This window comes from Lissotriton helveticus, chromosome 2_1 (assembly GCF_964261635.1).
Source record: "Lissotriton helveticus chromosome 2_1, aLisHel1.1, whole genome shotgun sequence".
Classification (NCBI taxonomy): domain Eukaryota; kingdom Metazoa; phylum Chordata; class Amphibia; order Caudata; family Salamandridae; genus Lissotriton; species Lissotriton helveticus.
In genome coordinates, this window is record NC_136059.1 from 797075253 (window position 1) to 797147341 (window position 72089).

The window sequence follows — 72089 nt, forward strand, 5'->3', positions numbered from 1 at the left end:
AGCTGCCTGTTTGAAGAGAGTATACTCTGCTTAGGTAGCTGAAATTATTGCTCTGATACGTGCCTGCCCAATCGCGGATGGAGTACGCGTGACTATCTATACGGCCATCCAATATGGGTTTGGAGTAGTTCATGATTTTGGACAGTTATGGTCACAAAGGGGATTTTTGACGTCCTCATGATCCCCTATCTGTAATGGAAAATATGTGCGCCAATTGCTAGAGGCTTTGCAGAAAGCTAAAGAGATAGCTGTAGTCAAATACGCAGCCCATGGGAAAGGAGAAGATGTTGTCACCAAAGGAAACAATTATGCTAATGAAGTAGCTCGTTTTTGTGCAATACATGTTTGTGTTTTCAATGGAGAATATATAGGAGAGAGCACAGAAGAGACCAAGCTCAGCATGATGTTAGCTGTGGCCCATACTTGGGATGAGGTCAAGTGTCTGCAGGATGAGGTCTCAGAGGAGGAAGCTGCATCATGGGTTAGAGCAGGCTGTGAAAAGAGAGAAGATGGCATTTGGGTGTCAACAGATGAAAGAGCAGTGTTGCCTAACTGTTTACTGAGCCCAATGGCAAGGCAGATTCACGGAGCAGTTCATCTTGGAAGAGACGCCATGGTGTGAGTGTTAAGGCAAACCTAGTTTAACCCACAATTTTGTGTGTATGCTGAAGCAGTGTGTCACAGGTGTGTTACGTGTCAACAAATGAATGTTGGGAAAAGAACTGTGGTTGCGATGAGCCACATTGGCAGATCAGGGAGTCTTTTTAATAGGATACAATTGGATTTGATCGAGATGCCGAGGCGCAATAGGCTGAGATATGTTTTGGTGGTGGTATGTATCTTTTCACGTTGGGTTGAGGCGTATCCAACTAGATGATGTGACAGTCTCCAGTGGCAAAACTGCTCTTAAGGGAACTGATACCGCGGTTTGGATTTCCGACCGTGGTGGAGACAGATAGAGGAACACATTACCATAATGAAATCATGAAATTATTGTGTACGGCCTTGAAAATTGATCAGAGACTGCATTGTAGTTACAGGCCTGAGGCTTCCAGGCTTGTGGAACAGATAAACGGCACAATTAAAATGAGGGTGTCAAAGGTCTGTTCGTCAACTTCATTGAAATGGCCAGATGTGTTGCCATTGGCATTGATGAGTCTGCGTAGCACTCCTGAATGTTGGTTTTTCTCCGATCATGAGGGGGGTAGCCTCTTACCGCTGTTAGGCCCCAACTAGCTACCTTGTCTGTCCATTTTGTGCCCTGCCATCCGGTGGGTCTGGAATGCAATCCTGTGCTCAACTTAGTCCCCCCTTTCGGCCTACTCACCCTGCTGTAAGGCATCTCCAGATAAGTGATACAAAAGGGGATGATGGACGGAGCGTTTGAACAAATCAAACACTCACCCCCAGTCAACTGATCTGGGTTTAATCCATCACCATTCTTTAGTTCACTCAGCCACCCCAGTTCAGACATGGCTATATGCAAATCAGTCTGACCCTGTGCCTTATGGGAACAGTCCAGCCCGAACTGCCAAGCCATGTCTTCCCTGGACCGGAAACAAGCATCCTGGGACCGGTTTCGGATTCATAATCCTCATCAGCCAGGCTATCTTGAATCCAGTGGCCAAGTGAGCAAGGGACTCACGTCTGAGCATACCCTGCCACACTTAGGGCGAACAAAGCTATACAAAAGGGGATGATGGACGGAGCGTTTGAGCAAATCAAACACTCACCCCCAGTCAACTGATCTGGGTTTAATCCATCACCATTCTTTAGTTCACTCAGCCACCCCAGTTCAGACATGGCTATATGCAAATCAGTCTGACCCTGGGGTGGCTGAGTGGGCTAAAGAATGGTGATGGATTAAACCCAGATCAGTTGACTGGGGGTGAGTGCTTGCAACCAGTGGTTGTTCCCAATGAACTGTTTATATTTTATGACCTTCACTAGATTCACTCTGGTCACCCCTTCACCACTTCACGATGTCCGCTGCGCTTTCACGAATACCTTTCACTCCAATTCACTACTCCAAAATGGCGCCCATCGCAAAACAAGCTGCTGAGACTAGTCCCTACACACTGTTCACTATTCACTAGCTGCATGCCTTTTAAGCCATCGCGCACGGAGACTCCGTTCCTCTGCCATTGAGCAAGACGCCCATGATCAAGCTCCACACGCGACCCTATCAAGGTAAGCTTGCCCGCCCTCCCCTCGCCCTGAATGCAAACTTGCTTCAGTTCGTGCACTGAATCCCTGACTGATTTATCCTCACAGGTCCAACCCAAGGCGGACTGCCATAACCGGCAGCCAAGCCATATTCAATTTACCATCCGAGGCATATCCAACACTTAGGACTTGCACAATCTACACAGGTAATTCGCCGCAAATGCATGTCCCCGGCACATTTATCCCGAATTCCTTGCAGTTCTCGCCTTACGTGGTTCCCTCTATTATAGGCTCCCACGACGAGGAATTCCTCCCGTCCACTAGCTCACGGAAGCCGTCCCAAGCACCGGCTTGTGGACCACTACAGTAACGTATCCTGTCGTGTGTTGTGACTCCCACATGCACCCACGGTTTGGGCTCGGCCTGAGGACATTCAAGGTAAACCCCTCGCCTGGCCTTCCGACGATCGCTCGCCCCCCCCTCGCCCTCACGGCTGTCTTTACCCAGATAGACTTCCCCGTAAAGATTATTAAAAACGCCACCCAGGACCTTGCCGGTCCACCGACAGTGGAGACAGTAGTCAACCATCGTGTACTTTAGTTGTGGCATGCCCAGCACCTGCACGACCCTGCTTGCCTACAGACGGGCACCATGCAACGTTACCCTCTGCCGTGCCCCACACAACTACTCCACCCCAGCCCTGAATGACACCCAACTGTCACAACTCACTGAACACGTGCGCCACACCTGCATGAATTCGGAAAGCAATTTTGGACACTGTCCACACGGCTATCACTGTTGCCAAAAGATTCACTTTTGCACTTATTATAACCACTGATAAGTGAATGACATGACTATTTTGATTTCATATGTAATGTTTGTCGCTCAAAATGTTTCCCCTTTTTCTCCCCTGTTTATTTTCACAGGCTGCTAACAATTCAGGCATTAGCTTTTACAATAGTCCTGAAGATGATCCCAGTTTAATTTTAGGAGCTAGGGATCGAAACGTCACGTCGACTGTTTTAACAGTACTGCATGGTTTATTTGTATATATTTATTGCAGCTACTGTTGGTTTGAGCTTGCACAAGATTGTACTTTATTGCAAGCCGCCACTTGCTCCAACTTTTGCCTGTTTAAACTTTCTTTACTCTTTCTACTTATTGTTTATTTTCCTTGACTTGGTACAGGCTTGTACCCAATGTGTTTGATCCTTGTTCCATGTATTCGCAACTCCTCACACAACCTTGAAAATAAATAATTCCTTGTCCGGCTGGACATTGGAGAAAAAAGTACGCCTTAGCACTTATTTAAGTCTATGTTTGCTATCCATAAATTGTATATTCTCCTAAGCTAAGGACCACTGTTCCTGATAAAATGACTAATCACCCGAGGTCCTTTGCTACCTAAAACGGGTTCCCTTGTTCACTATACTACTATCTTGAATCCAGTGGCCAAGTGAACAAGGGACTCACGTCTGAGTATACCCTGCCACACTTAGGGCGAACAAAGCGATACAAAAGGGGATGATGGACGGAGCGTTTGAACAAATCAAACACTCACCCCCAGTCAACTGATCTGGGTTTAATCCATCACCATTCTTTAGTTCACTCAGCCACCCCAGTTCAGACATGGCTATATGGGGTGGCTGAGTGGGCTAAAGAATGGTGATGGATTAAACCCAGATCAGTTGACTGGGGTTGAGTGTTTGATTTGCTCAAACGCTCCGTCCATCATCCCCTTTTGTATAGCTTTGTTCGCCCTAAATGTGGCAGGGTATGCTCAGACGTGAGTCCCTTGCTCACTTGGCCACTGAATTCAAGATAGCCTGGCTGATGAGGATTATGAATCCGAAACCGGTCCCAGGATGCTTGTTTCCGGACCATGGAAGACATGGCTTGGCAGTTCGGGCTGGACTTTTCCCATGAGGCAAAGGGTCAGACTGATTTGTATATAGCCATGTCTGAAATGGGGTGGCTGAGTGGGCTAAAGAATGGTGATGGATTAAACCCAGATCAGTTGACTGGGGGTGAGTGTTTGATTTGCTCAAACGCTCCGTCCATCATCCCCTTTTGTATAGCTTTGTTCGCCCTAAGTGTGGCAGGGTATGCTCAGACGTGAGTCCCTTGCTCACTTGGCCACTGGATTCAAGATAGCCTGGCTGATGAGGATTATGAATCCGAAACCGGTCCCAGGATGCTTGTTTCCGGTCCATGGAAGACATGGCTTGGCAGTTCGGGCTGGACTTTTCCCAAGAGGCAAAGGGTCAGACTGATTTGCATATAGCCATGTCTGAAATGGGGTGGCTGAGTGGGCTAAAGAATGGTGATGTATTAAACCCCGATCAGTTGACTGGGGGTGAGTGTTTGATTTGCTCAAACGCTCCGTCCATCATCCCCTTTTGTATAATCTCCAGATAAGTGCCTTCCTCCAGCACACCGACTTGCCAGTGTGCCTTCTTTACCAACAATTGTACCCCATGTATCCAGCAAGCTGCATGTGAGGCTCATGTCTCCAGGTGGCTCCCCTTCCTCTTTATGGGTTTCTGCATCTTGATCCCTTGGTTGCCCACAGGTTGGCCTAGAAAACTTTAATTCTTTCCTCTGACAGATGCCCCCTTCTGTTGCCTTTAGCTCCGGTCACCTGGGGTAGATCAGGCCATGCCTGATGCTCTCCAAGCTGTTCAATTTTCAGTATTTGATGACCACAATGTTTAATTTCCTTCTGGAGATATCCACCGCCCCACTTGACCTGACCTCTCACCATGACAACCTGGAGATGATCCCTGACCACAGGATGGAGAATCTGCCAAACAATCTTGCTGCTACAGCTAACCCAAGGTGGATGTCATTGAGGAGGTCCTTCTTCCCTAGCTGCGCAAGATCGTTGCCGTCCAAGTGGATTACCAAGACATCAGGATGCCAGGCACCTGTGGCCTGCTTTTGCCCAAGGTCGCTGACAGTTTTTCCTTCTCATCCCTGAGAAGCCCCACCAACTAATCCATGTAGTTTCTGGCCTGCCCTCATGCCCGTGGACACCGTGCATCCACATGTCTGCATCTGGTGGATGAAAGAGTGACTGACCGCTCAAATCAATCTGGGCCGGGTCCATGCTGTGGCAACAAATACAGTGTCATTTTTTGTCTTGCTACGTGGTGCTTCATGTATTTCAAAACAGCTGAGTTCATATTTTATGTGCGATGGAGTGCCACCTACCTACCGTCTTAATTTTGGCCTCCGGCATCCCGTATTGTGCTGCAGTAGTAACTGCCCCCATCCAGAAAGAGTGTGATCCAAATGAGGTGAGTTGGAGGCCTGCCTTGCCTAGGGCTTTGTGCATGACTGTTGAGAACTGAAACTAGCTCAACAGACCCCTGTGTCTGTGCTTGAATAATGGGCCTTCTCCTGTGGGCCTTATTGCCATGTAGGCGAACAGACAGCAAACTGCGCAGAATCGGTGGTCTTCCATGCAGTTCAACTGTACCGAGGACCTTGCCTGCCTGGGCTGTTTTTTACCTTCTCAACAGTAGGTAAATTCTTGCTACTTGTGGCTTGATGTCTGATGCCTGCAGGCAGATGGTGCTCTTCCCTCTTTTCACTGGGGCCATGAGCTTGGTAACCCTGAAAGCCCCTAAAAATGCTGATGTAAAGGCTTCGTTGAATAGGGACACCTCGAAAAATGGGCACTTTGCTACCCCCTCCACTGTGGCCATTAACTGGTTCAGCTTCTCGAGGTCTATGAGTCACCAGGGATCCTGTTTTCTCCCTTCCAGGCGCTTCCAGACCTTCAGGGATGCCCTGATATAGTGGGATGCTGGGGGGTGCTTTAATAAAGCACTACACGGCCCTGGCTGTGGCTACTGGGCCCCCCTCAGTGTTAGTAGCCACCCCCCGCATCACAGTGCCGCATATTTTGTATAATTTACTGGACAGGTTGTGAGTACATGCTGGACAAGAGCTGACAGCTCTGTTCCACCAGCTCCCACAAATCCTCTGGAAAAGGGGTCGTCCTCTGATTTTCCCCTTGTGATAGCCTTCTGAACTTGTTCATCTACAAACAAGACAGCACATCTTCTAGTGAGTTCTCCATCCCAGATGTGTCGTGCCTTCAGAGGTATCGCTGCTGGGTTTCCACCCCCACAGTCTGATAAAGTGCACTTAAATTTTCATGATTCACCCCATTTGTATTCATCAGAGTTGTACTTCCAACAAATTGGGCTGGCACTTTCCAATTGTTGTGTGCTTTGGATTTGTAAAATTATTTGTGTTTCCCCTGAAAGGACTTGTCTTTTCCTGCCCAAATCCTGACCTCTTTTGCAACAAACATCTTGTGTATGAACCCTGCCACATCTTCTTCATTCTGCTCCATTTTGGGGTGCATCTGCATTTTCAGTCTAAAACCCTTATCATAATCCAACTATCCACTGCGAATTGTCTATGTGTCTCTAGAATGTTGGCCTCATAGAGCCAGAGGCCTGCTGCACAGTGTGGGAAATTCTCAACAATAATGAATGTCATTATTCTGAATGCATCGAGCCAGTTGTCATGATTCCATTCTTTTCTCATCTTTTTTTTCTCCCTCCTGTCTTTCTCATTTTGGTACATGCTGTTAGGTCTAACCTTTCTAACTGTATTTTTAGCACTGAAAAAATGTTAATGAATTCTTTCCTCAAGATCCTTTCTTTTACAGCTAGAGGGATGAGGTTTGATAGCCTTATAGCTCTTGTGGTCAAAGATGGCTGCCCTGGTGAGGTCCGTGCGTAGGCCTCAGGTGCCTGTCCCACCAGCGCTGGGTGTCTTGCTCTTCCTGCCCTGCCCTAGGCTGCCATGGTACTACCTGGGTAATTGGAGGAGTGAATCAGTAGTGTATAGGTGGTTACAGGACTACATTGATAGTGCACATGTGATTGTAGCACTGCATGTGTTAGTCCCTGAGTCTTTGCATGAGTACATGGATAGCAACAGGATACCTACAGTGCTGCAAGGAGAGTGCATAGTGAATTTGTGAATGCTTGGATTGTGGTAGAGTGATTAGATAAGGCCATGGAACTGGCTGAGTAAGTAGAGGTGTGCATAGGTAGTAACAGGGAGATTACTAAACTGGATAGGTAGCACTCAAAGGATTGTAGAAGTACATGAGTTAGTGCATGGGTAATTGCATGAGTACATGGGTAGTGACTGGATGATTAGAGCACTGCAAGGAAAGTGCATGGTGAATTTATAAGTGTTTGTGTTTTGGCGGAGTAATTGGATTAGTACATGGTAATCCCTCAGTGATTGGAGGAGTTAATTGGGAGTGACAGTGTGATTGCTGGACTGCATGGCTATTACCTGGGTAATTGGAAGAGTGAACCAGTAGTGTGTAGATGGTTACAGGACTGCATGGATAGTGCACATGTGATTGTAGCACTGCATTTGTTAGTGCCTGGGTCATTGCATGAGAACATGGATAGTGACAGAATACTTAGAGTGCTGCAAATAGAGTGCATGGTGAATTTATAAGTGTTTGGGTTTTGGCAGAGTGATTGGATAAGGACAGGGGACTGGCTGGGTAATTGGAGGAGTGCATAGGTAGTAACAGGGAGATTACTAAACGGTATAGGTAGCACTCAATGGATAGTAGAAATGCATGAGTTAGTGCCTGGGTAATTGCATGAATACATGGGTACTGACTGGATGATTAGAATACTGCAAGGAGAGTGCTTGGTGAGTTTATAAGTGCTTGTGGTTTGGCGGGGAGATTGGATTAATACATAGCAGTGGCTCGGTGATTGGAGGAGTGCATTGAGAGTGACAGGGTGATTGCTGGCCTGCATGCGTACTACCTGGGTAATTGGAGGAGTGAATCAGTAGTGTGTAGGTGGTTACAGGACTGCATGTATAGTGCACATGTGATTGTAGCACTGTATGTGTTAGTGCCTGGGTCATTGAATGAGTACATGGATAGTGACAGGATACTTATAGTGCTGCAAGGAGAGTGCATAGTAAATTTACAAGGGCTTGAGTTTTGTCAGAGTGATTGGATAAGGACATGTGACTGGCTGGGTAATTGGAGGATTGTATAGGTAGTAACATGGAGATTACTACACAGTATAGGTAGCACTCAAAGGATTGTAAAAGTGCATGAATTAGTGCCTGGGTAATTGCATGAGTACATGGGGACTGAATGGATGATTAGAGTACTGCCAGGAGAGTGCATGGTCAATTTATAAGTGCTTGCGTTTTGGCAGAGTGAGTGGATTACTACATGGTAGTGGCTGGGTGATTGGAGGAGTGTACGAGGAGTGACAGTGTGATTGCTGGACTGCATGAATACTACCTCGATAATTTGAGGAGTGAATCAGTACTGTGTAGGTGGTTACAGGATTGCATGGATAGTGCACATGTGATCTTAGCACTGCATGTGTTAGTGCCTGGGTCACTGCATAACTACATGGATAGCGACAGGATACTTACAGTGCTGCAAGGAGAGTGCAAGGTGAATTTATAAGTGCTTGGATTGTGGCAGAGTGATTGGATAAGGACATGGGACTGGCTGGGTAATTGGAGGAGTGCATAGGTAGTAACATGGAGATTACTAAACTGTATAGGTAGCACTCAAAGGATTGTAGAAGTGCATGACTTAGTGCCTGGGTAAAAGCATGAGTACATGGGTACTGATTGGATGATTGAAGTACTGCAAGGAGAGTGCATGGTGAAGTTCTAAGTGCTTGGGGTATGGTGGAGTGATTGGATTAGTGCATGCTACTGGCTGGGTGAGTGGAGAGGTGCACATGGAGTGACAGTCTGATTGCTGAAATGCATGGGTACTGCCTGGCTGGGTAATTGGAGGAGTGAATCAGTAGTGTATAGGTGGTACAGGACTGCATTGATAGTGCACATGTGATTGTAGCACTGCACATGTTAGTCCCTGGGTCATTGCATGAGTACGTGGATAGCAACAGGATACTTAGAGTGCTGCAAGGAGAGTGCATGGTGAATTTATGAATGCTTGGGTTGTGGCAGAGTGATTGGATAAGGACATGGGACTGGCTGAGTAATTGGAGGAGTGCATAGGTAGTGACAGGGAGATTACTAAACTGTATAGGTACCACTCAAAGAATTGTAGAAGTGCATGAGTTAATGCCTGGGTAATTGCATGAGTACATCGGTACTGACTGGATGTTTAGAGTACTACAAGGAGAGTGCATGGTGAATTTATAAGTGCTTGTGTTTTCGGTGAAGTGATTGGATTAGTACATGGTACTGGCTCGCTGATTGGAGGAGTGCATTGGGAGTGACAGTGTGATTGCTGGACAGCATGGGTACTACCTGGGTAATTGGAGGAGTGAATCAGTAGTGTGTAGGTGGTTACAGGACTGCATGGATAGTGCACGTGATTGTAGCACTGCATGTGTTAGGGCTTGGGTCATTATATGAGTACATGGATAGCGACAGGATACTTTGAGTGCTGCAAGGAGAGTGCATGGTGAATTTATAAATGCTTGGGTTTTGGCAGAGTGATTGGATAAGGACATGGGACTGGCTGGGTAATTGGAGGAGTGCATAGGTAGTAACGGAGAATACTAAACTGTATAGGTAGCCCTCAAAGGATTGTAGAGGTGCATGAGTTAGTGCCTGGGTAATTGCATGAGTACATGGGTACTGACTGAATGATTACATTACTGCAAGGAAAGTACATGGTGAATTTATAAATGCTTGTGTTTTGGCAGAGTGATTGGATTAGTACATGGTACTAGCTGGGTGAATGAAGGAGTGCATGCGGAGTGACAGTGTGATTGCTGGACTGCATGTGTTCTACCTGGGTAAATGGAGGAGTGAATCAGTTTTGTGTCGGTGGTTACAGGATTGCATAGATAGTGCACATGTTATTGTAGCACTGCATGTGTTAGTGTGTGGGTCATTGCATGAGTACATGGATAGCAACAGGATACTTAGAGTGCTGTGTGGAGAGTGCATGGTTAATTTATAAGTGCTTGGGTTTTGGCGGAGTGATTGTATAAGGACGTGGACCTGGCTGGGTAATTAGAAGAGTGCATAGGTAGTAACAGGGAGATTAGTAAACTGTATAGGTAGGACTCAAAGGAATGGAGAAGTGCATGACTTAGTGCCTGGGTCATTCCATGAGTACATGGGTAGCGACTGGATGATTAGAATGCTGCAAGAAGAGTGCATGATGAATTTATAAGTGCTTGTGTTTTGGCACAGTGATTAGATAAGGACACAGCAGAGTGATTAAAAGAGTCCACATGGAGTGGCAGGGGGATCGCTGGACTGCATGTGTAGTGATCTGGAGATTTTACCACTGCATGAGTTAGTGCATGAGTCATTGCATGAATGCATAGGTAGTGCTTGGATACTAACTGAGTGATTGCACAATATAGAATCAGTAAAGCATTTCTCATGTACTTATAAAATCACTTATTCACTACCTTTGCACTCCTGTAATCAGTCAGACACCTCTCAATAATTCACTGAATGTACATACAACTATATAAATACAATCTGAACACATATGTGAGTCATTACATACTATCTAGTTAAATAGATAAGTACAACATACCAGAAAGAGTAAAATGTGGTGGTTTACTTTTGAGCTACATCTTGACCTTTAAATCAAGAAATATGCGTCATCTTACTATACCTCTCAACAGACTTAAGAAAGAATACTAATTAACAACAACTTTTAAGAGCATTTCTAAAACCACACTATTATTATCAATCTTCACCATTGTATCAAAAATTATGTTCAGCCCCCCTCCCCAAAATAAAATAAATAAATAATTTTTTTTAAAAAGTGGAGACCCCAGGTGATGGGGTCCCCAGGCATAAGTGGCCCGAGGAGGGGGGCAACGCAGCCCCCTCCAAAAGATAAAAAATAAATAAAGGCCATGCCCCGGGTGATGGGGTCCCCGGGGCCAATTAAGGCCTTGGGAGGGAGGCCGCACGGCCCCCTTCCATATTATTTTTTTAATAAAAATAAAAAAGGGGCCAGGCCCTGGAGGATGGGGTCCCCAGGACCAAAAAGAAAAAGGAAAAGAAGGGGGCCACACAGCCCCATTTCTTAAAAAAAATGGAAAAAAAACAGGCATCGCGCAAGGCCCGCCCCCTCACTGCAGCACTATGCAAACGCGCCCCCTGGCGAGTTTGCAGATGGGGAACGAATTCCCCTTGAATGCTGGGGGTCCCCGGGGCCAACTAGCCCACCAGGAACCTCCAGTATGCGCAAGGGGGCTGCGTTGCAGAGAGGTGTTCTGAGGCCATGCCCCTTTTTACACCTCTCTGCAATGCAGCTCTGTGGCGCTTAATGGAGGTAGCTGGTGGGCTAGTTGCACCCCAGGGACCCTCCTGATTTAAGGGGAGTTAATACCCCAACTTAAAATGCGGCACCGGGCACGTTTGCACCGTGGTGAAGGGAGGGGGCGGGGCCTGAGGTGATATGTGTGCAAACACGCCCTGTGGCGCGTTTAAGTTGAGGAATTAATTCATCTTCAATCTTGAGGGTCCCTGGGGGCCAACTAGCCCACCAGGTACCTCCAGTAAGTGCCACGGAGCTGCGTTGCAGAGTGTTGTAAAAGGGGTGTGGCCTCTGAACACCTCTCTTCAACGCAGCCCTCTGGCGCTTACTGGAGCTACCTGGTGGGCTAAGGACCCTCAGGATTGAGGAGGAATTCATTTTCCAACTTAAAATGCGCCACAGGGCTTGTTTGCAGACATGTCACCTCAAGCCCCGCCCCCTTCCTTTACCATTGTGCAAATGCACCCTGTGGTGCGTTTTAAATTGAGGAATTAATTCCTCTTCAATCCAGAGGGTCCCTGGAGGGCAAGTAGCCCAACAGGTACCACCAGTATGTGCCTGGGAGCTGCGTTACAGAGAGATGATCAGAGGCCAAGCCCATTTTGACACCTCTCTGCAACACAGCTCTCTGGCGCTTACTGGGGGTACCTAGTGGGCTAGTTTGACCCTAGGAACCATCAGGATTCAAGGGGACTTAATCTCCCGACTTAGAACGGACACAGGGCGCGCTTAACACAGGGGCGAAGGGAGGGGACAGTGCTTGAGGTGAGGTGTACAATTACGCCCTGTGGCATGTTTTACATTGAGGAAATAATTCCCCTTCAATCCTGAGAGCCCCTGGGGGCCAACTAGCCCACCAGGTGCTTTCAATAAGCGCCATTGTGCTGCATTGCAGAGAGGTGGTCCAGGCCGTACCACTTTTTACACCTATCTGCAACGCAGCTCTGTGGCACTTACTGGAGGTAGCTAGTGGGCTAGTTGGACCGTAGGAACCCTCAGGATTCAAGGGGACTTAATGTCCCAAATTAAAATTTCCACAGGTCTCATTTACATGGTGGTGAAGGAAGAGGAGGGGGCCTGAGGTGACGTGTGTAAACACACCCTGTTTTAAGTTGCGAAAATAATTCTCCTTCAATCCAGAGGGCCACTGGGGGCCAACTAGCCCACCAGGTGCTTCCAGTAAGTGCCACTGTGCTGCATTGTAGAGAGGTGGTCCAGGCCTTGCCCCTTTTTACACCTCTCTGCAACGTAGCTCTGTGGCGCTAACTGGAGATACCTGGTGGGCTACTTGTACCCAAGGGACACTCAGGATTCAAGGGGACTTTACCCACCAAATTAAACTGTGCACAGGAGGTGTTTGCACATGTCAGCTCAGCCCCCCCTTCACCAGTGTGCAAATGCACCCTGTGGCACGTTTTAACAGTTAGTTTTAATCCCCCTGCCCTATTATATACTAGGGGCTTACAGAGGAGGTCATGCTAATAACAGGGGTACCCCCAACGCATAGTGTTCCCTAGTGTATGTAACTGTATTCTAAGTGTCTTTTAGCATAGCACTGCCTCTAGGACTGGTTAGACAGAGTCAGTTACCACCAGCACCCATCTAAAAAAGTTGAGGGTAGCGGTTGCTTCTTTCTGCATTTCTTTTTCTTATTTCTGTGTGTTTCTTCTTCTTTCTTTACATGTCCTACCTATGTAGGCATAGTTAGAAACTAGCATTTAAATAACCTTTGAAATAAACTGAAAAAAACATAGGTTTCAGGCATGTTACAGTTACAAATTAGCATTTAAAAATCGTTTGAAATTCACTGAAAAAACCATCGGTTTCAGGCACGTTATAGTTAGGAATTAGCATTTAAAAACTTTAGGAATTCACTGAAAAAACATAGGTTTCAGGGACGTTATAGTTAGTTGGGCATTTCACACGTACAAAACCAAAAAAATTCCCTCGTTATAGTTAGTTCAGCTAACTATAACTCGTGCACCCGCAATGCACTGCTCATGACGTCACACATTACATCACTCATGACATGGTCAGTGACATCGCTCATGAAATCACTGATGACATCTCAAATGACATCACTGATGACATCATCCTTGTGATAGAGTGGCAGACCTCCTCTCACCCTAATATACCCTTTGATATACACACACAAAAATAGAAACTAACATTTTCAAAAAAATGGAGAAACGAATACCAGTTACAACACACCTATTCAGTAATTCCATGATCTACACACACATCCACTCAATCACCAATAGTTCTATACAGTCACTCATACATGTACTCACTCATCATATGTACTCATACAGCAATGCATCCTGTTACACATTGACACTCATCCATAGAGTTAACCACACACAGAGTCACACTTTCAAACAAAGTATCAAACATCCATTTAGTTATATACAGTTAAACACACACCACCACACTTGCTTCTACAGAAACTTACACATACTTACTCTCTTAAACAATCACTTATAGAAACACTTATTTATACAGGAACTCTTCCAATCTCTCACTCTCCCATACACTCACTTATATACACCAATACTCACATATACTAGTTTAAAACATATGTAGTTACTCATAAAAACACTATTGAGACAGTCATTCACTCACTAACACACCCATACACATACTAATCCACCCATACAGTCCTGCACAGATGTTGTCTTCAACACATACAAACAGTGAGTCACTCATTCATGCATCTATGCACTAAGTAATACCCTCCACCAAACCATACAGACACTCAGACCCTCATACTGATACTCAAAAAACCAACTAATAACCCATATAAACACTCATGTAGCTACTCACCAACCCATGCAGCCACTTATACACAAAGTGTGAGACTGATAACGTTATTTTCATATTTAAACATTACTCACTAACCCATGTATTCATTAAGATACACTTAATCAGTCATACAATCAATTTTACAAAAAAAATCATCCATTTAGACACTTATATACCCATTTATTCTTCCATCGACCTTGAGATATACATCTATAAAACATTTATTTTTCAGAAAAACACACATTCACTGGATGATGTCATCAGTGATGTCATTTGAGATGTCATCAGTGATGTCATGAGTGATGTCACTGACCATGTCATGAGTGATGTAATATGTGACATCATCAGCAGTGCATTGCGGGCGTGCGAGTTATAGTTAGCTGAACTAACTATACCTATGGTTTTTTCAAAGAATTTCTAAGCTTTTTTAAATGCTAATTCCTAACTATAACGTGTGTGAAACCTATGGTTTTTCAATGAATTTGCAAGGTTTTTTACATGCTAATTCCTAACTATAACGTGTGTGAAAACTATGGTTTTTTCAGTGAATTTCAAAGGTTTTGTAAATGATAATTTATAAATATATTATTTATTATGCCTATCTTTTTATACTAATTTCTTATATTTTTAATATAAATATTTATAATAATTTTATTTTTTAGATTATATTTCATATTCGTATTATAAAATAATAACAAAACTAAATTGCAAAGACATTTTTGGATTAATAATTGCTTGACGTCGATTGCAAGTATAACACAGCTCCACCAATGCTCTCGGGGCCCTATGCTCACAATGCTGTATCAATCCTTACACCTCCTTCAAGCATGTGCAAGGTTTTGACGCAGCATAAGCTCAAAAGTGACTGAATGAAATGTTATACATTTCACTCAGTCACTTTTAGGAGGCGTTGCTGCACCCCCTTCTGCACAAGAAAGCCTCTTCTGGTGCAGCACTTTACAATGTAATACACCCTCCAGATGCGTCACATTGTTAGTAGCACACACCATGGCACATCTTTTGCACCACCGCTGTGTCACAAAAGTGACGCAACGGCTCTGTAATAGAGGCACAAGGGGATTGTAAATCCGCCCCTAACACATACAAATTCACCCAGGCAGTTTCACCAGCAGCACAAATTAAAGCATAGACTTGCAACATGTTTATGTACATATGTTACATTCATGTGCTTCGGACATACTACAGTATACTATAGATAAATACCTTTTGGATTTATGCTGTAGCATTTCCTTATAGTTCTGCACTTTCACATTCTCCATACACTAGTAAGATATTCACTCAATCATTTATGAACTACACATTCATTCTGACAAACTTTTACACATTAACATAGAAATATAGTTCTTTCTTTGACCAGTGAAGGTAGTTCTAAAAAGAACTGGGTTTTTTTGTTTTTTTTGTTTTGTAGTTTTTTTGATCTTTTCTCAACAAATTCCAAGTGGAACAAAAGAATGAAAAAAAAACAACTAATGTCGAGGAAAGCAATGATCCTGCATCCTGCGTTTCATCAGGTCTATAGACTGTTCCCCATGACACAAGACTTTATCGCAATAAATGCATAGAATTTTAACTTTAGCAAAGTCAGAATCAATTTGTGGGTGTGGACTGCTTGCTGAAAAAGCTGCTGCCGCAGTTGATGTGCTTGGTGCAGTAGCAGGTGGATTCTCGTGCAACCTCCGTCTTGCAGCTCGAGCAAAGTTCTTGCGGTGCAAGTTCTTCACGTGTCGCACCATATTTGCTGTGCCAAAGGAGCATTTTTTAGATGGATCACCCATCACAAATTTTACAGGTTACTTTTGGAGCTTTAACCTTTTTTTGTCCTTCGGGAAAAGTAAAAAACTTCCAAATTAGAGCTTCTTTCCTCTTCTTTGGACGTTCTTCAGGAATGAAATCTCCCTCTGAAGAACTGCTGGAAGATGACTCCATTGCTCTTATTATGGTGATCGTCCTTCTATTTGAGAAGATTCTCAGAAGAAATGCTTCTTCTTAAAAACTCAAAGTCGAATAATTATAATGGGACGGAACTTTCAACAGTTGCAATAGCAAAAGTTATGAACCAATCAAATCTCTACTTTTAAAGTCACATGCCTTTGCGTACGCTTATGATGCGCTTACGCAGCTATTTCGATACCAGAACGCATGATGTTCTACCGCGATTTGTGTAATTGTTTTAAAAGTAATATATGATTATTACAAGTAAAAATTCATAGTTATCCCAAATGTCTGCCCTTAGTATGTACATTAAATACATAAATAAATGTTTTAAACCAAGTAGAAACATTGCCCCCTTTCGCGTACAGAACTCTGTACATGACGTCACACGGAAGCTTTAATGCGACGCGTAACGTCAAAGCATATTCGTACCGTATGCGCGGGTACACGCTGAGTATGATAAGCAGTACAAACTATGGTGCGATCACCCTCTCAGTGACAATTCAGATCTCAGGGCGCGCTAAGGAGAATGATTAGAAGTGTTCACTCATTGCAGATCCGATTCTGGGCCTGCCTCTGCGTACATTATAATGCCGCCCCCATCTCTCTGTTGTTAATTGTTAGTGCACACACTCGTACTTGCACATGCGCGGTGCACGCCCATCCACACTACCCACATGCTAACACCTAGCATGCTTGCTATCACTAAGCCTGGAAACCAATACATTACCCAATGGGATGTCCCCCAGGGCCATCATTCTTGCAGACCGCGAAAACGCTACCAACGACGACCCTGGGCTTGGTTTGGTCAGCCCCCGCGGTTCCCATATAATGCGGGCACTGACGTGAGCACGCTCTCTTTTGCCTGTCTGTGCTGCGGTGACAGACAGACTGTTGAAAACACCCCAGACTCAGCGAAAACGCAGCCTTTGAAGACACGACAATAGACGATAGAAGCAAAGGTAAGAGAAGACGTCACAACATCAGCCTCCACTGTAAATTGTGTATGCATAATGCTATTTTTTTCTCCTTCATATGGCTTTCCTACCCCTCAATGGTTTAAATTGTGCTTACATAATTGAAATATTTCTTTATAAGTCACAAGGTCCTATACACCTCTAATTTAAAAAATGTGCGTGCATAAATTTCTATGTCGTATTTCTGTACTACGCCACGTGCTTAGGCCCCTAGTATTACTAATTGTGCGTCCATGAGAGTATTTTTTTTTCTGCGACACAAGGCCGCCCCAGGCCTGTGTTAAGTTATTGATCTTCCTTTGTTTGCTGAAGCTGCAACAGTCTAACTACGGAATATTAAGAACCCACATTAAAATTCACTTTTGATAGTAGTTACGCAACTCAGTTTACGATGACTAATCAAAATGTCCTTTTGTTTCCTGCGGCAAACATCCTTCAGAAGCAACCCCGGCCTATCGAGCAACAGCAATGGATTTGTTTCCAACGTATTGAATATACTTTGACGTATAGAAGCAGAGTTCAAATCGAGTCGGGAACTCCGGTGGCTGCACTGTTTATACAAGGTAAGCACAGCAGCCTAGATCTACAAAGCCTTCACAGCAATGCATTAGAAATAAGTCGGCATAACGGGCATCAGTAACGCAGTAGGCACTTCCATATAGACACCACTTGAACAAGTGAAATGTACCAGGTACACTACACTCGCAAAACTGTAGTGTAACCTTTATTTGTGAAAGCAGAGAGAGGGCCATATTATCAAGCCTTGGCAACAAAATTACCGCCACTTTATCGGCAGCAAAGTGCCGCTAAACTGGTGAAAATGAGTTTGATAATATGCTCTATGGAATTCCAATCGAAGCTCATGTTAGATGTGAAGGACATCTAACATGAGCTTCGATTGGAATTCCATAGAGCATATTATCAAACCCATTATTGCCACTTTAGCGACACTTTCCTTCTGATAAAGTGACGATAATTTTGTCGCCCAGGCTTGATATTATGGCCCAGAGTGCGTAGTGTACAGCAGCTTCTCTGTAAAATCTATAATTACCTCCGAGGAGTAACAACAGATAGGTTACAACAGTCTGACAAACAGATCCACAACCTTATTACGCCACTTTTGAGTCACTTTTAACCTGGGTAAAGTGATGCAAGGAGCTAGTAAATCTACGTCTAACTTTTCAAGAAAAAATCTCAACTCCAGACTCTGCAACACAGTTTAATGTTGTTTTCTCTCTCTCTCTTTCTCTCTCTCACTCTCTGTGACATCATTTCTCGTTCTCTCTTAAACTTAGACACTGCGGTCTGCTAGGACATGTATAAGAATTGTTGAAAACAAGTTGTGACACCAACTGCCTGAAATGTTTAGCCGCAAGGTTTATACAACATTAAGCATAGAGGCCTAGATCTACAAAGCCTTCATAGCAATGTATTAGAAATAAGTCGGTATTACGGGCGTCAGTAACGCAATATGAACTTCCATATAGACACCCCTTTTACGCCGCACTATAACAGAACTGGAATGTACAAGTCACACTGCACACGTAAAACCGTAGAGTTACCAAAACTTGTACGGGCATATTATCATGAACGGCGATAAAAGTATCGCCATTTCTGCCGCAGGAAACTGCCGCTAAAGCGGCGATAATTGGCTTGATAATATGCCATTGTGAATTCCCATAGTATCCCAGGTTAACACCAGAACCTGGGCTGCTATGGGAAATCACAAGAGCATATTATCAAGCCCATTATCGCCGCTTTAGCTGCAGTTTCGTACCACTAAAACGGCGATCATTTTATCGCCGTACTTGATAATATGCCCCGTAATGCTTCAGCTCATTTACTCACACCTACATAATTCTAAACTCTAATTTTCTTTTTTCTTTTGCAGATTACCAATCGGATACCTTTTGGAATCCATTTCACAATTTGTTTATAACATTGTTTGTTAAAGTTATTTTTCTAGTTCTAATATAGTTATAATTGAGTTTCGTTTATATTTATTGTTTAATAAAAGTTAATTAAAAAAACTACATACTTCTTTTATTTTGTGGGGGAGGGGTATGACGGTCCACAATAAAAATAATGTTGAAATACTATAGTAAGATATTCAAGACTAGGATTGAAAACTACTGAGTTCTAACTAACAGATATAATAAAAACAACAGTGAAAAACTACTTAAATGGCGGTGAACGGAGTACTTAATCAACGTTTGGCGCGTCGGCACTACCTTTCAAATAAATATAGAAAAAATATGATTATTAGTACTGTACAAAAGTACAGCAGCGGATGACACACACGAACCGGGAAAAGAAAGCGACAAATTTACTACCTGAAATAAAGAAAGGTTTGCTTGTTGAACTTGAAGAAAAAGAAAACGGGGCCCTCGAAACGACGCTGCGCATGCGTAGAGAGTACGACTGCTGCACAAAAAAAGGAAAGCTTTACATACTATCATAAAAATGAAGGAGCATATTATCAACAAAAAGCGATACATTATCGCCGCTTTTCTCGACAGGAAACTGCCAATAAAGCGGCGATAATGTGCTTGATAATAGGGCCCTGTAACTTCCCATACAAGCCCAGGTTCTGGTGTTAACCTGGGCTGCAATGGTTATTCACAAAGGCATATTATCAAGCCCATTATCGCCAGTTTCCTGCCGATAAAAGCGACAATAATGAATCGCCTTTTGTTGATAATATGGCCCATTGCTCTTTTTTTGACCAGTAAACTTAGATGCATATTATCAAGAACCGGTGTTAAAATTATCGCCGTTTTATTGGCAGGAAACTGCCGATAAAATGGCAATAATGAGCTTGATAATACGGCCTTTGGTATTTCCCATAGAAGCTCATGTTAACACCAGAACATAGGCTTCTATGGGAATTAACAAGGACGTATTATCAAGCCCACCCTCCCAACATTAATAAAAAACTTCAGACAATGCAGGTACCCGGAGTTGGAAGATAATTTTACAAATCACTACCCCAGAAAGGTGCTGTTCCCATGTACGGGGAGAGAGAGAGAGAGCTCAACACATATATTTTTTTTAAAAAGACCCGAAGGGTGCCGCTCACCGAGACTGCGGGGAGTGGGACTGTAAGCCCCTCCCGCATAATAACAAATAAAACCAGAGGAGTGCCATACCGCAGTGCTCAGGGCACCTTACAAGCCCCCATTATGCAAAAAAATTGCCCCCGTAATTTGCCTCCAGAACATAATGAATAAAACAAACTACTAGGTTTTTTTTCCACTGCGTACAAGTACTGCACGAGTACCCCGCCATTTTTTATTTAAAAAAAAAAAAAATTGAGCCTAAAGATCCATGTACCAATCCCCTGACCAAGACTATAGGGTCAGAATGTTTCTACCCTGCCCCCTTTCCTTATTTCTCAACTTTGTTTTACTGTTTTCTTGTGACTCTGCTCTCCTGACAAACAAGATGGCTGCCAACACATCCTGGTTTGGAGTATTGACAGCCAATCAGCATGTAGCTCTTGCTCGTAATTGTACATATTTCCATACGCGTACGCCGCGATTTTCCTTTACAAAAAAATAAAAATAGAGCCTAAACATCCATGTACGACCCCCTGAGCAAGCCTAGAGGGTCAGAATGTTTCTAGCCTACCCCCTTCCATTATTCCGCAACTTTGTTTTACTGTTTTCTTGTGACTCGGTTCTAGCGAGGCACAAGATGGCCGCCAACACTTCCTGGTTTCAAATGTTGACAGACAGTTCACAGCCAATCAGCATGCAGCTCGCGCTCGTAATTGAACATATTTCCGTACGCGTGCTGAACTCCGTCTCTAGATATCGCTATGATTTTACTTGCAATTTTCTCAGAAACTACTGAACGGATTTACACCATTTAACAAAAAGCACAATCTGAGAACAGAACTCTACCTCTCTGCCAAATTTCGTGAAATTCCGTTCAGCCGTTCGGGCTGTAGCCCTGGCTAAAGGTCCCTATGGAATATTGCATGTGGATGTGGAAAACACGTTTTGGGACCCCCCTTTTTTCTCGGGCCCCACTTGACGAATCACCCCCAAACTTTCGGGGAAGGAGCGGAACTGAGCAGGCCATTTTCTTGGAGAAATCCACGAAGATTCATCCACCGGCGCCAAAGTTATTCCAATTAGAAGCCAACTTTAACTCAATCTGCTATGAGAATATAAAAGTAAAATAGACAGAACATATATCCATAACTTTCTTGGATTTCCAGTGAAGTACAAGTCTGCCAAACCTGTGAAAGAGGGAGTTACGAATCCTTGCTGGAGAACAGCTACAGCCTGAAGAATAGTGGCAGTTTAGTTTTGAGAGACTGGACCAATGCTGTCAAAATAGTCACACCAGTGAAGTACATCCATACTGATTTTCTCAAACTGAAACTTGTCAATAGTTGACTTTCCCGGTGAAGCAGAATGGCATTTTTCAACACGAAGATAAGGCCTGTTGCCTTCACCTTCCATATTAGACTCCAGATTGAGAAAACTAGAGGTAAGTGGAGGAGGCAGACTGGGAAAAACTTCAGAATTTTCGAAGAGAAAAACTGAAAAGTCAGAGACAAACCTTCAAAGGTAATAAGCAGGTCAATAATAGCAGGAGATGAATCTGGAGACTGGAAACATTCCTGAGAGTGAGCAACAAATGGTAGCTACCCAACCTGCAAAGCGCCAGCAGGCAATTCGGGTCTCTTTGTAAAGGTATTTTGAATCTACGGATCCAGGAACAGTAAATAACGTCACTCCATAACTTGAGAAAGCAATCAGAAAAACTTAGTAAATATAAATGGTTATCTATAGGAAAAGAATAGACACGGAATTAAAGGTTTCGATCAGGTGGGATCAGGATTGGCTTTTCAAACAGGGCTGCCAACACTGGCCAGGAAGTCAAAGTGTGTCTAATCAACTGCTCTCAGAGGAGGCAGGAAACAGTTCTTCAAGATTCAAAACCCACACTGGGGAGTGCAGCAAGGATGACACACACGACCAAAGCTCAACACACCCCACAGAGACTGCCAAGCAGCAGTAACCCCAAAAAAACTACACTCCGAGGCGTGACAGCCACTGAACTCCAGTGAATATCATAAGAAAATACGGAATAGATATGTCACATCAGCCAACAGTGCATGGATATATACCAGCAATGGAAGTGTATTCATCAAAAATCTAAACATCCTGAGCCAGTATGTTGTTTTTCTCCAATGTGCATCACTTTATTTGGAGTCCTCTCTCCAATCCGTTGTGGCTTGGGGCAGTGAGGTCTAACATGCTTGTTGGGGATGCCCAGATTTTCTAGGACTAGTTTAATTCTCAACTCTGCCTTGAAATGAAAGACCGTTGTCTGTTTTCAATACCTTGGGAGGCTTTGGATGGCTCATTTCTTTTCCATTTTAAGAATGACCATATCAGCCGCTGTGTTAATGATCACTCCCGGGAATTCCTCATTAAGCATGGCTCAAATGTTTTCTTTATTCACTGGTGCTCTAGGTACAGTAGCTTGCATGAGGATTCTTAAATAACACTTTCTTATAGTTACCCTCTTCTTTATCCAGCCAGGTGGCTGCCCTGATCTGCCTACTTTGTTAAACGACGGAGTTAGTCACCCCTGGCTAGCATGCATTTGTTACTTGGCATTTCTAGTGCTGTACGACCTTTGTTTTGTTTTAATTGGAGAATGCTGGAGCTGAATTCTAAAACAATGGTATCATTAGCTTGTGGTCAATGGTGACTTTGGAGGAGTGGCCACAGTGATACAAATAAAAGTTCCAGCACCAATAGTGGCATCATAACCTCTTTCTTTATGTGCAGGTAACTTTGTTCTACCAATTGCATGTAGCAGTGCCCTTGTTCACTAACACCACGCAACAACACATACAGGCCAGAGGGGCTGGCCTCAACAATTAGTTCTGTGTGCTTGCCAATCTCAAAAGTATGGGGCTTATTCACTTGCCCATTGCGGCACCTTTACGTGACTTTTTGAAGCGCACCGGCAGCACATTTTGCTGCCCCTTATTTATGAAGACAGGTAAAGCCACCCTGCCTGTCTTTTCATGCCTTATAAAGACCTTTAATGCAGCCCGTTGCGTGAAAGGGGCGTGCAATGGCTGTTGCTGTGGGTTTTTTCCACACGAACACCCATGGCTTCTGCCACATTTCCAGATTTGGTAACCTTTCGTGAACCTAGGAATGCATCCGAATACTAAGCCTTCCTAGGAGAGGTGTAGGGAGGCGCAACAAGAAGAAATGTTTTTATTTTTCCTCTTTCTATGTTTGCTGCTTTCTGCAGCACACATAGAAAGAGGAAATCACCTCTTGTGATTGTTTTTGTCAAGGAAGATGTCCCTTCCCTCATGGTGCAAGGGTGCCTGCATTGGCACATGGCAGCCAGTAGTGCACCAACGCAGAGGATTTAATTTGGAGACATTTGAAAATTTGAAATACGAATTTTTAATTTAATTTTGAATTTCAAATTAAATTTTTGGAGCGGGATGTTGTGGCTATAGAGGTTAAGGGTCGGAAGTGTATTGAAAAATAAAAAAAAATTAAAAATAATTTGGGAACATTTTAAAATTTTAATAATGAATTTATAATTTAATTTTGAAAATAAAATTACAATTTAGGAGTGGGAGGTTGGGTTTATTGGGTTTTAGTGTGGGGAGTTTTAAAAAAAATATTATTTTGATTTCTATCAATTGTAAACAATAACATCTTTAGTTTAAACAGTGTTTTCATAAATTCTATGTAAAATTTATGAGTGGCAGGTTGGATTTATAGGAGATAAGGGTGTTTTTTACAGAAAATTAAACATATTTAAATTGTAAAATTTAATATTTTTTCTATTGTATAGTATAAATATATTAAAATCTAAAAATAACTGTAGAGAAGTGTAGGGAAAACCCCAATTAAATATAGACTGGAGTGGGAATAGTAAATTAATTAAGTTCGGTGTCCAGCACCGACCCCAATTAAATACTGATTGGGGTAGGAATAGTAAATTAATTAAGTTTAGTGTCCAGCACCTACCCCTATTAACCACATGCGCTCTAGCGGTTTTCCCGCTGCGCGCTGCGATTTAAAAAAACCCGCGTTACGTGACGAGCTCAGCTCGTCATCCGCGTAGCGCAGGTTACGCCCATGACGAGCTGAGCTCGTCATGAGCGTAGAAGGGGTTAAATTCTGATTGGAGTGGGAATAGTAAACTAATTAAGTTCAGTGTCCAGCACCTACCCCAATTAAATACTGATTGGAGTGGGAATAGTACATTAATTAAGTTTAGTGTTCAGCACCTACCCCAATCAAATGCAGACTGGAGTGGCAATATAAATGAATTAATTTTAAGGTCCAGCACCTACCCCAATTAAGCCCTGACTGGAGTGAGTATAGTAAATTAATTAAGTTTAGTGTCCAGCGCCTACTCAATTAAATACAGGCTGACATGGGAATAGTAAATTAATTAAGTTCAGTGTCCAGCACCTACCCCAATTAAATACTGACTGGAGTAGGAATAGTAAATTATTTAATATCAGTGTCCAGCACCTACCCCAATAAAATACTGACTCGAGTGGGAATAGTAAATTAATTAAGCTTAGTGTCCAGTGCCTACCGCTATTAAATACTGACTGGAGTGGGAATAGTACATAAATTCATTTTAGTCTCTAGCACTTACCCCAATTAAATACAGACTGGAGTGGGAATAGTAATTAAATTAGGTTCAGTGTCCAGCACCTACCCCAATTAAATATAGACTGGAGTGGGAATAGTACATTAATTAAGTTCGACTGTCTCATGATTACAGAAACCTGGCTAACGGAAGACAGTAATCCGGACATAGCCACTGCCCTCCCCCAGGGTTTCTCCCTTTTCAGACAAGACAGACTGAAAGGGAGAGGCGGTGGAGTCGCCATTATACTGAAAAGTACCTTCACCTGCCACACGTTTAATTTAGACCCCTTAAAAGACACTGAAAGCCTAGGATTCTCAATTAAACTCAATGAATCCCTGTCCTTCTCAGGTGCTCTGATTTACCGCCCTCCCAGGAACGCCTCTAAGTTCCTTTACTCACTGAGCGACTCCCTGGGACACTACTTACTCAGATACCCATATTTCACCCTTCTCGGGGACTTCAACCTTCATCTAGAGTCAAAATCCGATCCTCAAACTAACAACTTTCTACAGACCCTGGAAATATTCAACCTGCAACAAAATGTCATATTGCCTACCCATTTACTAGGACATACCCTCGACGGTGTCTGCACTAATTTCTCCCCCCTAACTACCCTATCCCCTGTTCCCCAAATTTGGACTGATCACAGCCTGATTCCTTTTCACATCAAATGCATACGTCCACAAACCTCCAGGAAAAATAACCTTCATCGCGACAACTCCGTTAACTGGAAAAAGGTTCAAGAAAATTTTATTCTTAATCCTATCCTCCAATCTCAAACCCCGTCCTTATCAGGCGATGCCGAACTTGATGCTAATCTTTTCCATAACTGGATTTCTCAAGAAATTATAGCTCGGAACCCCATTAAACGCCCCTGCAAAATTCATAAAAATACCAAAACCAATGCCCCCTGGTTCACCTCTGATCTAGCTACTTCTCATCTTCTGTGTAGAAAAGCAGAGCGTAAATGGCGTAGAACTTACGACATTAATGACCGCCTCTCATACATCCAACTAAGGAAAAACTACCTTTCCAACATCAAATCGGCCAAAAAAACCTTCTATGTCAACGCCATCAAGGAGTCTAGTCAGAAACAAAAAGCTCTGTTCTCAATAGTAAAATCATTTACTCAGCCCAAAGCACTTCAACCCGAAATCCCCCCATCCCAAGATTTCTGAAATAAAATAGCAGACTATTTTGAGGAAAAAATCGGATCCATTCAAAAAAACTTCCCCCCTGCACAGACTAATCAAGCTGCACTCATCCCCACTCATCCAGAATTTCAAGCCGGTAGCCTTAAGAATTTCTCCTCTGTCACCTTGGCACAAACCAGAGAAGTCATTCTTGCGTGCAGATCTGGTTCCCCTTCTGACCCCTGTCCTCCCAAAATCCTCCACCAACTCATCGACATGGTGAACCCAATCATTAATGATATAGTTAACTCGTCGCTTCGCACTGGATCTGTTCCCCGCATATGGAAAAAGGGCATAGTCAAGCCCCTCATGAAAAAAACCAACAAATCCCCATCTGACCTCACAAATCTTCGCCCGATCTCACTCCTTCCAGCACTGGGAAAAATAACCGAGCAGATGGTGTATAGAGAACTCAAGCGATATTTGGAAGCCCATAATATACTTCATCCGCAACAATCTGGTTTTCGACCCAAGCACTCGACCGAAACAGCTCTGATTGAACTATCAGACTCAATAAAAATGCTGCAAGACCAGAAGAAGAATGCAATTCTCATTCTTCTCGACCTCACCGCGGCGTTTGACACCATCTCCCACTCCATCCTGATCAGCAGATTGACGGACATAGGGATTTCGGAAATCGCCCTATCTTGGATAAAATCATTTCTAACCGACAGGTTCAAAACTGTCGCTCTTGGCCCTTTTCACTCCATAGAGAAGACGGTTTCCTCAGGGGTACCTCAGGGCTCCATCCTGAGTCCCCTCCTTTTTAATATCTACCTCATCCCACTCCTGTCCTTGATCGTGTCATTCGGCATACCAGTAACATCGTATGCCGATGACACTCAACTTATCGTACCCCTAGAGAATAACTCTACTAAGGCAGAGCTCAACCTCAAAAACTGCTTGACGGCGGTCTTCCAATGGATGGACACTAACCATCTTAAATGTAATTCCAGCAAAACAGAAATCCTCCCCATTGGAAAAAACACCACTTTCTGCCCAGCCCTCTGGTGGCCGGATGACTCTGCACCCCCACCCCAGACCGTAACAACAGCAAGGAATCTTGGTGTCCAATTCGACTCAGACTTATCATTCGACCATCATGTCAGGATGGTATCCGGACGATGCTTCGGAATTATAAAATCTCTGAAAAAATTCTTTGACTTTCTTCCACTGGACTCCAGGAAAACAGTAGCAGTGGCTCTCATAATCTCACGCTTGGACTACTGTAATGGTCTCCTGGCGGGAGCAAAAAAGACTACTCTGACCAAGCTCCAAAGTGTTCTTCACACTGCTGCCCGACTGGTCCTAAAACTGCCCAGAGATTCATCTATTTCCGCAGCCTTAAGATCCCTGCATTGGCTCCCTCTTCATAAAAGGATATTTTTCAAAATGCTGATTGTTGCCTTTCGGGCCTTTAACAAATCTGGTCCAAAATACCCAACCAAACGCTTCCCCCAATACAACCCGAGCCGATCCCTCTGCTCTTCCCAGGACAACCTCATCCTCCCCGCTAGGTGCAACCTGAAGACTAAGGGCGGAAAAACCTTAAGCTTCCTGGCCACTAAAGCCTGGAACTTGATGCCCAAAAATCTTAGACAACAAACTCACGAAAAGCCCTTCAGAAAACTACTAAAAACCTGGATTTTTAACCTTCCGGATGACTACACCAAGGCAGCCATCTAATTCCACATCGCCTCCCTGACTGGCTTTCGACCCTCTATCAGGAATTTTAGCCCCAAGATGCTCCCTCCGGAGCGAATGCTGCGCTTTAGAAATACCCCCACAAATATCACAAATATCATTCAGTCTCCAGCACCTACCCCAATTAAATACTGATTGGAGTGGGAATAGTAAATTATTTAAGTTCAGTGTCCAGGACCTACCCCAATGAAATACTGACTGAAGGAAGTGGGAATAGTAAATTAATTAAGTTTAGTGTCCAGCACCTGCCCCTAATAAATATTGACTAGAGTGGGAATAGTAAATTAAATAAGTTTAGTGTCCAGCACCTACCCTAATTAAACACAGACTGGAGTGGGAACAGAAAATAAGTTATCTTAATAAAAATAAATATTGGGTATTTACGTTGAGTGGAGTAGTAAGCATTATTTAGGTGAGTGTGTTTAAAATATATGAGAATAATATTATTAGATGTCAAATTAGTTAAAACATATTAGTTATATGTATGTCATGAACAGCTATATCATAAATATTATACAATATAAAATATGCATTTTAAAATAAATAATGAATTACAAAATATTTAATAATGTACATTAAAAGTGATAGCAATGAAAAGGTAGTAAAGAAATCCCATTTTTATTATACAAAACATAAAATTGACAGGTAAATCCAAAATGTATTTTTTTAATAAACAGTAGAAAAATAATCAGAATATATATATATATTTGCAGTACAGTGTATTTATTACTGAGAAAATAAATTTTACTGGTATGTATATTTTAACAAGTAAATGATACAAAAAAATTTATTAATAAAAGAAATTGTACTCCACAATTGTTTATATGTTACAAATAAAGCATGATGCATACACATTTTTTATATGGTCATTTTATACATTAGTATATATTTTTTAATAAGTGCGAAATATTGTTTGTCATTTTAATTTATTTACAACTGTTACAAAATGTGTTAAGTATTTATAAATATTATACAGTGAAAATAGTAGTACAATACATTTCACATAAAATAACAGTTACATTTTGTTATACAAACAAAATATATTTCAATTATTACGATTAATAATCAAATATTAATATGAATAATTATTACATTTAATAACAGTGTTTTATTTACAATTCAGATACGTTTTAAACAAAAAACATTAATAACATGTTTTTGTAATTGTTGTTTGACATATACATTTTTATAATCATAATATTAAATATTATTAATTCATAATATTTATTATTAAAATTTTACATTATATAAAAAAGAGATAACAAATATTGAAAATCTGGTATATTTTGATGTATTTTATTAGAATGCAACAGTAATTTCCAACCATTGCATGATATTAAATAAAGAGTTTAGACATTTTTTTAATATGTTTATAGTTGCCATCTTTGTTTGGGGCTTTAAATTAGTAACCGCTTGCTTTTGTTTAGGGTCATTTGGGAAGAAAGAAGCTTCATGTCTGAGAAGGTAAGAGTAATTTTCTTTAATATGAAAATATTTTAAGTGTATATATGAGTTATGTTTTAGAAGTAATGGTGTGTTTAGTGTTTAATTTAGTTATTAATTTTTAATGTTGTGTTCCGTATTTAGATTTTTTCTATTTATGTTGTTTTTGCATTAATACTGAGTGAATAATGTTTGTAGTCATGTTCCTAAGTGTATTATGTGTACATTTGTGTGGGTGGAAATGTTTGTTTTCTTTTTGTAGGTTTTACGACAAAAAACATTGCATTTTTTTTAAGGAAGTATGCATTAGTTAGATTAACTAATAATTATTTTAAACTTAATTATTCAGTTTCTCATGGTTACTGGATTGTTGAATTTTACCTGGAGGATTATGTTTCTGACACAGTTGTATTTTTACATTTTATTGGGGTTCATTTTTAATATCTATGGATTGTGAACTACCTGGATTACTTTGGAAGATGTGGCATTTTCGTATTAGAGCAGCGGGAAATTATTTTAATTTAATTACAGTTGTTGTTTAGTTGCTTTGCTGTTTAATTAATTTGTCTATATATATGTATATATTCATTTATAACATATTAGACAAATTAATTAATTTTCTAATTTAAAAGTGTGCACTGTTTTTATTCTAATATTTTTTTCTTGAGAATAGTAAATTTACATTGTTTACATGTTTTAGAGTAGAGTAGAGTTTTAGCTATCATATTTAAGTACTCAAGGCCTCTTATGGAAGGGTATAGCTGAACTTGCTTTTGGAGATAATGATACATTTCATTGTTTTGTCTAAATAGTTTTGGTTTTAATTGAATGACAGATTGTTGCATTCTGAGTTCATGGAAGCTTTGTTCTTTTTGTAATAGTTTAGGTAGAGTATGAGTGCTTCATCCTGTAGAAAATAGTAAGGCATTATGCCAACCGTCAACTGCATTGTTTGTTTTATCTTCTTGGTTAAGTGTAGTTAGATACACATTCCACCAAGGTATCTGAAATTTAGGTTGAGGCTCTGGCCTATTTTGTGTAATCTCCACACCCAGGTATCCTCAAAATAATCTAGGAGGGGAGATAATTTTTGTTCATTTTGTTGGTAAAAATGGACTTTCAATTATAATGTTATAATGCTCAGCCACATCTGTCACTGGCACATAGGCCAGGGCTATTAGATTTTTAATTTTGGTATGCAAAGGTAATATTTGTTACATATTCTACACTAGGGGGGTAATTACATGGCGGGTTCTACCCCTTGGAAATGGGACCATTAGGATGCACCCGTCACACTGGCGGGCGCATCCCGCATTTCTAACATTGCGGCGAGCGGTGCCACAATGCCAAAAATGCAAGTTGTGCATTTCAATGCACAACGTGACAGCCGCCGCCCAGAATTCCTGGGGGACCGCTACGGGACTCCAATGTAGAAGACCTCAAGCCTTTCTGTGGCAGCGTTGCCGCCACGGAAAGGCATAACCCCGTATATATCTTAATATGGATGGCGGTGTCTACCAGACACCGCCGCAATATTAACTGTTTTTCCGCCCGGTCGACTCATCGACTGGGCGGAAAACCGCCGGACGGTCATACTGTCCGCCGGGGTCCCCCCGCCATAGTAATATGGTGGGGGGAATTTACATGCGGGTGAGAGGAAATGTCGGGCGGATCGCCACCACCATGTGGGCGGTGGCGATCAGCCCGACATACTAATGGTCCCCTAAGTGCAGATTTCTGTAAATGTCTCCATAAACATTGGTTGAAATGGAAATAAATCCTTGTATAGATGTGTAGGGGTACAATTTAAGGATCAAATTTATAATGGCTTGCCCAAAGTTTATTATTATTCTTTGAGGAAAAAAGTCGCTTGTTTCTTGCTTTATTTTACCTAACATTTCAGTATATGTTGCATCCTGTTTATTTGGTAACAATGCCTATATAAAGGGGCTGCAACTGTTATGATATTGCCCATGGATACTGAAAGTTGGTAAAATGGTTTGGGGCATATGGTGAAGGTGTCATCCATCATCCATGTTTGACATTGTTGAAATTTAGTTTTATTGTTTGCTGTAGCAAACATAATAATCCTTTTTTCTTTATTTTTATTGTCAAAGAAAAGAAAAGGTTCATCACTATGTGTTATACTTAGTTCTGGGGGAATTATGACATCTTCAAAAAATGTAGGCGTAGGTATTGCTGTTGTTGTTGCTTTTCTGGTCCTAGCTATTGTTCTTTTAATTAAAGCAATGGATGGTAATTGACCAGTTGATTCTTTGGGTACTTTAGGTAAAATTCCTTTAAGTACAACACTTGTAGAAGTTTGTGGTCTAATACTTAATTCTTTTATATTATCAAGGGTTGCTCTCACTTCAATTTCAGAATCATTCAGCGGATGGTTATGTTCTCTAGTATATGATACAGTTGTTTCCTTGGTGGTAGAGCTAACATAACATTTATTTGAGTAATATTTTTAACATTTCCAGTTCCTGTTTGCGTCTCTTGGGTGTAGACGCACCCATGTAACACAATAAGAATTTCCCTTTCTGAGACGTTATAAATTTTGCACTTTCAGTCATTGTGATGTAGAAAATTGTATAAAAAATGTATCTGAAGATATATGAAAAAGCATATTACACATGTTTATATGACTAAAAAGAATTTTTTTTTTTACATATACTTACCAAGTGTTATTTAGTTGTCTTTAAATGGAGATGTTCTTTGTTCCTCAAATGATGTTTGGTCATATTACTCTGTGAAAGGAAAATAAAGCATATTTTATTTGATGTTTTGCAATTTTACATGGGGTAGTATTGGTGTTTAGGATAGACTATAGTTTTATTAACATTTTTGTTAGATTTTACAAAGGCTTTGAAAAAGGATTAAAAGTCTAAATGGGGTGGTTTTGGGATCTAGGACATATTAGGTGTCTAGTTGCATTTTAGTGAGATTTTACAAAGGCTTTTTAAAGTATACTTACTTTGTTAGTCAGCAGTTTTTGCAAGGAAAAATCTTTCTTCTCTTTCTGAGGAGAAATATCTGTAGTGGAAATATAAAGAGATAAAATATATAAGTTAGTAATTGTAGTTAGCAATTTAAATCTGTGTTACATTTTAATTTAACTGTTTATTTAGAAATGGTGATTTACTTAATAGTTCCTAAGCGTAGAAGGCTTGATTTTGATGCAGTCTTTGACAGTGGTCAAAATCCGGCAGAGTTTCTGCTTCCTTAATTTTTTTGGTTTACGGTGTAACATAAGACTTATTTTTCTTGGTTTACATTGTGTATTCTTAATTGTTTGTTGAAATTCATTGGTTTATTTCGATCTTCTCTATTTCTATTGGTTAATTTTTACTTTGTTTTGGTAATTGTTTTCCTTATATGGAAAACGCTAATTAAGAATAATTATTTTTTTTTGGGTTGAGGAAGGAGACGTTGAACTAATTATAATCAAAAAAATATATATAATATGTATTAAAATATTTGAATATGTTGCAAGTATATGTTTTAAAATATTATTATTAGTGTGTTTATTATGTTAATATTTATTTATGTTGTTATAATTTTGATAGTTATGTTTTTGGTTCCATTTAATGTGATATCTATGTTTATGTAATTTATTGTATTTATGTTGTTTAAAGTAATTGTTTTAATGTATTTTTGAGTTATCGATATATTGAAAAAACGATAATATTGCTGTCTATATTTTTGCAGTCGATATTTTAAACATGTCCTATATTTATTTATAAACGTCGATATTTTGTATTGCGATATTTATGTGTGTGATATTTTTATTGTTGATATAGTTACGATATTGAGGTATCGATATTTGTGTAGTTTTATAATTAGGTATACAACATCAATATTTTTGATATTGATACTTTTGCGTCTAAATATTTGTAGTTCGATAATGTGACTTTTGGTATTATGTCAGCGATTCAGTGTTTGCAAGTGGGAGCGTGTTGTGTGAGAATGGCAGTGTGTGTCTTTTAGAGCATGAATCTGTATGTATGAGCATGAGTGAATGAAAGTGAGTGAGTCAGTGATAGGTTATGAGTGAGAATGTGTGTGATTAGATGTCAGCAAGTCAGCATGAGCTAGAGTGAGTGAGAACTAGTGAGTGTGAGGAAGATTGACTACAAGTGAGTGAGAGTTTGTGAATGCGGATGAATGAGTAAGTTTGAATGTGAGAGAGTGTTAGAAAGTGAGAGAATTAGGAGTGGCAGTGAGTGAGGGTAAGTGTAAGTGAGAATGAGTCTGTCAGAATGAGTGAGTGACAGTAATATAGAACACATTTGATTAGGCCCTACTTCCACATGCCACTCGGCAAGGGTCGGCAAGTCCCCCACGGGAACAACATCCACCTCCGCGGACTCCGGGTGTACCTCCGCGGGCTCCCCATCCATCACACGGGGTGTGTCCTCCACACCATTCTTTCCTTCACGACCAGCATTGGGTTGGGCCGTTGTCTCAGGCTCCAACCCGGGTTGAGTTCTTTGCCGGGCAGCCATGGACCTCGTGACCACACAAGTCCATCCTGGTAACCCCAGCATCTCAGTGTGGGCCTTAAGCTCCACTTCCTTCCAGGTGGTATGTTCCAGGTCATTTCCTAGCAGACAGTCCACAGGCAAGGCATGGCTGATAGCAACTCTCAACGGGCCTTTAACTCCTCCCCACTCAAAGGGGACCTGAGCCACGGGATAGTAACTCAGACTGCCATCAGCCAACACGGCCGGATGGAATACGTCAGGGATCACTTGCTCAGGGGACACCAGCCGCCTCACTACGGTGGTCATGCTGGCACCTGTGTCCCTCTGAGCCTCCACCTCCTCCCCGTGGTGAACAGCCTTTACAACGAAACTTTTACAACGCACTACCTTTACAACGCAACTTTTACAACGCAAACTATTACAACGCATTGCTCTGGGGGCGCTCTAGGATAGGGAATAGGTTAATTTACTATCCAATAACCTTCCCTAGTGTCCACGGGGACTGGAGTTGGAATAGTAAATTAAACTATTCACTATCCAGCACCCCAAAGCACTATGCGTTGTAATGGACTTTACGTTGTAAAGGCATGCGATGTAAATGCATGGGTTGTAATGTCATACATCCCCTCCCCGTTAACCTTCACCCTCTGCTGGTACTTAGCAGTGTTCGATGGTAAGGGCGTCACTGGGACCATTTCTCTGTCCCCAAGTGAAACCAGGGTCAGGCCTGTCCACTCCCCTTCCCTATCTAGGGGCAGCTCCATCCCAAGCACTACACTAGCCACCCCGGGACTCTTGCCTCCTGTGGGGGATGGGGGTCTCTTGCGACACTGGGGATCCCCCTTGTAGTGTCCAACCTTCCCGCATTCGTAGCAACGGACTGTTCTTGGCTGCTGACTCTTGTCAGGGTAAGTGGGCTTTGGGGAACTGGACTGAGGTGGGGTTCCTACTTCTTTCCCAAACTGTCTATTTTGTGGGCCTCATGAGAACTCCTTCTTTTTATCTCCCCCTTCTTTCTTCTGAGGAAAACCCTGTCCGCCTTTCGGGCCATTTCCCCCGGGGCCTTGTGAGACACCCGGGTGCTAACCCAAGTATCCGCCTCCTCCGCAAGCTCACGGGGGTCAGTCAGCTTGCGGTCCACCAGATGTTGGCGCAGCTCCGGAAAACATTTATCCAAGAGGTGCTCTCTCAAAAATAGGTTGTACAGGCCCTCATAATCATGGACCTCGCTGCCACGCACCCAACCATCCAGAGCCTGACGGGCATAATCAAAAAAGTCTACCCAATTCTGTGTGGACAGCTTATGGCTGCCACGGAACTTCTGGCGATAGCTTTCGGGGTTGAGGCCAAACTTTTTAAGTAGCGCCTCCTTCATGGGGTATATCTGAATTGGTCCACCTTATCTAGGTACAGGAGGGTGTCCCTGACATTGAGCCACCTCCCCAGTAGTTCTCAGGCACCCTATGGGTTGTCAAGGCCACATCATACACCTCCAACCACTTGGCGATGTCATCCCCCTGAGTGTAACTCGCTATCACCTCTTTGGGTAACCAAAACTTAGGCCCATGTGGAGCCCCTGGTACGCTGCCACCATTAGGACTTCCTGGCGCACTCAACTGCAAGGCTTGCAGCTGCAACTCCTTAAGCTGAAGCTCATGCGCCAGCTTCTTTTCTTCCATTGCGAACTTTTTATCTTCCCTTTCTCTCTCCATCTCGTGATCTAGTTTGGCAAGCTCCCATCTCAAGTGCCTCTCCTCCCCCTTGTCCTCTTATTCCTGTGACAACGTACTCCTTCTAGACCCACTACTGCCTGCCCTGGAACGTCTTCCTGGCAACACATTTTCAGTCACATCAATATTGAATAGGTCTAGTTCTCCTGGAGTACCCGCCTCCTGTTGTGTGCCCTGCCCCTCCTGTTCCCCATACCCTCTCCCCTCTGGGTGGGCCCTTACCCATGCCCTCAAGTCTGTAAGGAGCTCCTCCTTCGCGGCTCTCCGCTCCACAGGCACCCCATCCCCTGGCAAAATTCCCTTAGCTGCACCACTGTATACTCTTCCAGATCGGCTAGCTGGAACTCCATTTTGACAGGGAGGAAAAGCACTAGGACGTGGGTAACAGTATTGGGTCAAAACAGGACTCTACACGCTCAGGTTAGACAGTGGGGGGTCAATTGAGTAGGCTTGCGTACACAACAGGTGTCTAGTCCGATTGTGGCGCACTCTGTCTCACCAGAGGGTGCTGTATAGTCACAGGTCCTGATCCCACCGCTCGCCACCAATGTAGGAACTGGAGTCAGCAGTTCCCCAGGGGGTAGCTTGGCACGAGCAGGTAGGCACCCGAAAGCTTAGGTGTAAAGTGACCATACAGCGCACACATCCACTGAGAACGAAAACGCACGCAAGGACTGACACCACACGAGTAAGTTTGAGTAAAATCAATAAGCTTTTATCTAAGATTACGGTTCAGGAGGGGGGGTAATCATTAATCAATTCAGTTTCCTTTCAAGAGCATCCTTCATGAGGTAAGAGCATAACATTTCCTGAGTCTGGAGTAAAACATTTCATTCATTAGAAGTAAACCTTTCAGTAATCACTTTGTGCAGAATTAGACACTTCCTTACGCCAGGGTAACATCTCCTTAATCCAGAAGAAACATTCCATTAGGAATGACCATTTCAGCAGGTAAGAATAAACATTTCATTACTCAGCACTCAACATTTCATTATGCACTAATAAACAAGGCACTAAGCAAAGGTGAGCATCTCATTAGGCCAAGATAAACCATGCGTCAGGCTAAAAATGAGCATTTCATTAATCCAAAATAAGCCATGCATAAGGCTACAGTAACTGGCATTCAACTGTACCCCAGGCAGGGGTTAACTTTTATCAATTGAGGCCCCACGGTGTCTTTAGGGGCCCTGTCCCAGGTCCAGTGCTTAAAGGGGGCCAAATAGGGCCAACGGGCCCAGCCACAGTCTTCCCGAGGGGAGGGGTGAACCCGGGGCCTCCTCCGGCCTTCCGCCCTCCTCCCCAGGGGTTTACCTTGTAATCTTCGGGCCTACTCTGCCCCTTGCGTAGGTCCGGTTGGGAGGGAGGGCTCCTACCCTCCGTGAGGCCTTACTAGGCCCAGCGCTGTGGTGGGGCCAGTTGCGTGGCACCCATGCCGGTGTAGGGGCCGGCCCCGAGTGTGCAGCAGGTCGTAGGGGGGTTCTCGCACTTCCCGGCCCCCTCCGCGACGAGACTCCGGCCAGGCGGAAGCTTCCCCTGGGTGTCGGGCTGGCAGGAGCCTTGCAGAGATGGCACGGCCCGGCTGGCCAATCACGCTGCAGCAGGGGCGGGGGCGCGGCCAGTGACGCGGCCGTACGCCCCCGTCACGTGGTAGCGGTGGTGACGGCGTCGGGCCCAGCGCGGCCTCCTCACAGTTCATGGCCTCCTCACAGTTCATGGCGGCCTCCCAATGTTCCGGGGGCCTCCGCGGGGACTCCACACAATCGGGCCGGGCTGCGGCGGTGACTTGGGGCCCTCAGGCGCACTGGATGGCAGCGCCTCTTCCGATCGCCCTCCTAGGCCGGGTGTGGCCCACAGCAACACGGTGGCGGCCCTCTCTTGGCGCCGGGGGCCGCCGGGGCAGATGATGGTGGGGCAGGTAGGCTCCGCTGGCTCCCGCATTGTAGCGATAAGTCGGGCAGCCGCTTTTAGACCAGAACGGCGCAGGACAATGATAGCACTTCGGGGCTCACAGCAGGCCTGAGGAGTGTAGCGCTTGGCAGTGTTAGCGCTTGGGGCAGTCTCAACAATAGCATTTCAGGGCAGCAATAGTCTTTAGACTCACAGCGTTTCTCAGGGGGGCACAGTAGGAGAGCGCTGGGTAGGTTGGGCAGGCAGTATAGCCGTCCAGGGAGTTCAGGTAAGGCAGGACAGCACAGGGGCCCAGGTGAAAGCAGAGGGGCGCAGACGTGACACAGCCCGGTACCTGGTTGATCCCCAGCAGTCCTGGTTAGCGCAGGTGGGTTTCTTCTTGGCGCTTGGTGGTTCTTGCTCCCTTGGTAGGTAGTTTCTTGAAGGGGGGGGGTTGAGTTGAAGGCTGCTGATAGGATTCCTCAGCGGGTCACTGCAGTTGGTCACTGGGTTCCCCTCCAGCCAGGCCAGATAAGTGGGCTAGTTCAGTGTTCCTCACTCATCTTGGAAGGCAGCACCTCAGCCCTGTCACCCCCAGTGGTATAGGTTCCTGACAAGGCCCTAGCGCCTAAGTCTGCTGCGTAGGTTCTCCCAGGTCAGTGATGCCCCAACTGACTAAAAACTTTCCCTCCTTTCTTTATATATGCCCAGGTCAGGTGACCACACTCTAAGGCGGCAAAAGCAGACCCCGCCCCTATTCTGGAAGCTTCCAGTAGCTTCCCTACTCTAGCTATTGGCAAGCGAGGCAGGCTGGTGTTGCAACAATGTTTAGGGTCCCAGCCAGCTCCTGGCAACTAGGGTGCTACAAAAAAAACTCCTCAGTAGCAGGGGCCTGTGGCAGCCATGTTGGAAGTAGAGAGCACCTGCACCTTAGCATTGGTTAGCAATGGGAAGGTGCTCGGAGACCTAAGGCCAATGAAAAAGGGGGTGGGAAAAATGAGGCAAGGGCGAAAAAAATAGGGAAAGACCAACCTAGGGCTGACAGGTCTAACAAAGGTAAAGTAAAAAGTTAAGGTCAACAGTGATGGTTCGTGGGTAGGATACAGGAACCATATTCGGTCCGAAGGAAAGTTTTCTCTTCTGACTTAGGGCCTAATCTAGAGTTCGGCAGACGGGTTGCTCTGCCCAACTTGTGACAGAGTAACCCATCCACAAAACTCTGTATTTGGGAATGGAAGTAAATAAATCCTCAGCAGGGTTAAGACAGCAGCCTGAGGCAGAGATGGGTTCCACAGTACAGTCCCAGTGAAGTTGTTGACTTTTAGAGGGAAAGCTCGATTAGGACAAATTCAAAATTTGTACCTAAGTAAAGTCCCTCATTGGCCAGACACTTTTGGTGGCTTTGACTGGTGAAGATTTCTTCCTTTGGACTTAGAAATCTTTTTATAAGTCAGGAAACATTCAGCAGGGCAAACCAGCAACTTGAGTCCAAGGAGAGAGACTGAGATCGATCTTCTACAGAGGTAGGATGTAGCTTGCAGCCGTTGGAGGAGAAGGAGCATGCAAGAGAGCTGCAGGCCACCTCTAGCTTTTGGCCCAGGGGTTCTGCTGACTGCTGCGTCAGGTGAGGCCTGTCCTAGGCGGGCCTCTCTGCCCCCTGAGCCTGCCCATGAGCTTGTGGCCCCTTGACAGCACCTACCATTACCTCCATTGCTCCTGCTGCTTCTTCTCCCCCTTTTGCTTGCTGGCTGTTGCTGCTTGTTGCAGCCTTGTGGATACCACAGATCTCCCCCTCCTTGGCTCACTGCAGGAGCTGCACACTCATATTTTCCTGTGTACCTGTGAGCAGATGTGTGCGGAGTTGGGCCCAGAGGGAGTGCAGCACCGGGGGAGCCGTGCCTGGCTACCGGGACAGCGGCAGTGAGGATTTTTGGTGGAAGGCCACACAAAGAGGACTACAGTGCCCTGAATTTGGAACTCCTCAGAAAGAGCAGCAAGGTGAAGCATGGCAGCAGCGCTATCGTTGCTGCCTAAGGGTCAAGCCAGTGAGTGATGGAGACTGCTGGGCTACGTTCCGATGTGGTCCGTCGCTCGCTGCGTGTCCCCCCTCCTTTTTACCTTTCTACTGGTTGCCTGCTGCCTGGTACCCGTTGCACCCAGTATATCTCTGCCTGAACCCAAGTTCTCATCCTGCATTGTGTGAAGTCCACCCATTTTCCATCACCGTAAGGAGTAGTGGCCCAGAAATAATTACATCTACTCACAGTTCAAACTGGGTGCTGATGCTGGTGTGTAGTGTGCTCGTGTGTCCCCCACATCTCATCAAGTGCCCCACTTTCGAGGGAAAGTGGCAGTGCAAGACTAAGATCTAGGTCACTGGCCTCAGTGGTACAGCGATTTGCTTGAAGTTATCTGCGCCCAGGTTCTGTATTTTTGGATTTCATCTTTGGTACTTTGCATCCGCCCATACCAGCATGCATTCAGGGAGAATGTGTGGACTGGTCATCGGAAGACTGTCGAGGCTTGGGATTACCCAGGTCTGCGAAGCACTCAGCCTAACTCCGTAAGGTTTCAATCGTATTCAAGTTATGTACTGATGTCTATTTAATATGTTGTCAAAATACAACAACCATAATGTCCAAGTACTTCAATCAACTTGTATTTAAAAAGATTTTCCAAGCATAATTAACAAATAAACAAATAAGCAACAGTTTCAACTTCATTGTAAATACTTTTCCTTACATGTTCTGTAACATTTCCTAACACAATACAAAGCCCAATGCATTTCGGGTTCTTTAAAACCCTTCATCAGGGGGTAATTTTTGCAGCAACATGTGTGTATTCATATGGTTGTGTGATTCAGTTGTTTCCAGTGGGCACTATAACAAAAACACAAAGAGTGCCAGATTGTTACCATACAAGCACTCAATACAATGAGTTAGTTTGGGATTTGCACATGAATAAAAATTTAAAGGAGAAAAAGGAAAAGAGCAGACAGATATATAGACACTTTGTTCGTGCCCTTAGTGTGATGAAAGAAGTGATGCTGTCATTTCTGTGACAACTCGTGATCTCAAACCATTTGTGTAAACACGTGCTAAAAGCCCATTTAAGTCCAGAAAAACGTGCTAAGTGGGCTGTTGAGCCCTATTATATACCGTGGTGTGTCACTCAATGTATGGGTGACACTTTTCTAATAGGACTGTAATGGTGTACTCACGAAGCCAATGCCGGACGAAAGACTCCTGTTGAACAATAAAACAAACATACAGACCAAAAGTCAACACAAATACTGCTGGAAACTTTGCACGTTCTAATTAATGCCAATTCACGTGCTCCACTCCCCGCTTTCTAGGCGGTGAGTTTAATGGTGTTCATCACATCAAAAGTAAACATTAAAACAAACATACAGACCAAAGTCAACACAAATACTGCTGGCAACTTTGCACATTCTAATTAATGCCAATTCACGTGCTCCACTCCCCGCTTTCTAGGCGGTGAGTTTAATGGTGGTCATCACATCAAAAGTAATCTGATCATGTATTCGCGAAATCTGAGAAAGATGTAAAAAATCTTCAATGTATTGTTGTCACACGTTAAACTCCGATACGTAAATGAAACTTTAGTCATAGCTCACCTCGACCCTATTCACAGAGATACATTGATGACATACTAGTCATTGGGAGGGGCAACAGACTTATACTTGAAGATTGCATCAATGATATGAACCAGAGGAATCCTAGGATAAAATTCCCATTCTCAATCCAAACCGATAAGATTTCATTTTTGGATATAGAAATTCATAAGACAACTGTGGGTTTCTCAACTACAGTGTCCCGCAAACCTACGGATGTGAACAATTCTTTACATTATTTAAGTGCACATCCAAGAGCATTAAAAAATCCCTTACCAGTCTCTCAATTGATTCGGATAAAAAGAATAACCTCGGATGATAACAATTGTTTAAATCTCATTGATGATCAAATAGAACAGTTTAAAGCCAGAGGTTACCCAGATAAAGTCTTAAGGACCGCCAAACAGAGGGTGGTACAAACAAATCGTAGCACTTTACTTCAGAAAACAGTGAGGAATGAGAACCCACGTATGGTATTTGTTTTCAAACATTCCACCCAAGCAGCGCAAATCAAGAAAATCATCAGAAATAGGTGGGAAATCATAACACAAGAACCTGATTTCACTAACATCTTTGAAGGCACGCCGCTATTTGAACACAACTGTCCTAAGAACCTGAGAGAAATACTAAAAAGCAAAAATACATCCACAAAAATCACATTCAAAGGGATGTGTAAGTGTTGGAATTGAGGACAATGTGGAAATGTTATAGTAGGCAACACTCCGGGCACCGCGGGCTCTTTTCTTTTGAGCTGTGGGGATGCTATTGCCTCTAGGGCGGTTAGGTTCACACATTATCTAATCTTGGGGGACCTCAACATTCATTTGGATTGCCCTGATACTAGGGAAGCAGCTGCATTGCTAGATATTCTCCATCTAGCCCAACTTGTCCAGCATGTCAGTCTTCCTACCCACCAGGCGGGTCATCTTCTAGACCCTATCTGTTCTAATTTTCCCCTCCTCATAGGAGATCCCTGCCCTGTGCCCTGGTCCGATCACTTTGTCTCTCAGTTCTCCTGAGTGTTATCTAGTGCTACACCACGGGCCTCCCCCTATCAGAATCCTGCTCTCGGTAGGATCGAGCCTCGGGAATTTAAACTGGCTCTTGATCATTCCAGGCCTATCCTGACCGGAGTACTGGAGGAGTGTTTGTCTGGGCTTACCACTTGGGTTGCTAAGGCGGCGGCTTCTGCTGCCTCTTCGCGACCTTCTAGACCTGCCCGAGATTCCCCATCTAAACCGTGGTTTAATACGTCTCTCAAAAGTGCCAAACATGACTGCAAGGTTTTGTAGCATGCCTGGCGCCAGAGTGGATATTGCCCTTTGGCTAAGAGAAAATTGAGAGCGATGCAAAAAATGTACCATGAGGCTATTTCTGTGGCTAAAGGGCAATTTTTTGCTGCCCGCATTGATTCAGCTAGGAACAATGCGAAAGAAATTTTATCCATAGTGCAGAATTTTACGTCACCTCGGGCCCAGGCTAGTGTTATTCCATCTTCTCTCGCCTGGTGCGACACACTTTCCCGCTGTTTCAGAGAGAAAATTCAGGCCATTCAGGCCTCCTTTTCCTAGGGTAATGGCAGCCACATGGGTTATTTGGCGCTTCAACCTGCCGCTCCTGCCTGCTATCTCTCAGCCTTCAGAGCAGTGGCTCCCCTGGGTTCCCTGAAAATCCTCAGGGGACTCAAGTCGGGCTCGCCTTCAGACCCTTGCCCGTCCAGGCTTCTGGCGTCTTTGGCTGAGAGTTTGAACACTGAGGTTAGCTGCATTATCAACTTGTCTCTTCAGTCTGCAGCGGTGTCTTCAAGGTGGAAGCAGGCTAAGATACTCCCGCTTCTTAAGAAAGCCTCTCTAGATCCCCTTATCCCAGGAAACTATCGTCCCATCTCCCTTCTCCCGGCCATTTCTAAAGTCTGTGAGAAGGTTGTTAACAACCAAGTCACAGAGTATGTGGAGACAGAGGGGCTCTTGCATCCTGCTCAATCAGGGTTTCGCACCTCTCATAGCACTGAGACTGTCCTTGTGGAGGTGGTGGAGGCTATTCGGGAGCGTCTGGACGCGGGCGGGAAGGCAGCATTAATTTTGCTTGACCTCTCGGCCGCGTTCGACACGGTCCCTCGCGCCCTCCTTTTGGCCCGATTGGCTGAGATTGGGGTATGTGGAGCGGCTTGGGGTTGGTTTAGGTCCTTTCTGGATGAGCGGGTTGATCAGATTTGGCTCCCCCCCTTTCTCTTCTTCCCCTCAGTTGGTCACCACTGGAGTCCCGCAGGGCTCTTCCCTCAGTCCGCTCCTCTTTAACATTTATGTTACCCCCTTTTACATCTGGCAGAGGAGCTCAGGGCTAAGGTGATGGCCTATGCTGACAATACGCAGCTGTTGTTCACCTGGGATAAGACTTCCAGCTCAGCGTCAGCAGCCCAACAGTGCCTAGTTTCCATCTTTAAATGGCTCGCTGATGCGCAGCTGAAATGTAATCAACATAAATCTGAGATCTTACTCTTCGGCACATTTCCTGCTGACTTTCGCGAGCAGTTGTGGCCCCCTGACTTTCTGCTCCCCCCTATGTCGGGACAGCCGGCAAAAAACCTGGGAGTATGGTTCGATGAGAGCCTCTCCTTTTCTGCCCATATTAAGAAACTTGCTGGCTGTTGCTTCGGTCTCCTTAAGACCTTGCGGACCTTTTTCTCGCTTTCTCCCCAAGAGGCCAGAGAAACCGTCACTTGCGCCCTGATCCTCTCACGACTGGACTACGCCAACGCTCTCCTTGCTTGGTCCCCTGGTTATCTGCTTAAAAAACTCCAGGTTGTCCAGAATAGGGCCGCAAGACTGCTACTGGGCCTCTCGGCAAGGAAAAGTGTGACTTCTCAACTCCGCTCCCTGCACTGGCTTCCTGTCGCCAAAAGGGTCAGGTTCAAATCCTTAGTTTTGGCCCATCGTGCCCTTTATGGCCTTGGTCCCCTCTATCTTCAAAAGCGGTTTTCCTTCTATTCCCCTGGTCGTGCTCTTTGATCCGCGACCCAATGTTTTGCCCGGGTGCCTCGTTTTAGGCTTCAGTGGATGGGGGGTAGTTCCCTCGCCGTGAAGGCTCGTACAGCTTGGAATACCCTTCCCCTCTCCTTGCGGTCCATTCAGAACCTTGCCATCTTTCAAAAGAAACTGAAAACTCACGTATTTGCTTACTAATCTCTTCTTGCGATCCTTTCTGTCTTGCCATTTTTATGAGGAAATATACGACCAATTCATCAAACTCTCCTCTTTGTTTGTTATTTTCCTCTTGTTTCCCTTCAGGCTCCGCGCCGGGACACTCATGAGTATCCGTGCGCGTTACAAATGGACATAACATAACATAACATAACATAACTTTTGCTCATCCCAAGACTGTACAAAAAATACCACTCAAACACACTTCAAATTGTAACACTGAAGGCGTAATTTACCCCATTCAGTGTCCTTGCGGATTGACATACGTCGGAAGAACGTCGAGAAAAATAAAGACTCGAATCATTGAGCATAAAAGTACCATTCGTAATAAACACCAGACGTCCAGTTTAGCTGTACATTGGCAGCAAGCATCACATACCATTCCACAATTAAGATTTACAGTTTTAGAGAAAGTAGAAAAAATCATGGGTAGGGACTATCACACATCGTTGTCTCGACGTGAAACCTTCTAGATTAAAAATCTTGGAACCATAACTCCTGAGGGTCTTAATGACCAATATGAAATGTTCTGCTTTCTATGAAATATCATTGATTATCAGTCCGGATGATGTACAGGATTTGCACATGTTCTTTTTGAATTGTTCATTTTTATCTGACCTTCACAGTGTCGATGTTCACTCATTTTTGATCCACATTTTAGTTTTCATTCACACACTTTTTTATTCCACTTCACTCATTTGCAATTCCGTTTATTTTGAGCTCGTTTATTTTGAGCTTGGTTATCAGGGCGTTTTGTTTTTACAATCCATTTATTTCTCATTAGAACAGGTGCACGATTAGAATCCACCTAGTGTCAGTTTTGTTGCTTTAGTAATAAAGTTGGTACAAATGAGGTCACATAATGACATAGATAATCGGCAAGGTTAAATAGGCTATGTTGATGACGCATGGTTTTATGGCGTCTTCGGACATTCACGGCGTTACGCGGCAGTTAGAAGTCACATCTGAAACACTTCGGGTGAGTGCTGTTAACCAAGATAGTAACCGAGATGTATTTTTGTAGAATTTTCGGGCATCTACGGCGTTACGTGGCAGTGAGAAGTCACGTCTAAAACACTTTTGGGTAAGTGTTGATACCTCGTGTTTGTTCATACGGTTAGAGGCACCTATTGTATAGAACGGATTGTGACCATGGTCTATTTTTATTTTTGTAGCGCACGGAGGTCTGTGAATAGGGTCGAGGTGAGCTATGACTACGTATCGGAGTTTAACGTGTGACAAAAATATATTGAAGATTTCATACATCTTTCTCAGATTTCGCAAATAAATGATCAGATTACTTTTGATGTGATGAACACCATTAAACTCACCGCCTAGAAAGCGGGGAAGTGGAGAACGTGAATTGGCATTAATTAGATCGTGCAAAACTGCCAGCAGTATTTGTGGTGACGTTTGGTCTGTATGTTTGTTTTATTGTTCAACAGGAGTCTTTCACCCAGCATTGGCTTCGTGAGAATACCATTACAGTCCTATAGAAAAGTGTCACACATACATTGAGTCACATACCACAGTCAGGCACGGCCTGTGCTGGGCATTATACTGGGGCGGTGACTTCAGGCAGGGGAGGGTCAGGGTGGTGGGTTGTAAAATGCGGGATATGGACCATTAGAGGCAAGTACCGAAAAAAAAAAAAACGAATTTCGTTGCCCACGTTGCATCACATTTGGCGATGCATGTGGGCAACGAAATTCGTTGTATTTATTTATTTCGGTACTTACCTCTAATGGTCCATATCCCGCATTTTACAACCCCCCACCCTGACCCTCCCCTGCCTGACGTCACCGCCCCAGTATAACACCCGGCACGGGCCGTGCCTGACCACAGTATATAATAGGGCTCAACAGCCCACTTAGCACGTTTTTCTGGACCTGTATGGGCTTTTAGCACGTGTTTACACAAGTGGTTTGAGGTCATGAGTTGTCACATGCAATGACAGCATCACTTCTTTCATCACACTAGGGGCACGAACAAAGTGTCTTTATATCTGTCTCCTCTTTTCCTTTTTCTCCTTTAAATTTTTATTCATGTGCAAATCCTAAACTAACTCATTGTATTGAGTGCTTGTATGATAACAATCTGGTATTCTTTGTGTTTTTGTTATAGTGCCCACTGGAAACAACTGAATCACACAACCATATGAATACACACATGTTGCAGCAAAAATTAACCCCTTATGAGGAGTTTTAAAGAACCCGAAATGCATTGGGCTTTGTATTGTGTTAAGAAATGTTACAGATCATGTAAAGAAAAGTATTTACAGTGAAGTTGAAACTGTTGTTTATTTATAAGTGATTTGTTTATTTGTTTATCTGTCAATTATGCTGAAAATCTTTTTAAATACAAGTTGATTGAAGAACTTGGACATTATAGTTTCTGTATTTTGACAACATATTAAATAGACATCAGTACATAACTTGAATACAATTGAAACCTTAGGGACTTAGGCTGAGCTCTTCGCAGACCTGGGTAATCCCAGGCCTCGACAGTCTGTGATATCGTTTTTAAGGGACCAGGGCAGGTTCCCTCAGCGAGGCAGCCCGCCAACTTCTTTCACGATCACTTAATAGTAGAAGAACAGATTAAACAGGTGTGCAGTCCACCACTCCACAGAGCAGGGACTGGTTATCAGACATCCAACAAGAAGGGGTATGGCAATAAAGCCTCCAAGCAGCAAGCCAAGAGAGATGCCAGGGGAGATGCGTCTACTACCACCGAAATTGAGGTTGGTGAAAGCATTTTTGCAAATGTTACTCCTACCAGACCCCTCGCATACCTCTATATCACTCTTGAATTCTCCACGTCCCAATCTCCCCAGAATTACAGACTACTTCATTTCTAATAACTCTACCCCTGGTAGGTAGGCCAGGAACTCAGGACCAGAGAATTATGCATCCTGCCCCCCTTAAAAGGAGACTCACAGGTGCCTCTTAGTCTTGCTCAAGTAAAACCTCATGCCAATCCTAACCCTCAGGACATATGCCATACTTCGCTAACCACCTCAGTTCAAGTCCATTCTGCTGATCTGCTGGAGTATTGCTTGTCCCGAAGTCAATTTTTGACCACACCATTTGCCCTGGATCGGATATAAATGCTGTCAACACCCCAAAAAAGGGAGTGGCTAACAGGAGCAATTCCTCAACCGACGCGACTAGAATGGCATGTCAGTTAGCCAGTCCAGCGTTACTCAGTCCTTGTGCTCAATTTTCTGATTGCAATAACACCACCAGTAACTTTGCGTGCCATCTAATTCCCAGTATCCCATTGAGTCCCATCAAGTTAAATATGTTATATGTCAAGGCTTCATCCCCTAGCTTGACCTCAGGAGAATTTAGTCACATCTCTGAAGAAGAGGTTCTTGGACATCATGAGTCTGCTTCTTCGAGTCATTGGGACCTACTGTTGCTCTGGGAAAAAGGTAATCTACAGCAAGAGTCTACCCACAGGCAGAATGACTGGACATTGCAGCATAATTCGAGCATCAATCTCTGGAAAGCCTTGCTTAACAACGTAGACGCAGCTTCAGCATCCTTGTTCTATCATTCTGATAGACTTGATATGCAAGTAGACATTCTTAGAGAACTAGCAGACCACATCATGGGAATCAATGCTAAACTTCTCGACTCAAATAATTTGATCACCAGGGTCATGTACCATACCTGCTCCTGCATTTCCACCATTTATGCCATTGCCAGAATACCTGGAAAGTGTGATGCTCTTCTTGACCGGATCCCTCCGGCACCCCCTCCCCCCACCCCCCTACCCCATGGTCTGCCTTATCTGCAAAGCCACAGGATATACAAATACTATGAAGACTCACTTCGCCCTATGTTGCCTAATTAATTGTCTGCAGTTGAACCCCTCGCCTCTCTTAATCTTGATTCTGATCATGCCGAGGCATCTGCAGAGCCTGCTTTAAAGCAACTATCATCACCTGGATCTGAGCTATCATGTGCATCGTCTACTAGTGTAGACACCTCTGGCACTGTCCCATTTAACCCATGATCTGTCATCAGTGGCCACTCATCTGAATGAACAGCTACTGCAATGCCACAAACGAAGAGGGAATGCAAGAGTGATAGCAGCCTCCTTGCCGATGCCCAACCTCTGCCTCTCAGGCTGGCTCTAGCATTGACCTACCAGCTGGTTCAGCGATCTCTCTTCCATTTCCAAATAAACAGATCTCTAGGATACTAGAATCAATATCCTGTTTAATTGCAATTCAGCTCAAGTGACTGATCAGAAAGATAGCACCGCTGAGTCGGGGGAGTCTCAACTTCACCCATGACAGTATGCATTTGCAGTATCGGCGCCTCCTTTAGGTGCACCCGGTTCATCTACAGGCATCTCTCATACTATCAATAGCCACCCTGCCAACTCCAGCACTACCATCTCTGGCTCTGTTATGCACCATCAGAGGAGAGAAAGTATGACATCTGCTCACCCCAGATCACCAGCAGAGTTGGCAACTAATCCACCGGAAGTGATTGACCCCAGGAGTTAGCCTACTATCCTTGTTCCTGCTCCTGTGTTTTTCAGTCTCACACAGTGCACCTTTGCTTGGATGCTCAAGGAGTTATTGTCACTAACCATCCTCCTTCCTTTGTGAGGACTATCAACTCCATTAAATTTGTAGCCCAACAACATCGCGCCCCTGAAAGTAGCATCGCAGAAAGTAGCCTGTACTTGCAAATTCCACACAAATGAGCTTGAGTTTACACCACATTATATCCCTAGGGGCAAATATGACATACTCAAAAGGAGTGCTATTTTGAAGTTGCTTGCAGCAGCTACTGGTATGGGATATTTTACCTTCACACATGTGGAGTTTATTGAATTGAGAGAAAACCCTGCCCAAAGGGAATGCAATATTGCCATCACTGCGTTGAGTACTCCGGACCTGTTCGACAGCTCAAGAACACTTTTTTCTTATGGGAAATTGAAATGGCACTAGTGCTTCCACTTCACTATCCTAGCCCATTGCGTTCAACTACTTCAAGAGGATCTAGTACATTGACAGGTGGAATTCTACAAGGTGCTATTCGTTCTGATTTCTGTAAATCTATGTTGGCCATTGTCAGCCATACGCGTCAACGCAAAGGACCACTCTTGGGATGTTTTATCACACCCTCAGCATCCTGCAAATATTAATCTCATAGGAATCGGTAGCTTACCTCCAGTGACTAATAAATCATTAATGGAGTTCGAAAAAGGCCACATCCCTGTGAAATGATGGGTCAGGTGTGCCTCCATGCCCCGCCTTATATACAGTCACTGGATTCCTGTTTGCTTCCTCTACACCTTCTTACTAGGCTTTGGACACCAATCTCATAGACAGCGTGCGGAGCTTGGAAATTCTTCTGATAGATAGATGGATGGATGGATGACTGTCTTTCTGACCCCTAGTCCTTTTTGCAACAAAAGATGGTGGCATGCACCGGCATGACAGCAGCCCTGGAAGTGCCTAGTCTCGCAAATGTTCCTTGTTAGTTTGGAATGTGGCCAGAATCAAAAGCAAAGCCGGAAACATGGTACGTCCAGCCCACCCATAACTCCGGGTTTTGCACATTCCATCTGTCAGTCACTACATCCCCCTCTGAGTGCTCAAAAGTGAGTTGAGTCATTAGCATCTCGACCATGGTTAATGCCAAACTCTTTCACTATGGATTAGATACTCAGTTTTTCAAGATCTTGGGCCTGAAATTTGCTGCAAACTCACTATTGGGTATCATGAATGTTTACGAGAACATCCCATCAGTTGATAGAGGCAGTATCCTGATGAAATTGAATTGTGATCTGGACTACCTTATTACCAGAGCAGGCAAGGAGATGGACATGATCTGGGGAGGCGACTTCAATGTACATCTTTGCCCCACTGATCTCAAAGATTCCTGTGGCATAGTTGAATGTGAAGGGAATCCTTCTTCCCATTTTTCTCATGATGCACTTGGCAGTCATTTTGCATTATTTGATGATTAAATTTAGCCTGTGCTTTATGAATAAATACAGCTGTATGAATGTTTTCCCCCTGACACTCATGGGTAAAAGGTTGGGTGCGGGTATTGATTTCATTTTACTGTCCTCTACTCTAGCTGACAGGGCAGGACAACAGTCTACATACAACCTTGCCATGAGCGACCATCTTCCCCAAACTTCTTATCATTGACATTAGTGTCTGTCAGGCCCGGGTTGGTATCCCCAGGAGAATAACTGGCATTACTTATAATAAGAGTAAGGGCACCCGTATTAAATGGAAGTATGTTAATCCCAATATTTTTACATCTCAGCTATTCAAAAGTATTTGCATCTTGTTTCAGGTCTTCTTAGATGCAGCAGCTGAAGCGGCCAGCACTAAAGACGTGTTTACCAACCTTTCAGAAGCAATGTCACACTCATTATCTAAGGCACCGCACCGTGGGTTCTGGGAGGACAAATGGGTGGTTTGATGCATTATGCTCAAAGTACCATAAAGAGCTGATGGTTTCACTCTAGGTTCAACTCAGGTCCTTTGCTGTGTTACACATTGTAGAAAGTTATATAAGAGGGCGATCAATGCCCAGAAAGAAACCTTCAGATTACAATCATTGGAGGCGCTCCAGGAAGCTTTGCTTAAGAAGGCTTTTTGGTTGATTATTAATCAGCCATTTCTTAAAGACAATGATACACCCTTGATGGATTATGCCGTATTTGGCCATGACTGAGCTGCTTTTTTGAGGGAAGTTTATTCCAACAAAATGGGCAAAGTTCATGCTTCACCTGCTGCCCCAAAGGGAGGCTTCTGTCCAAAATACTGCTCCTTGCTGGAAGAAGCGATCATGGCAATTAAGGCCAACTTGGGCTGTAAAGCTACTGGCCTGGATGGGGTCCCTTTGGACCTTTTTAAGTGCAACCTGGAATTATTGGTCCCTCTTGTTGCTAACATTCTTAGAGCAGCAATCCTATACACCAAGCTTTCTTCTTGATATACTTCTCTTATCGTCCTGATTTTCAAGAAGGGCAATCAGGAGGACCCAAGCTGCTACCGCCCCATTTACCTCCTGGATTCCTCTGTGACAGTGCTGGGTTGCACCCTGCTATCCCATTTGGAAATCTGGGTGGAGGAGAGCGGCGCTTTATCAGACATCCATTATGGGTTTAGGAGAGGGATGGAGATAAAAGACCAGTGTATTAAATGAGTCTCTTGAGTCTCTCCATGGAAAGATATACAATTGCCAAGTATGGTACTTTGTATCTGGGTTTCATAAACTTGTCCAGTACATTCAATCATGTATCCCATTCGAAAATGTGGGGCATCATGAAAGGTCTGGGTGAAGGCAGTTATTAATACTGGCAGGGAAATTTACTGAGACTCCAGTGCTGTTGCTAGGTTTGGACTGGGTGGGGAGTTGTCCGAATCATACGGGATCTGTTTAAGTGTCAAACAAGGATGTATTTATGCACCATTTTTATTCTCACTATATATAAAACATTTGTAGAGGGACATAGGGGTGGAGACATGTCCCAGATTAGTAATCAACCCATACCAGCCGTATTGTACGCAGATGACGCTTTCATCATGGGTCGTAAACCAATAGTTCTGCAGCGTCTTCTGAACACGTCTGCCTCCTTTTTGGTGGGTCTGGCTATGAAGATTAATACTAGTAAGTCCTTCGTAATATCATGTGGTCATAGCACAGGCCAGAAGCCAGCTTTTAAGCTCCAGACAGCCCCTGTTAAAAATGTGACTAACTTTAATTGTTTGGGGGGAACTGCAGGGGTCCCTGGATCCCGCAGATAGATAACAGAAATAACCAGCTTTGCAAGGAGTATTGATGCAGTTTTCTCCTTTTCTGCAAACCTGGACAAATGATCACTCACATGGGTGTGGGGTTCTCAGATGTTAATGCCATTACAGATCACTGAAAATAAATGTACATGATGCCTCTTGAACTTACCACCTTCCACCTCCTCATTTATCTCACACAGGGAACTAGGGCTGAAGCACCTTGAGTATGTTTTAAGGACTCAACCTTTGTTATGGTGGTGCTGGACCTGTGTGAATGAGCCTCTTTCCCAAAACATATTGTTAATTATGGACTGTGTCTCTCTCTCACAGTCCCTAGATATTCCTCGGTTGAGAGGTGGTAAGGACTTGACACTGGCCCTGGGGAGTTGGGACTTTTTTGAAGAGCCCTTGTGATCCCTGCCCACTAAACCCAAGAAGACACTGAGGAACACATGGTACATATTTTGGGAGGAAGAAAGACGGTGCAGGGAGTCTGCACTCCCCTCCGCACAGGTGCATGCAATCCTTTTTATCATTTGATGCACAGCACTATATGCACTTTATTCTGCTAAGGTTTCGTCTCAACATGTTTAAAAAATTAGTCACTTTTCCCCAGTGCAATGACTGGTCAGGTAATCTAGTGCCTTGCCCGTGTGATGAGGGGTCAGTTCAAAACGCTTTACATGTTATGTTTGTTTGCTCTTTTTATGCTGCTTACAGATCTAAAGTTTTAAAACCTTTTTTAATCTGGCTCTCCATGCATCGTTGCACAGAAGCCTTGCATTTTTTACTGTCCTTGGGATCTGTGGAGATTGCTCTCACTGTTTAATCCTTCTTGGTACTGGTATTTAAGACAAGGAAATGGTATGGCCAATAAGAATAACATTTTGGTGTATTGCTGCCAGTGTTCAATTTTAATTTAGCCTTTTGGTGATCAATTGCACAGTCTTTGCCAAGTAGAACTGTCTTTTGAATCTATGTATTGTTACTATTTTATGACAAATGTCATAATTATGCCGTACTGCATTTGGAATTGATCCCTTGGGGTTTTAGTTTTAGTGTACCATGATTCTATTTTGGAGGGTGCTGCTTCAAATTGCTATGTTTTACTCTATGTTGTACTGTTTTATATACTTTTATGGTCCCTTTATTACAACCAAATTAAGTTGACTTGACGACTTGAGTCCGACCCGTAGTTTGACATTGGTGGCTGCGGCTCGGAGGTTGTCCAGTGGTAGCCTATTGTTCTTTTGGCACAAATCCGTGAAAACTTTTCAGAGTCCCAGCTCTTAGGGTTAGGCAGGAGGAGTACACTTTGACACAAGGGCCCTACGATCTGAGAGAATCCACTGATTGGGAAGCCTCCAGCAGGGTCCAAGGCAAGTCCAGGTGGAACTAGCCAGCTGACTCTTCAGGAAGATGGGCTTAATGTCGCTTTTGTGTCCCTGTTGCTTTGCAGTAGGCTATCCAACTAGCCCTTAGATTTTACTCTTCTGTGAGAGCACATCCAGCCCTTGAGCTTTCTCTCCACAGGTTACAGTAGGTGTCGTCCCCTTGCCGAAGGCAAAAGGTTCAGCAGGTGAAGTTCTTTTTTTTTTCTTCCCCAGGTCCAGCAGAGTCCTGAAGATGGTATCCAGGTCAGCTGCGGTCGGTAGTAGGAGTACCTGCTGGGCGGTGATGTGGGGAGGGGCAGGGTGGGGGGTAGTAAACTATGGGTTAGGGAGGTTTACAGGTAAGTAAACATATAAATAAATAAAATGAATTTCGTTGTGCGCACTGCATCGCATTTGGGGATGCAGTGCACGCAACAAAATTTGTTTTATTTATTTATATGTTTACTTGCTTGTAAACCTCCCTAATCCATAGTTTACTACCCCCCACCCTGCCCCTCCCTTTCCCCACGTCACCGCCCGGCAGGTATTCCCACTACTGACCACGGCTGATCCAGCTGTACCATGTGTATGCCTGAAACTCCATTTACTATAGGGAATACGTTTCCAGGGGCAACCTTACTCAGCTTGGCATCATTTCCTGGGGGTTTGGCCCCACACAATTCCACATTGTCCTGCCAAAATCAAACATGGCAGAAACATACTTCCCCTGGTCAGAACTCTGGGCACACCCCAGAGGTGTGGTAAGGGAAATGAGGAATTCCACGTGCAAATCAGTTCCGGAACAGGTTTTCCACCCACTGTGATTGGTGGCACTCTGGCTACTTGGAGAATGGCACGGGGAGGGCTAGTGTGAGTTATACCTGCCTGTGACAGAGGGTGTTGAGCAGAAGCTTGTGCAGTTGATGGCACATCCCCAGGTCAGCCTCTCAGTGGTCATGGGGTGGGGGTTAATGGGTTCGGGCCTCAGCGAACCTTTAGTAATGGAGCTAAACTGTTGGGGTTTACTCGTTCTTGGCAATGGGATACCCTTTCCCCATTCTTGTTATAGAGCATATTGATGTGTCTGAATGAGTAAGGAAAGTCACTTTTTCCTTGGAGTCAATTCCAATTTATTTTTGTGGTGCTTCATAACATAGGAAGAACATTTATTGCCAACACGTGTTTTGCCCCCTTACATCGGTCATCTGGCCTGAGGCTTCCTCAGGGCGTTAAAAGGATTGGTGGCTGGGTTAGGAATAGAGTTCGGTCCTTTCTCTGTGGACCATATAAGTAGGTGTGCAAAACTTCGGTAATCCTGCTGTGATCCGTCGGCATGACATAAATGTTCTTCCTATGTTGTGAAGCACAACAAAATAAATTGGAAATGACTCCAAGGAAAAAGTGACTTTCCTTACTCGTTTAGACACATTGATAAGATGACATCCCCTCAGGAGGATGTCACACTTCCTCCCAGATAAGGCCCTTTTGTTCCCTTTCCTGGGAGCCATACACACCTCCCGACAGGCTGCCAGGTGACAGTTGGGAACTAACTCTGAAAAGCCTTCTAGAGGCTTCAGGTAGGAAACTGCCAACCTTTTAAAAATTGCATTTTATAAATAGTGATTGAAATCTGACTTGATCATCAGATTCGTTTTTTAATTCCTTATGATTTGAGTCCTTGAACCATGGTTCTTGCTATTCCCAAGCTGAAATGATACATTATATATAAATGAAGTATCCCTTACTTAGTTCCTTTATATAATTATGGAAGTTTGCGGCGAATTGCAATATCCTTTTCATGATCGGCAGGGCTACTTTATTCCTTATGATACCTGGTCACACTTTCCCACTAACCACCTAAATCCTTGATAGGTAACTCTTACATATAAAAGTGAGAGCATATTTGTAAACATAAAAATAGAATCTCTAGTGCAACATTAAACACATAAAAATAGAATCTCTAGTACAACATTAAACACATCAAAAAAGCTTTTAGATATTTGTTGCAAAAAGATAATAAAAACATGTTAATGCAATTCTGTTTTTTTTAAAGCACAGTAGAAACAAGGAGAAAGATGCTAACTTTTCTATAATTACCTATATACATATATATATATATATATATAATGTCCACAAGTTTGTAGGCTCTTTTTGGGACCTGTCCCATCGTCGGTTGGTGCAACGCCGGCAAGAACCCAATGCCGGATAAATTAACTCCTGTTTGTTTAAATATGAAAATTGCACACTCGGAGGCTGGATGCAAATCACCAAAATGTATTTACCGCAACACTGCTACGCGTTTCGATACCGTGGTGTCTTGATCACGCAATATTTTGCAGTATTACACAACGTGCCTAAATACATCATTTCAATTCCACAGTAAAAATAGAAAAGGGGGTTAAACTGGTTTCGTTATAAACTCCTCCTCCTGTCGTACAAACATTTTTGTCCGCCATTTTGAAGTGGTGCAAATACATTGTAATTCACATTATTTTCTTTTACACATTCAACTCATGTGTTACGAGACAGTAGTTCAACAACCATAATGCTTCCAATCATTGTATATTAACATAAAGTTCATGGAATTCAACTGGCTTGAACAAAAAGGATTCGGGTAAACAGGAGATTTCATTGCCCTCCCCGAACTCTTTGTCTGTTTTGGTACTAATAAAGCAGGATATATTCTGCAAATATATTCGTCACCTTTGTGGCTATTCATTTTCAACCATATAAATATATGGACATTAATTTTGTCGGACTAGTGCCGACATCCAACCCCATGTGTTGATAACTTTTATAACCATGTATAAGTCGACAGTTTCATGCTTTCGGACAAGTGCCAAAATTCTGTCTCGGGTGGACCAAATAAAATTTATGGTGTAAGATACGGAGGAATGAAGTTGAATTTCAAGATCAAATTGAATAGAGTTTATCAAGTTACTCAAATTTACTGTAGGCTATCACCAAAAGTGCATTATCCGTGTTGAAACAAAAGAGTGCTCTGATTAAGAAGAAAAAGTTCAGATGATCATAACTGGTGCAAAAAGAGAAGATAATCCAGACCCATATGATGACCAGAATGATAATGACGGGTCTCTTTCTTAACTCCTGTAAAAGTAAACAAACCATAAAATAATGTCAGTAAAAACATTCAGTTTTAAATATTCCAATCATATCTCCACGGATTACATTTTACTTAACCTGTCTCCAGTTTAAATAAACCATCATGACAACGTGCTGAATACCATACAGCTTCACTACGAATCAATTACAACTCTAACCTTAGTCTGTATGTAAATGAGTTGCTAATTCCTCATCGAGGTTATGTCCTCCTGGGAAATTTTGTCTCTAGGTCAATGATCCATTTAGATTCCCTCTTTCTGAGGGTAAGCTCTCTGTTACCCCCTCTTTTGTTCGCAGGGATGTATTCTATTGCAAAAAAACTAAGTAAGGAGTTATCTGAATTATGTTTGTCATGGAAATGTCTGGGGATAGGATAATGTGGATCGTGATTCGTGATGGCTCTTAGGTGTTCCTGTATGCCTTTTTTGACCATACACTTTGTGCTCCCCACATATCTCATTTTGCAGGGACATTCCAGAATATACACTGCAAAAGTTGTACTACAAGTCAAAAATTGATTAATGGTTTTGTTTCTGTTAGACCCTGATCTAAAAAAAAGAAAAACCGAATAAAAAAACTCTAAATAAAAGAAGAAATCATTTTTTCTACACGGATCCTAGAGCAATGGACAACGAGGATGACAGACGCAAAGAGACTCAAACCCTGTTCGCGCGTGCCCCGGGAAAGGGGCCAATATACAAACTGTACCAAAAAAACCTGAAGAGAGCACTTTATATAGCAAACTAAGACACTATGAAAAAAAACTAAAACAGGAATGTTCAAAATGGTGGGAAGCAACATCCCTTCAAGACTATGTGGACAAGGGCATGGTACCGAGGGGATTGCGGAGTTACATCACACCATCTCATGAATCACCCAATCCACAAATGCTTGAAGATTGGGCTAGTAATTCAGCAAATAGCTCGAGAATAATGCTGAATATCTTAATAAAATATGCCTGGGAAGATCGGGAGCGATTACTCAAGGAAATAAAGGAAATGGATGAAGAATTGGCAAAAATAAGTGAACAAGAGGAAATTAACAGATTCAGAGAAGACCTCAAAGCACGACTCAAGAAATATGAAGATGATATCAAGTTCCGTAAACAAAGAAAATTACACAGAGACTGTGGGGATTATGAGTGTGACAGAATTTTGACCTGTAGTCCTAAGTATGATCATCTTTATAATCAAGGAACTATTAAAAAACCACAGATAGCTGAACCTGTAGCATATGAACATCAAGCCGCCCCTGAGGGAAGTAGCGATAGTGATACGGAAGCTTCAATAAGGACAGTGAGTACATCGTAAAGTGTGGAGATAATAACAAAACGTGCGAATTTTTTAGACGAATTTCGGGTGCTGAGGTCTCGACGAATCAAACAACAAGCCCAAGCAGCACAAATAACACCGAAGAGGGCACAAGGAGAACGTCGAGGCAGAGGAAGAGCAAGAGGCAGGGTCGCTCTAAATGAAGACGGCTCAAGCTCAGACAAAGGAGAAACAAGAAGAAAGCCAGTGGGAGCCAGACGTGGAGGCTACAACAAAAGAAAATAATGATGGATATGGCCATGGTAAATAGAACCATAATTAATCTGTCCTCAAGAACATTAACGGACACTGAGAAAAAAACATTATGTCTTGGCTTGACCTTTTGTCCAACTGAACTGTTTAATTACACTAACACAAGAATAGATATCTTTAAATTCATTCTGAAGTTGAAGCTCAAAAAGTGGCATATTCTCTTCGGGACGAATAGAGCGCATGAAGGGGTGATAACAGAGGACCCACAAGAATTGATTACCGAATCTCAGGGAGAGTTATTCTTGTCTCAACATGTGTATGAACTAGCAGACACACCCCCTGACAGACAAGACATGGACAGATACTGCATAAATGACGATCTGAATACTGGCCGAGCAGCATGCACACCGTTTAGACCTCAGTCCATTTTTTGTCCAGTAATGCTACATGACTCCTTAGACACCTTCCAGGACGTATTTGTCAAAGAACTAAGGAAACACAAAAACAAAATTGAAAGAAATAACAAAGTAAATTACAACCTCACAAGGTCCCAAAGGGATTTTATTATCTGTCTAGCGGAGGACAAAGATGTGGTCATCAGACCCTCAGATAAGGGGGGCAATGTGGTTCTATGGGGTAAAAGTTTATATATTAATGAGGCAATGCAACAGCTTAATAACAACAACTTTTACTGTAGTAGCAATACGATCGAATACAACAACAGCGTGGTTAGCACATGGGAGAAGCTGACATTTTGGCAGGAGGAAGGGCTCCTCACCTGGCCGGAATTCTGCTTTCTAAAGAAAGATTACCCTAAACTGGCGATCTTTTATCTTCTACCGAAGATTCACAAAGATCCCACGAATCCACAAGGCAGACCTATAGTGTCGTCTATACGAAGTGTCAATGAGAATATGTCAAAATACATAGATCATTTTCTTAAAGACTATGTATCAGCATTACCATCCTACATTAAGGATACAAAAGATTTCCTTACGAAAGTTAACGACATACAATGGACCGAAGAATGCATCTTAATAACACTTGATGTAAGCTCATTGTACACTATTATCGAACATGAACAGGGAATTCAAGCATGCTCATACTACCTAAAATCACGTGACTGGAGTTACTCACAACATTCTGGCATGATCTTAGAGATGATAAAAATTTGCCTTACTAATAACATCTTTATGTTTGATGGGGATCTATTCAGACAGGTGCGGGGGACCGCAATGGGTTCTTCTTTAGTACCTAGTCTAGCTAACCTTTTCTTGGGCAAATGGGAGGAGGAAATAAGGAATGATGTTAACCTTGGTTCAGACCTTGACTACGTCAGAATCTGGCTAAGGTACATCGATGATCTTTTCATTATATGGAATGGATCAGAGCAGGGTGCTGTTCAATTCATAGAGAAATGAATATGAATACATATAATATCCAACTTACCTCTACCATGAGTAAAACCCAAGTAGAATTTCTGGACACTGTTGTAATGATACAGGATGGGAGACTGGAGACTCATCTCCATAGAAAAGATACTGCTGGGAACTGTCTTCTACATGCCCTCAGTGCTCACCCAGAAGTCTTAAAATGGAGCATTCCATATGGGGAGTTACTGAGGGCAAAGAGAAACTGCAGCACTGAGGAAATCTATGCGCAGAACAAGCTCTGATGCTGGACAGATTCAGGGAGAGAGGATACCCTGAATGGGTTCTGACAAAAGCAACCAGTAAAATTGCTGACATGTCACGCAGTATAACACTTGAAGAAAAACCTAAGGAGAATACAAAAGCTAGTGTAACGAGACTCATCACTACATTTAACCATGATTCTGAAAAGGTACATCGTATCCTCCAAAAAATTGGGGTATCTTACAAACTGACACTGTCATAGGACATGAGATAGGAACTAGACCATCTGTAACATACCGCAGAGGCAAGAGCCTCCGGGATCTGTTGGTTAGAGGGGATATTTCCGACAATAGGAGTATGAACATACATAATCTGAAAGGATTTTACCCCTGTGGCCACTGTAGAGCATGTAAATCGAGCAGAATGGTAAAAGAATTTACAACATCAGGGTCTAACAGAAACAAAACCATTAATCATTTTTTGACCTGTAGTATAACTTTTGCAGTGTATATTCTGGAATGTCCCTGCAAAATGAGATATGAGAGGAGCACAAAGTCTATGGTAAAAAAACGCATACAGGAACACCTTAGAGCTATCACAAATCACGATCCACATTATCCTATCCCCAGACATTTCCATGACAAACATAATTCAGATAACTCCTTACTTAGTTTTTTTGTAATAGAACACATCCCTGCGAACAAAAGAGGGGGTCACAGAAAGAGGGAATCTAAATGGATCATTGACCTAGAGACAAAATTCCCAGGAGGACATAACCTCGATGAGGAATTAGCAACTCATTTACATACAGACTAAGGTTAGAGTTGTAATTTATTCGTAGTGAAGCTGTATGGTATTCAGCACGTTGTCAGATGGTTTATTTAAACTGGAGACAGGTTAAGTAAAATGTAATCCGTGTAGATATGATTGAAATATTTTAAACTGAATGTTTTTACTGACATTATTTTATGGTTTGTTTACTTTTACAGGAGTTAAGAAAGAGACCCGTCATTATCATTCTGGTCATCATATGGGTCTGGATTATCTTCTCTTTTTGCACCAGTTATGATCATCTGAACTTTTTCTTCTTAATCAGAGCACTCTTTTGTTTCAACACGAATAATACACTTTTGGTTGTAGCCTACAGTAAATTCGAGTAACTTGATAAACTCTATTCAATTAGATCTTGAAATTCAACTTCATTCCTCCGTATACTACACCCTGAATTTTATCTGGTCCACCCGAGACAGAATTTTGGCACTAGTCCGAAAGCATGAAACTGTCGACTTATACATGGTTGTAAAAGTTATCAACACATGGGGTTGGATGTCGGCACTAGTCCGACAAAATTAATGTCCATATATTTATATGATTGAAAATGAATAGCCACAAAGGTGACGAATATATTTGCAGAATATATCCTGCTTTATTAGAACCAAAACAGACAAAGAGTTCGGGGAGGGCAATGAAATCTCCTGTTTACCCGAATCCTTTTTGTTCAAGCCAGTTGAATTCCATGAACTTTATGTTAATATACAATGATTAGAATCATTTTGGTTGTTGAACTACTGTCTCGTAACACATGAGTTGAATGTGTAAAAGAAAATAATGTGAATTACAATGTATTTGCACCACTTCAAAATGGCGGACAAAAATGTTTGTACGATAGGAGGAGGAGTTTGTAACGAAACCAGTTTAACCCCCTTTTCTATTTTTACTGTGGAATTGAAATGATGTATTTAGGCACGTTGTGTTATACTGCAAAATATTGCGTGATCAAGACACCACGGTGTCGAAACGCGTTGCAGTGTTGCGGTAAATACATTTTGGTGATTTGCATCCAGCCTCCGAGTGTGCAATTTTCATATTTAAACAAACAGGATATATATATATATATGCTTATATGCTTTCTACTTGCCACTGTGCAGCTGCATTAATTTTTCTCCGTGACCTGACCTGCCTTTCCCTTTGACTGCTGGCTGTGGCAGCATGCATTGTGACCTCAGAACTCAACTTTAATAAATTATTACAGCTGAGTTCTGGCATAATTTCTTTATATTAGACCTCGTGGTGTGACACAAGTGACCTAATTTACAGAAATTAGAGACGTTATTATACAGGCATTGCAGAATCCCATGCATTTTAAGGTGTTAAAATGTAACCCAGTGTCTTTCTATGGTAAAGCCACAGTGAAAAAACAACTTTGGGAATGTTTCACTGCCAGGACATGCAAAACATAAGAACACATGTCCTACGTTTGAAATACAATGTAACCTGTCCTTAGGGCATTTAGGGCCTACCTTGAGGGTGAATTTTAAGTATTAAAAAGGAAGATTTAGGCCTGCTAAAAGAGTGAGTATACCAGGTAGAAATGGCATTTTTAAAACTGCCATGCTAGGCTACTGTGTCAGGCCTAGAACCCTGTTTTACATGGCCACTTTAGTAGTGACACAATAAGTGCTGCAGTCACTAGTGCCATTTAACTTACAGTGCCTGGGCGCACAAGGTACCATATACTAGGGACTTACAGGTAAGTTAAATATGCCAATCAAGTATTTTGGCCAATTGTACATAAGGATTAAGGTTCAAGGCACATACAATGGATGCTGGAAGGCAGGACAACAGTATTAAGAGATCATACACCAGCAATACAATGTAATAAAAAGTTGGGGGGTGACCATGCAAAAAGGAAATTTTCTCATAGTACCCTCATAATGATTTTGCTAGCCTCTGCTTTTAAGCGTGATAAAGGCATCAACAAGGAAAAAAGTTTGACAGACTTTTAAGAGGCCTGTTTTACTTTTTGCAGGTTCATTGTCCCTACTAAAGCCAGTCATCAGCAAGTAGGAGACTGCTGGGATGTGAAGGGAGGAACAGGCAATCAGTTTTGTGAATCCCTTAGAGGTCGAAGGTGCGTGGCATCACACCCCCTACCTCTAGCACTTATATGAACTGACGTCAATAGAAATAGAGCCATTAAGAACCAACTTAAAATGTTTTGTTTCCCACTGAGATGTTTTTTTATTACACAGATGAGAACAATAAAAATAACGTACTACCCAAACTTGAAACTGTTGGAATTGTATCATTCTGATAACATTTACTGATATGTGCAAAGCATCAGCTGTATGAATACGTTCATGTAAAGCAACACCCTAAGTATTTAGAGCAACCTGTGGAGAACTGCAAGATAACCTTAAAAAAAAAGCTTTATAATGCTTTCAAGCATGATTAATGCCTGCATTGCCCTACTCATTGAGCCTTAAATAATCCACTTAGAAATGGACTGTGCACAAGAGTGGTAATACAAATTTCTTTCATCTTTCATTTTCTACTAGGTCCATATGATCAGGGCTGAGTGCCACAGCAGCAAGAGTTCACATTCTGTGTGTATGCAGTTTCATTCCCCACCAATAACTCTGCTAATATTTCCCAGGCCATTGATGAGGGGTGAGATGCTCATGAGGCCTAGTTGGAGGAATCCAGGTATATGCACTAAGTGAGCAGAGGGATAGGGGCTAACCACTACTCTTTGAAACACTGATCTCCCCATGGGCTTCACAGAACACATATTGCTTGTTCTCTCTTTTCATAGTTCCTCTTCTTCCATGCATCTAGTTTAGATTCTTCCTTATGCCAAAACGACAACCAGCACTTTTCTTTCTGCAGCAAGGGCATGCTCCTCTTAGTCAGGACCTTTATCTGGACTCCTTGTTTTCTTGGATCCATGGTGAAGTCCCTTCTCTTGGCTAGGAAGCTGGGTATCACAGACACTAGCCATGTAATACAGACCTTCAAATGCAAAAAAAAAGTGGGAAAGGTTTTATGAAGACAAGGAAAATTACAATTTGAAAACAGCTGCAAGCTTGCATGCCTGAGATGAATCTGTCCATTTAGAAGGATTGCCGCATGTGTAAGAAAGTGGCACTTTTGGCGTGATCACCCCCATTTTTTAAGTCCGTTTACTCCAACACTGATAATCAGGCCCACAGCATTTGATCTGATGCCAAAAATCTAACACAATTGGCTAACTTCTAAGTGCCATATTTAGCTTTCTTAGAAGGCCACAGTATAGGTACAGAAATTATCCCATGGAATGTAAGGTTACATATCACCTGTAGACTTCAGCACTTATTGTGCCATCCCCTAGTGTCACAAAGGTCTACCATAGCAGCCTGGTGGCTGCCATTTAAACCTGTAGCCAGACAGGAAAAAACTTTCCTTTTAAATGTTAATAGGTCACCACTTTTTAGTCCTAGTAGCTCACAAGGTAGGGTGCATAGTGTTTAACAATGGGACATGTAAAAACTTTAATGTTGCCATGTCCCTACAGGGACAAGCCCCCAAATCTATTTTGACTGTGGAAGGCTTGGGCTGTCCTATGAGGAAAACGAGAGTGCGGATCAAACATTAATTCTGCTTTTCCAGGTTTGGGACAAGCTAGAGAAATTATTCAACCACTATTATAATATTTATTAAAAGTTTATTCCAATGGTAAATCCTGCCTATGCATTGTTTGGTGTAAGAGGAAACTTGAGGAAGAAGAAACCTTTGTTCTTTAGGCCCAAGGTAACCAGTTTTGGTGGCGCTTAGGAAGAGGGGACTGCTCAATTGCCTGAACATACCCTTAATACAACACAAGCTCCCTGTCTCATCCTGTATTAACATTAGAACAGTACACGCTTAGATAGTTTGCAGTAAAGCAAACAGGACCTGCTGTAAAAGATGGTTCCCCATAGGACTTTTTCACTATTGGTTAGAGAGTGTCCAGGAGTCACCCCCACCAACTGGCTACTGAACTGTTAAAAAATGAACCTCACCACCAGCTCCTCAGCACACTTTCCAGACCTGTGGATTAACAGACGAGGACTCTACCTGCTCCTTGAGACGAGGGAGACCATCTGGACTTTACCTGTTCCCACTTGTACCTAGTACGAAGAATTAAACTCCAAGGGTAAGTTGGCCAAACTCCTGTGTTTCTACGGAGACATCAAAAGCTGCAATAAGGTCTTAATCCTGGAGTGACCAGTGACTGGTTGCACTGGAAAAGGATTGGACCATGCTGGTGGCCACTGCTTGAGTGACTCCTGAGTGTTGTCCTTCAGAACCTGGGAACCTTAGCAGTGTCCTGAAGCCTTATTTTGAAACCGCAAACATTTTGAACTGAAAGATATCAGGACTTCCAGACCTTTGGTGATCAATTCACCTAAGTGAGACCTCGCGGGGCAAGAAAATCAGCATGTTCCCCCTCAGAGCTTTTTGCTGCCCAAAAACGTATTCAGTGAACCCTCATGCAAAACTATCCAACTTTCATGCACTCTTCAAAATACAGCTTGCAGCCTTGCCCAGATGGAGAATTCTGAGCTCTGAAAAAGAGACTAAGGGGCCAATTGCGATGCCAGATGGGCCAGAGTCCATCCGACATCGATCTGGAAATGGGACCGACTGACCTCCTGTCGGTGGTCCCAAACCAGCAAGTAGAATGCAACCGAACACTGTTCAGTCCCACTCCAATTCTTTACAATGGGAGCATGCATTCTGACCAGAATGCATGCTCTCTTTGTAAAGAGCTGAGGTGAAGTTCCTCCCTGCACCCAGGTGCCTGCCACCGGGTGAAGGGATCAACAAGGGGGCTCCATAAGTGCCCTCTTGCCTGCCATATGGAGACCTTGCACCCATGGGGTCCCTGCTGGGTGCCCCCAAAGTTGACTTCCCACAACCTCCCTCGACCTCTCGCAGTCTGGCTTCCGGGCCAACCACAGCACCGAGACCGCCCTGATCGCAGCTACCGATGACATCCGAGCCCTGCTTGACAACGGAGAAACAGCGGAGTCATCTGCGCGTTCCTCAAGGCTCCTCGCTCAGCCCAACACTCTTCAATGTTTACATGAGCCCCCTCGCAGCCATCGCACGCCAGCACAACCTGAACATCATCTCCTACGCCGACGACACCCAGCTGATCCTCTCCCTCACTAACGACCCCGCCACCGCCAGAGCCAACCTGCACGAAGGGATGACAGACGTAGCCACATGGATGTCGAACAGCCGCCTGAAACTGACTTCGGACAAGACGGAAGTCCTCATCCTGGGATCCTCACCCTCCGCCTGGGACGACTCCTGGTGGCCCCCCGCCCTGGGCAGCGCACCCAAACCAACAGACCACGCACGCAACCTGGGCTTCATCCTGGACTCCTCCCTCTCCATGACCAGACAAGTCAACGCCGTCTCCTCGTCGTGCTTCAACATCCTGCGCATGCTACGTAAGATATTCCGATGGATCCCCACCGAGACCAGGAAGACGGTCACCCAGGCCCTCGTCACCAGCCGTCTGGACTATGGCAACTCCCTCTACGCCGGAACCACCGCCAAACTCCAGAAGAGACTCCAGCGGATCCAGAACACCTCAGCACGACTCATCCTGGACATCCCCCGCCGCAGCCACATCTCCGGACACCTGAGAGACCTGCACTGGCTCCCAGTCAACAAGAGAATCACCTTCCGGCTCCTCACCCACGCACACAAAGCCCTACACAACCAAGGACCAGGATACCTCAACAGCCGCCTCAACTTCTACGCTCCCAAACGCCAGCTTCGATCGACCAGCCACGCCCTCGCCGCCGTCCCCCGCATCCGAAGAGCCACCACAGGAGGAAGGTCCTTCTCCTACCTGGCCGCCAAGACTTGGAACTCCCTTCCTACCCACCTCCGCCTGACCCAGGACCACCTCGCCTTCAGGAAGCAGCTCAAGACCTGGCTGCTCGAGCAGTAGCGGACCCCCTCCCCCCAGCGCCTTGAGACCCTCCGGGTGAGTAGTGCGCTATATAAATGCATTGATTGATTGATTGATTGATTTCTGTGTCTGAAAGGCCTAAACAGAAAGGCTGTTGGAGTCCGACATTGTCATACCTTGGAAGGAATGAGCTTACCTTGGGATTACAGAAGGATTTCCGAAAGGCGAGCCCGTCGTAAGCCATTCGGAAATCCTGTTTGGATTAATTTCTGGCCGACTCCATCAAAATGGGCCGGTCTGGAATGAATCCAAACAGGTGATTACAATGCCGTAGGAAAGGCTCCAACCAAGGGTTGGAATCGTTTCCTACAGCATCGTAATCGGCCCCTAAGTATGAATGAAGAAATCTGTAACAAAAAAGGCACAAAATGAATCCAGCCTACAAGTAGACATCCCTGGGTGTGAAATCCAACTTTTCCCACTCATGGCTTTTCCCAGCAAAACCAACAGCTTCAGCGGTTCAGCAGCTATCTGCCTGTGAGGGGACTTACTCAGATACAATCAGCAGCCTTGCCCAGCTGGAGAATTTTGACTTCCATTTCAGAGACTAAGTCAGAAGTAAAATCTGTGAGCAGGATGAACCTGCTTGTTGCATCCGACCTGTTGGTACCTGAAATTGTGCCTAGGTCCCACTCACATGGCTAATAATAATACCTTCTATTGCCACTTTATTTTTCTTGGTGATTTTTCTCTAAAATGTATTAGATGTCAGCAGGGCTATTCACAAAGGTAACTTACACTGGTGAGTAATTTACAGATGTCATTTACTCTTGCACTTTTGAGTAACCATACTACTTTTGGCTATTCACATAATTCCTGACTGTGGTGTCTCCCTATGGGCAAGTATAAAGAAAAGTAAAAAAGTTCATATAACAAAAAAAAAAAAGTAAAAATATTTTTATGTTGAATAGTATTATACGCTAATTGTATATATTTCTTTTAAATGTAGAATAAAATAAAACATGCAACATAATTTCTTTGGGGCCTATTCCGATGTTGGACGGACCTAAGTCCGTCTGACATCGGGCAGGAGCTGTAACCGACCGACCGGCTGTCGTCGGTTACAGCCCTGGTAGTACGATGCGACCGAACAGGGTTTGGTCGCATTCGTATACCTTACAATGCAAGCATGCTTTCCGACCGAAAAGCATGCTTGCATTGCTGAATGCAGGGGTGCAGTTCATCCCTGCACCCTGGGGCCGGCACCCCAAGGTGCTTGCCACAGGGTGCAGGGATCGACAGAGGGGCCGCCATCCGGCGGCCTCACGCCCATGGGGGCCCTGCTGGGGGCCCTCAGGGACAGCTTCCGACTGCCTTTTCATGCTGGACAGACCGGCACGAAAAGGCAGTGAAAAGCTGCCATCGTACTCCCTCGGTCAAACAGAGGCGACCGGGGAGTACTGAAGGATTTTCGGACTGCGGACAGGCTTTCCGAGCCTGTCGTCTGTAATCCGGAAATCTGAGTCGGATTCCTTTCCGATCGAGCCCATCGGAATGGCTCAGTCGGGAAGGAATCCGACCGGGACTGACCAATTCGGTTGGAAGGGATCCAAACATGGCTCGGAGCCCTTCCGGACGAAATCGGAATCGGCCCCTAAGTGTTGTATCATATTGATTCAATGTAATTTCATTATATTTAAACACAAAGTTTAATTGTTTATAATTTGAAAAAGGTTGTTAAAATAGAATGTAATTGTGATTTTTTTCTGGTCTTTATATGTTATTATTTATATTTTTAAATATTTTATGTAAATTAATATTTTTTTCTATGAGGTTTTATTTTAAATCCGTACCTCCATTACTTTCTCTGGGAGGGTCTTGCAGTACCAGCGGTTGGCATGGGTGATCCTAGACTTACTTCAACTCTGAGATTCTACTGCTGCTTCTGTTCCCTATTTGGCTGTAGTAACTTTAGAAGTGCAGCTTGTGACTAGCAATGGACTTACTCTTTTGTGGGTGGGTGCATGTCCCTCCCTAAACTACTACCTAACCCTCCTTAAACTCTACGTTACTCCTTCATAAACACCTCTCATTTAGTGTAACTATTTCCCTTTTTCCAACCACTACACAGGTCCCTCCCACAATTAGTAATAAGTAGTAAACTTACATGTATGAGGATCTCCCCATTGCAAGGATAGGAGAGCTGTAGGTTTATATCATGAGTTTGTGAATAGCATTTAGTAGTACTTTAAAAGTACTATTGTAGTGCTACTAAACTTAATACAAAATGCAGTTTGAAAATAGGCCCCTACACCTCACAGAAGGTATGTATGTTTATTGAGTTTTTCATTATATGAAAATGATTAAATGCTTATAAATGTATGCTTTATTCCTTTAATATTGATCTGTGTACTGAAATGAATTCGCTTGAAAGTGTATGCGAAACCATGGGTGTGTGGTTGTGAATACATTACCCCGATATTGATTTTGAAACTTACCATTTTATATTTCTCATAATGCCCACCATAAACACCATCTTTTGAAAGTATTCTACATATAGGAACAAAGCTAATCTAAAAAATAATATTTATAGCAGATAAAATGATGACAAGCAGAGAAAAACAACTTTTGTATTTGTATTTATTTTATTTTGTATTGCACAGTTACTTAAAACCATCTGCAATATAACTTACATGCGATTTAAAAAAAAAACAAATTGAAACAATTGTTTTAAAAACAAAGAAAAATACATTCTTATAAAATTAAAGGACATTGGGTTTGCTTACAACCGTGTAAATACTAAGTAAGAAAGTGTATTATATACAATTTAAAAAGTCTGCGAGTGATTTTCAGTTCGTTGTTGGTTCGGCCATGTTGGAAAATACTAGTTTAACGTGCCAAGTTGCCTTTTGTAATGCCTGGCCCCTCTTATTCCATAAGCCTCAGATGCAGCTCGGCCATGTATCTCCCAAATCTAGCCAAGTCCTGTGGTGTAGTACAGGAAAAGAGAACCGAAGTTGCTTCTTTCACTGTCCGTACCCTGTTGTGGAGCCATATTTGTTTTAAAAGGATCCTACGGGGCTGCGACATACCAGGGCAGCAACAAATCAAGTGTAGCAAAGATTCAGATTGATAGTCACAGATTCTGCATCTGATTCTTTGTTTTAGGGATCTCCACCCGGGATTTAATTCCTTAATGGGGAGGGGCACCAGTCTGGCCCATATAATGTTTTTTAGTGCTTTCCTTCCCAGAGCTTGCTTCAGATATGGCTGGATTTTACTCCCGGCAAATGATTTTTTCAGCTAAGGTGAGCCTTTTCCTGTTGAGTGTTCTGTTAGATCACTTTGGTGCGACAGTTGATAACATTGTTTATTTATTGAATTTTTGATGGCCAGATAGTTTACCATTCCCTGATCCCAATTTTCCGTTGCTAATCCCAGTGTTTCCACTGCTTCTTCTGTGTAACAATGCCACGGGTTACTTAACTCTCCAAAAATTGGCTTCAGCATGCTCTTTAGGGTTCCAGCTGGAGCTGTTAGGACTTGGTAATAGTATTTCGCATGCGTTCCCAGGCATTCTTTGCTTTGTTGTTTCAGACCAAATTCTAGACGAATTAAGCTATTGCGTGTGTGTTTGGGCAGTTTAAAGATGTGTTTGTAGGCCTGGCATTGTGCTTTATCTAACATTAATTCCATTTTACCCGGGAATGCCTGCTGTGCGTAACCAGCAATTGCCCTGATTTTTGCTTGTATTACTTTCCTAATTGGAACAGTTGTTGTGCTTTGCATGATCTTATTTAGTTTACATAAGGCATAAGTTGTTGCATGTGCTTTAGCCTTCATTTTATGTAGATGTATTGTTGCTTTACCGGTTTCACTTAGCCAGCAACCTAGGTAGTTATAGGATTTTGCTGTGCCGATGATTTCTTTGCCCACATACCATTTCAAAAGAGCCTTTTTTGGGTAGTGTCCAAAATAACTACTTTAGTTTTTTGAGCATTTATTATAAGTTAATTTCTTTCATTGTAGTTATTGAGGGCATCAAGGCCCCTTTTTAGCCCAATTTTTGTATGGTCCATTACCACCAAGTCATCTGCATACTGTAATATTTGCAGTTTGTTGCTTCCAATTTTCGGAGTTACAAGACTAGCATTTTGAAGTTTCTTCCCCAGGTCAGCCGTATATAAATTAAACAGTGTGGGGGCAAGAACGCATCCCTGTTTTAGGCCACGGTTGGTCCAGCACTTCTTCGTTGTGGTATTATCTACTAGCTTCACTTTGATCCAGGTGTTACTATACAATGAAATGATGGCACTAAGAAGACCTGCTGGGATATGTCAGTTGCGCAACTTATTCCCAAGCTTGTGTCGAGGCACTCCGTCAAAGGCTGCTGAGTAGTCAACGAAGCATGCAAAGATTGGTTTGTTATTTTTGCAGTTAGCGTGCTGGTTCAAATACGACATGGCCTCGATGTTGTCAATTGTGGAGCAGCCTTTGCGGAATCTGGTCTGGTAGGAGGGGAGGATTTCATTCTCTTTGATCCAACTATTTAATTCATTCAATAAGGTGCTGGCATAGGCTTTTCCTTCAACATCTAATAGGGCGATTAATCTATATTTTTTTGGGTCTGTATTATCTCCTTTTTTGAAGATAGGGTGTAAAAAAGAACCTCGCCATGAATCCGGCACCTTTGCTTTCAATCGACATTCAATGAACAGATTGGATAAAATTTTGCCCCAATATACCGGATCTTCCCTGAAAATGGCTCCTGGAAGACCGTTCGGCCCGGGTGCCCCGTCTTTTCTTATCTTTTTTATTACCTTTTCAACTGCCGTACGGTCTTAAGAAAAACAACTTCTCAAGGTTAGCATTGCTCCAGCCCATAATCCAACTAATTTTCAACTGATTAGGCCAAAAAACTGATTGACAGCTCTGGCACAGCTGCATGACCCATACCATGGGTTTACTACATTTGAAAACTCACCCAAGTGTGCGAGTGACTTTAGCACTCTCGAACACTGTTCATCTGATTTCACGTTAGTTGCAATGTGTTGAATCAGGAAGAATGATTACACACTTGTATAGCGCACAACTACCCGTAGGCATCTCGGCGATTGTACGAATACTGCCGAGGAACCCTTCCTGGCCTTTCCCTGTGAGGAGCCCACTCCTGGGCACCCCCAAGGTGAAGTCAGGCATCCTCAGCGTTGTTGGGGCCGTTGTAGAGATTAAGGAAGCTATTGCCCAGAGGTGCAGAGTGGGACTCGTGATTAGAATAAGCACCGAGACGAGAATTATCAGGTCCGAGGAAATTGAGCCCGAGACCCGCCGAGGCGGGAATTGAACCCTGGTCCCGGCCAGACTACTGCATCAGGGTCTGCCGCTCTAACCATTGAGCCACACTTCTCTACGAATAGCATACATGGCATTGCAATACACAGGTATTCCATCCATTTGATCTTTATTTCGACATTTTTCAGTCATAAAACATTGCAGTTAAAACATGTATAAAACCAATTGACATATAATAGACAGATCATAAAATCAGATTACCAATCAGAATGTAGATCATAGGATAATCAATTCATAAGATCAAATTTCATTCAGTGTATACTGTCATAATTTCATAATATACAATCACCCCTGGGTGCCGCTGTGATGAGGGAACATCTCTTGGACAAAATGTCTAAGAGGAACTTGGAGAGTGCAAAGACTATGTGCGGTGACGTGTCAGTCTTAAGGACTCTCATTGCAACAAAACATTTATCAAATCCCATGGTC